We start from the raw sequence: 72,089 nt of genomic DNA, 5'->3' as shown, positions 1-72,089 counted from the left end.
ATATCACTTGAATGTTTGAAAAGGTTCTAATTTTTATTTTAGATACATTACAATTATAATTCTAGATTAGTCATCAACAAAAATAATGAAAAAATTTTCTCCATTGTAACTCTCTATTCCAATAGGTCCACAAAGTTTGTATGCAAAAGCTCTAAGACTTCTTCATAATGATAATTCTTTCTTTTGAAACCAGTCTTTCCCATCTTACCAATTTGACAATTTTTGCATAAACCCATATCAGGTTCCCTTAAGCTATGAATACCTCTTACTCTTCTATCTTTTCTTATCTTAACCAGGTTATCAAAGTTTACATGACATAATCTTTTGTGCCATAACCAAATTTCTTCTACTTGACCAATAAAATATGTGTTGGAAATATTCAAGATTTGATAATTTACTGAGAGGGGAGGGGTGAATCAGTAACTTAAAATTTTTTCTTTAAGTTCACCACAAATCCATCTATACTACTACATACATTAGTACTAAAAGATAAAACATTCATCACACAAAAAGATCACAATATTTTGGTGACCTAGAAACCTTCCAAATAGAAAGTAAAATTGGGGTGGGGATGTACCCACAAAACTTCAATACTACAACACAAAGTTGGCCTGTTAAGGCTTACATTGACCACTTCTGGTGATCTATCTTGTTAGGAGCACAAAGGACTACTACGTCCACCTTATTAGAGGATTTACAAACATACAATGAAGTATGCACTTGGTTAAGAAATTTATACAAAGACTGTTAAGTCTACCTTGTTAAAGGATTTAGAAAATGATTCACCTATAAGGATGAAGTAGTGGATTTACTTACAACTAATTTATGATAAGATCCTTTATGCATTGATCACCTTATGTGATAGATATGACTTTTTTGCTCCTATATTGACCTTGTTGCATTCCTTAAATTGTTGCTGATAATCCTTTGCATGTACTTCTCAAAAAATAATTCATAGTACTTCAATACAATGATATCTTAAAATGCATCTTACATATATAACTTCCAATTTACAAAACTTCAAGGTCAGCCAAAATACAAGTGAACAACACATTACAAAGTCGGTCCAATAGTAAATAACTCAAGTTCACTGAACTGACTTGGTGACCTTCTGATACTTAGCATCCATTGCATTACATGACATTCTCATGCATTTGGTAGAAGTGAAGGCTTGGTCCATACTGATCACTTGATGTAGTTCTGAACTTACTGGCCACTGGTGACTTGGTAGATGTAGTGTCACTTAGTAGATACTCCACATTGAGTTTACCTTACTTCACTCAGTAAACGTTACTTCTTCTAACGCTCAATTTACACTGAATTTCCATGAGACAAACTTATTGCTCGATAGACACTATGAAGCTCTATAGACATTGCTAGCCTTCACATTGCCTGTATTCACTTAGTAGCCATTGTTCTACTCGGTGTAAAGCTACTACATATACATTCCTACATATATCTCCTTGATGACACATAATGTATATATAAAGATACTTATGAACATAGCTATACACATATACATGCTGACTCTATTGAGTGTTATCTCCCCCTTTCACTTATATTGATATCTCTTCTTATATATAGTATTCCCCCCTTTTTTCTTATACTAATATCTCTCCACCTTTTTTACAGTAATGCCAAAGGGCTACATATACTATTTATATAGTTACACCAAAATGAGATAGAAATTCTTGATGTACCTTGAGAATGAGAGTGAATGAGTTATCCCAATTCTCTTGCAAAATTTGGTAGGTGGAGAGGGCAATCTAAACTTCTGTTGATAATTTGATCATGTGATCAGCCATTGAGAAGTTCTGATCCTAGTGTATATGAGCAATGTTAGTATGCTAATAGAAACCAAATTTAAATAAAGCTTCTACAAACTAAACAAAATTCATAAACTTCAAGATAGACTAAGATGAGCTCTCAATTGAGAATATGAGCCATTAATGGACTCTCTCAATAAGAAGCTCTCTTGTTGAGTAGCTTTATCTAAATGGATAGGATGTATGCTCAATATGCTTCCAAAGGCTTCAATGGATGATTGTGGATTTTTGGTGTGGATAGATGGCTTTAGTATGGATTTGGCTCTAAAAATAGAATTATAACTTTACTTCATGGATTGTGTTATTTTGCAAAGGGGAAGGATCCAATTTATAGGCAAGAGGCTTGAGGGATTGAGGGCTAAGATGCAAGGATGGGAAAAAGCTCATGGAGGGCTCAGATTGCATGAGAAGAGAGCACATGGATTGTGCTTCCTTACAACCAATCAAGGAGTGACACATGTCACATGGTGAGAGGATGGAGGAAAGGGGAAGGATGAGTCAACAAAAGAGGCTCAAGGGATAAAATCTTCATAAAGACCCTCATAATGGCTTGTAAGAGCAATAAAAGGGCTTGGAAGAGTCATTCATGGCCTAGTGGGCTTCATAAAGTTTTATGGTTGAGATATTTTGAGGTTGATGAGAGAAATTTAGACTTGGTCTTGATTAGGAAGGTTTTAAGCTTGTTTAGGCTTGTGCAAATGATTAGAGGATGGATTAGGATGGTTTAGGATTAGCTTAGGGCTAGGCAAGTGGATGGCATTTAATGAGGGTGGGTGAAGGAGGAGATATTTGTTAACTTTGGCTTGGGTTAGTAATTCTTAACCCATGTTTAGGGAATGTGACAAGGTTAGGAGGGGATTAGGATTAGGGTTAAAGACATCTTCTAGAAGAGTCTAGGCTTTGGATGAGGATGAAGACTTTCTAGAAGAGTCTAGAACTTCCTAGGATAAGATTTTATGAAATAAATAAAGTTTTATTTATTTCAAGGGTTTGGGTTGAAGAGATATTTATTAAAATATTTTTAATAAACATGAGGATTAATATTTAATCTTGATTAAATATTTTGAGTTGGGATTAGGGGTAGGAAATGATGGGATTAGCCTTTAATCAAAATTAAAGAAGGATTAGAAGATTTTGGAAGAGGTTAGTGGTCTTAAGGAAATTGGCCAAGTTTTGGGCAAAAAATAAATAAATTATTTATTTTGGGTTTTTTGGTCAATTTATTAATTAAATAATTAATAAATAAGGAAATACTGTTTAAATAAGATTTAAACATTTTTGGGAGGGATTCCTTAATTAAATATTTTTAATTAAGATAAAGGGATTTAATGGCATAAAAATAAATAAATTAATTAAATAATTAATTAATTAATAAATGATGATGTCATCAGGACTTTTTTTAGAAAATAAAGATACTTTATTTTTTAAAGGTTTTTTTACGTGTCTACATTTTGCCCCTCTTTGATGTGATGCCGCAAGTGGCATGACATCAAAGATAAGAAAATAAGATGCCCAAGGCTAGAGCAGAAGAGGAGAGAATGGACTATGAGATGCCCCCTCAAGAAGGCGGCGGGGAGAGAAAGCGAGGCTCGACGACTTCTTGAGAAGTACAAAAATCCGAGATGAGCAAGAAGACTCAGATTTTCTTAAGAGAAGAGGTTTGGTTAGCTCAAACTCTCACTACGAGAGAATGATAAAGGGAGAATCAGAGGCACAAGAGGAAGCAAGCTTAAGATCTCAGGGATTGCAGAGGATGAAGGAGCGGAGCACTATAAAAGGAATCTAGGATGGGGAGATGGATGAGGGGATTAAAAAAGCTGATGCAATAGGATTTCAAAGAGTCAGATTGGCGGAAGATGGGTTTCAGAGATCCCTAGGACTAGGATTGTGGATCTCGAAAGATGAGGCTTGGTGGATTGATTTGGATTGGTGGATCCCTAAGACTAGGATTGTGGATCTCTAAAGCTAAAGGTGAGGAGTGATTCAAAGAGATACTGATGCATAAGCTAGGGTAGGAGAGACGGATGCTGGATATGGATGAGGGATAATGGAGATGAAGGAAAACCATTCAAGCTTTTTGAGCGGGGGGGATACTTCAAAGAGAAGTACCACCATGTAGTTGAGCACTAGATTTGCTATAGGACTATTGGCTAATTGCCAAGGTTACCAAGAACATCAAGGCCTTTTCACCAACTATCTAGAGGACTGACGAAATGACTCAAAACAAACATGCAAGGATTGCCCCAGTATCACACATGAATCCCAGAGGAAGCAGTGTGGAAACGACACTGGGTAACGCACAAGCAAAAAAGAAAACAAGCAAAAGACATGATCAAGACCTTACGCTCTGATTGCCCCATTCATAGTATACCATGATATGGAAGATCGTGGCAACGTTGAGGAGGGAACAAGGAGATTGCTTGGAAAAGATACTTCAAGACCCAAAAGGGAAGATTCCAAATCAAAAGAAAGTGAAAATCCAAAAGAGAACTATTTTCCAATGAGATGGGTAGGATGAGGTACTAACAGACCAAGATCAGACATGAGGAAAGCTATATCCTGCAAGGATCTATCGGAGAGCACCTAAGCTGGTGGATCTGGATGAGTGATGCATCTGGCAAGCTGAACTAAGAAGGATAACACTTTGGTGATAGGAGATCTAGCTAAAGGATGCATTGGAATAGCTAACCAAGATTCGTGCGATGTGTACAAGATGCTGATCAAGGAGGAACTGACACAAAAGCTAGATAGATACAATGGTACTAAGCTAAAGAGGATGTACAAGCTAATGGACCAAGATATTTACAAGCTGAAGCTGACCAAGATAGTTACAAGTAGGCAAAAGCTCAGGATGATAGGATAGCGGGATGGTTCAATGTTGTGCAAGATTTGAAAGCTAATGGTGGGGTGATAGCAAAAGATATGGATTTGGCAGGATGCATCCAATGATGATGAGAGATTTTGTGACCAAGGATAGCTAGAGGAGCAGGATGAGATGGCTGGATAGGATGGTAGATAGCTAGGATTATGACGGATATAAAGAGATGACATTGGGTTTGCATGAGGATAGCCTAGAGCTAGATACCAATGACAAGGGAGGATGGACAAGAAAAGATCTCCAAGGAATAAAGTGCCCCCAATCAGAAGATAACATGTGGAAGGAGGTCTTATGATGGATGTGATAGGATTGAAGCTAGGATGGAAAAAGCTAAAGGGGTTAGGGAGATGGATGATAGCTTAGATGATTGGCTGAAGCTGCATAAGATTAGTGGATGGTGTGAGATGGAAGCTGGAGGATGGAGGATAGGTGGATAGATTGGAAGATGGAGTTGGATGTCAAGAGATGACCAAAAGCATGAGGGTGATAGGCTAAGATGGGGATGGCGGGATTACGCATGATGCTTGTTTGCCAAGTTTTCATCATGGTACTTGTCCAAGGCGCTTGAATTGACAAGTTTTCACTAGTGGATGCTTTATTTTTCTTTTCTTTTTTGACTTTTTGACTTTGGACTTAGCTAGAATGATTTTGGCTTTCTTCAGCTATTTTGGCTTTTTTGGGATTTTTCACTGGCTGTTGGAATGTTCAATTTTGTTGCTAGCTGTTGGTACACCAGATGTGTGATTTATGCAATAGATCAGATTAGATGGGATTGATGGTAGGAGATGGAGGGATGAAAATGCTGGAAAGGGGCATGAGATGGGGATGCTTGCAAGAGAAACATTGGCACATGTTGGAACGGGTGTGAAAAGAGCATATGGGGGATAGATGGTAGATGCGAGCGTGATGGAGGATTTGTGGAAGCGTGCTTGGGGATATAGGCACCCAAGATGGAGTTAGGAGATGGGGGACATGAGTCACTAGATGGGGGATTAGCAATGGTGGATGCCATTATGCATTGGGTTTCAACTTTTTTCTTGGGTATCCACATGGTATTGTATTTTCTTTTCATAGGCTTTTGCATTATTTTGCATTCTTTGATTGGATTTTTCCTTTTTGGAGTATGTCTTTTAGAATAGACATATGATTGCCTAGGATGTGGATTTTTAGCTTTATGCATTTTGAAGTTGGCATTCACATTGTTGTGGTAAGCTTTGGGAAGATGGTTAGGAGAAGCTTTGTGAGATGGAGAGGATATGAAAGAGCATGTAGGGGGATGATGATGGATGATGTGCCCTGATATGTGCCTTTGTTGATCTTGCATAGAAATGGATGGAATAGGATTTTTATGATGGCTGATAGGAGGATGGAGGATGGTAGATTTTGGGACATAGGGACCCAAAATGGATTTAGTGGATGAAGGGGGGATATGGTATGTTGTTTTGGGTTGCAAAGATGGTGGAGGGGGGATGACATAAGATTTCTTGAAGGAGTGATGGGAGGCTGGCATGGTGGGCTTGGAGATAGGCTTGGTTTGGGGGTGTGGTGTACCAACACCTTTAGATGGTGAGCCTTTGGATAGATATCCAAGACCATGAAATCCTAGATTTTTTTGTGCAATAATAGGCTCTTTGATTCCTTGCTCTTGTGGTCCTAAACCTTGACCTTGATAATGCCATCGATTGAGCATTTGAACAAGCTGAGGAAACTTTTTGCTTGTAGAAAATGGTAGACGTGATTTATTAGGTGTATTGCAATGGGGAGTTATTGTTCTTAATTCTTTTGTTGAGAGAGGGCCACCGTGGATGAATGTAAGTGAACCAAGAGGGTAGATTATAGATGGTGGAATAGCTTGGATAGGTGGTAAGATGGAAGCATGGAGCGGGGGAGATGGAAGGATAGGATCTTGATGTAGCTGGTGGGATGACAAGATATCTTGTAGTGGAGGAGATATGGCTCAAGGTTTTGGAGATGGAGGAGATGGTGACTGCACTATGGATGGAAGACATGGTACGATGATATCTTCATTTATGCTTTGGGGGATGTCAACATGCTTTTGGGCAGGATCTTGATAGGATTGGTTTGGAGTGGATGGTGCGATAGGAGGTGAAGGGATGGATTCTTCAAAGGCAACGGATGGATAGATGGGAGATTCAGTAGTGGAGATGGGTGAGTAGAAGATGGATGCATAAGGGTCATTACGAGAGATTTGGGAAATGCTTGGAGGCGATGTGGATAGGATTTGGAGGGATTTGATAGGTGGTGGGATTTTGATGCTTGCGGGAAGTGGAAGGATTTTAAGCAATTTGATGGATGGTATGGGGATGATAGCTATGGGAGATGGAGGTGATATTATAGATGGGGAAGCTTCATCACTGAATACTTCACATGGTTGGATTAGATGACATGGCTTATCGACTGTTGGAGGCAACTTTTCTTGTATTTCCTCTAGGAGATTCCTTGGAGACTCGTGTGATGAAGGTGGAGGTGGATTGACAGGAATAGCTAGTGTGATGGGGGTGGAAGATTGGAAGCTTGGTTGATGGGGTGATGGAGGGGAAGCTGGAATATCAGATGGCATGACTAGATAGTTTGGAATAACTCTTGGATTTTGGGGGATGCTTGGGGGAATGTTTCTAAGGCTTTCAATATACCCATCATAGTCAACAAGATTTTCATCATCATTGGAATAGGAGGTGGCAGGAACAAGGAAAATGCGACCAAACACATCATGATAGGATTGGTACTTCATGCTTTGATGATGAGTTTGATGGGGATGGGGTCTTGCGTATGGATGAACACAGAAGCTCATGGTTGGATTTGGGTTAAGCACAAATTTTGGATTGGCTGATGAAAGATTTCCTAGGGAGAGTCAAAGTTGCATGATAGACCTAAGGAGGATTGGCTGGAGATTTTTGGCTTTCCTGTGGAAGACTTCAAGGGCATGCTGTCAAAAAGTGAGAGTTTTTCTTTCCTATGCGCTATATTGGTGGAGATTGTGTCAACCTAAGAATAGACTAATGATCCTATGGGCATGACACAAGATTGATCACTTGTGGATCCCAACCTTTAGCTCAAGGTGATGAGGGATAACAAGTGACAAAGCTAGATTACCCTAGACAAAGATCTGTCAAAAGGATAACTGTGGTGAGGCTGGTGGATTGGTCGAATTGATTGGATAACAAATTCTAGCAGAATGACAACAACTCTCTAAAGGCTTGGGTGTGATTTTGGATTGGGTTTCTAGCTAGCTAGGGGGGGATGATTTGGAGAGACTTTGGATTTGGGATTGTTCTAAAGCAAGGAACTAGATAGATTTGGTTGCAGCGGGGGAGCTTGGATGATTTTCTGATGAGGTAGTGACTATGCTAAGTATGCCTTGAGCTGGGAGATTTTTTCTTTTTGGGATTTTGACCAAAGTTGGCAAACATACATTCAAAAGCTATGAACAAATAAGCAGACAAAAGTTTTGAGCAAGCACGTCAAACACACCAACATCCTAGGAAGCTTTCTACAAGGATGAAATTTGTTATAGCTAGGGAGTCCTCGATATATGCAAGGTACGTGAGGCCCAAATCCGTAGATGAAACCAAAAAGATGTCACACAGCCGAAAGGAGCAGTAACCCACTTCTCCTCTTTCACTTCTCAAGGGTATAAAGTTCCTTGAGGCTTAGCCCGAGTGACAAAATTTTGATCTCAAGAGAGGTGTCTTTGGATTCACCTCCCGATCTTTATACTCTGTCAGAACGCTGGAGTTGAGGTCGTCCCAAGGGGTGATGAAATCCCCAAGCAGGCCTCCTAAAAAGTGTAAAACAAGACCACATACATGATCTTGGGCTTTAAAAGACATGCGTTCATTCCAATTGATGATTTAAATTTTGTAAGCTATGATTGAAGACACTTGTGATTATGGCATACAATGTTCATTCCAATTTGATAGCGTCATTAGCATAATGAAAGTCGAGAGATCGTCAACATAAGAAATGTGAGTGCCATTGAAAATGCGTCAAAACCATGCGATGTTCATTGATTTTTAGGCATTCAAGATTGAGTGTGAGTTTATTTTAAGCCCAAAACAAAGATGTGTGAAACTCGATTGCCAAGCGCGCGCCCGGAGGCCCTCCACGTCAATAGTTGTTCAATTTTAGTGCCCAAACTTGAAGTGTGATCGATTTAATCTAGAGTTTTGGTCATTTAAATTTTTTGATAAAGTTAAAGCAAATGTTCAAAGACCAAGTGAGTGAGTTAGATTGTGGAACATTTAACACCTTTTTCAAGTAGACCCATCCCCATAAATGGTGCTGAGATTGCAACCAATAGTTGAATTGATGGGTGATTAGAAAAGAGGTGAGTCCAAGGAACTATTCAAATTGATTTTTGCAAATTTGTATTTTACTTAACAAAGTCTCTTAAATATCCAAAAATCAAACTTTACTTAAATTGCATGTGGAAAAGAGATTTGTTTTGTTCAATTTTAGAAGCTCCAAATGAAGTGTTTGATATTGCAATGGTTAATTGATCCTTGGTGCATTCAAGATTGGATTTTTTGTTTTAATCATGCATTCAAGGAAATTTTGATTTTAATCCATGGCATTCAAGAGTGTGTTTAGCAACATGCATTCAAAGACAAGTGATTAAACATTCAAGATTGAGATTTTGTGTGTTGTTTTAAGAACTTTGAAGTAATTTGTTTTAACCTTAGATCATTCAAGATTGTTTTGGACTCAAAAGTGAAAATGACTCTTTGGACTTTGCTTTTCATTCAAGATTTTGTGTTCTAGTTTGCATGTTTTAAGCCCAAAAATGATATTCCTAGATTGTTTTGATGCATGAAAAACCTAAGAAACATTCAAGATTTTGCAACAAGACATTTGTTTGGAACAAATAACAAAAGTTTTAGGACTCTTAGTTTTCATGAGATTTTTAAAAGAACTTTAAAATATTTTCAAATGAGGTTCATTTTATCCTTGATTGATGCTTTGAGTTTGATTTAGATTTTAGTGTGCACTTAGTGTTGATTTTGAACCTTTTGAAATGGAAACTTGAAGTTCTTTTTAAATTTCCAAAAATGAAGTGTTCCTAACTTTGCATGAATGCATCTAAAACCTTGATGTTGCAAGGATGAAAATGATTAGATTGGTTTAGTTTCACTTGTTAAAAGATTTTTTCTTTTTTGCAAATTTTTAATTTTTTAATGGATTTAAGTATGATTTGGGGGTTCATTTTAAGCACAAAAAAGAAGTGTGTATGATTTTGCTTCTTTAAAAAAAAAATGGCCAAGATCTCCCACAAGAAGAAGAAAAAGAAGTAGATGGAATAAGGAGAATATAGACAAGAAGAGGAAGAAGAATTCCAAGTGCTTTGTCCACCTATAAGCTTGAAAAATCTGCAAATACTATGAGATAGACTATGAGTTCCTTTTTCTTCTTCATGCTCATGTGGACCTACAAAACCAATTTATACAATCCTACCAATCACAAAAATAAGCAAAATTAGCCAAAATTAGCAAATGACATACAAAACTTGACTAAAAAAGCTAATGAAGATGACCCATGCGGGGTCCCATCGGGCATGCCAAAATGTATATGAGCAATGTTAGTATGCTAATAGAAACCAAATTTAAATAAAGCTTCTACAAACTAAAAAAAATTCATAAACTTCAAGATAGACTAAGATGAGCTCTCAATTGAGAATATGAGCCATTAATGGACTCTCTCAATAAGAAGCTCTCTTGTTGAGTAGCTTTATCTAAATGGATAGGATGTATGCTCAATATGCTTCCAAAGGCTTCAATGGATGATTGTGGATTTTTGGTGTGGATAGATGGCTTTAGTATGGATTTGGCTCTCAAAATAGCATTATAACTTTACTTCATGGATTGTGTTATTTTGCAAAGGGGAAGGATCCAATTTATAGGCAAGAGGCTTGAGGGATTGAGGGCTAAGATGCAAGGATGGGAAAAAGCTCATGGAGGGCTCAGATTGTATGAGAAGAGAGCACATGGATTGTGCTTCCTTACAACCAATCAAGGAGTGACACATGTCACATGGTGAGAGGATGGAGGAAAGGGGAAGGATGAGTCAACAAAAGAGGCTCAAGAGATAAAATCTTCATAAAGACCCTCATAATGGCTTGTAAGAGCAATAAAAGGGCTTGGAAGAGTCATTTATGGCCTAGTGGGCTTCATAAAGTTTTATGGTTGAGATATTTTGAGGGTGATGAGAGAAATTTTGACTTGGACTTGATTAGGAAGGTTGTAAGCTTGCTTAGGCTTGTGCAAATGATTAGAGGATGGATTAGGATGGTTTAGGATTAGCTTAGGGATAGGCAAGTGGATGAAATTTAATGAGGGTGGGTGAAGGAGGAGATATTTGTTAACTTTGGCTTGGGTTAGTAATTCTTAACCCATGTTTAGGGAATGTGACAAGGTTAGGAGGGGATTAGGATTAGGGTTAAAGACATCTTCTAGAAGAGTCTAGGCTTTGGATGAAGATGAAGACTTTCTAGAAGAGTCTAGAACTTCCTAGGATAAGATTTTATGAAATAAATAAAGTTTTATTTATTTCAAGTGTTTGGGTTGAAGAGATAATTATTAAAATATTTTTAATAAACATGAGGATTAATATTTAATCTTGATTAAATATTTTGAGTTGGGATTAGGGGTAGGAAATGATGGGATTAGCCTTTAATCAAAATTAAAGAAGGAATAGAAGATTTTGGAAGAGGTTAGTGATCTTAAGGAAATTGGCCAAGTTTTGGGCAAAAAATAAATTAATTATTTATTTTGGGTTTTTTGGTCAATTTATTAATTAAATAATTAATAAATAAGGAAATAATGTTTAAATAAGATTTAAACATTTTTGGGAGGGATTCCTTAATTAAATATTTTTAATTAAGATAAAGGGATTTAATGGTATAAAAATAAATAAATTAATTAAATAATTAATTAATTAATAAATGATGATGTCATCAGGACTTTTTTTAGAAAATAAAGATACTTTATTTTCTAAAGGGTTTTTTAGGTGTCTACACCTAGATCAATGTTTTGTAATGAGCAATATGTTTTTGCATTGTATCCATTATTGGAAAGACCATGTTCTAAATATCAATCAAGCTTTCTCTTATTCTTGCTTCTTCTCAGAAGTTTTACCTACACATCTGCCAAATATTTTACCTTGGTGTGATGAGAGGAGCTAGAGGAGGGGTTAGTCTACAACTTTGATGCACTTGATTGCATATCAACATCAATCTTATTTATCTTCTCATTTATTTCTTTAGTAAAATTAGAGACATCACAAAGTTTGGAAAGAAGTGATGTTGCACTATTAAAATAATTTTAAGAATTACCCAAAAATGTAGACAACTCAACTTGTTTGATTGCAATCTACTGAGCAATATGTTCTAGCACCTTGTCATCAAACTTCCTTTCATTTTTTTCAATTAGTTTCTCTTGTCTAGAAGAGTCCTCATTATATTTTTGTATAGCTTCTTCTAACTAAATCAAAATGTGTTGAGTGGAATCCACTTCAACACCTATAGCTTTTGTAATTATATTCTTGGCATTCTCAATTATTCTATACTCCTTATCCCTTTCAGACCTTAACTACTTCTACCTAGCTTTCTTCTCTATGAGTTGACTTACTAACCCATCTCTTCAATAGTAGCAGTGTTAAAGTCAATCTTAGGTATTTCTATCTCTATGTCTAAGTCAATGTCTTCTTCAATTTCCTTTCTAGTGATCAGAATTTTCAATGGTTGCCTTTGTTATACTTTTGTGATTACTAGTTTGACCTTTGGAATAGACACAATAGTGGAGATAGAAGGGCTAGCAGTGAAAAATGGGATAGGACTTTAGGATTGAATACCAATAGGAGTACTAACTAAATCAAAAATTGAAACACTTTCCAAAAATGGTGCCACACTCAATAGAATACCGATAGAAATATTTAAACTAATTGGAATCAAAATGGATGTAGATAATGTTGATGAAAAAAAAATTGTAGAGCTAACTAGAATCAATGAAGAAAAAATTGTAGAACTCACTATTGTACTTACTAATGATGCAGGAGTAGAGGGAGCTAACTCGGTAGGTGAAGAAGTAACAATCAACTTAGTAGATGAAATGCTTGACATTTCTATTTCAGATACTTGGAGTTGGGAGGTGGCTGGTGAAGATTGAGCAATTGATGTTACTATTGTGCTCACAATCTCACTAGTAGAAGTTGTCTCCATTGATGTGACAATATTTGGTGGAGTGTGAGGAAGATATGCAATTACTTTGGCTACTATTCTAATTGGATCATATTCATCCTTTTCTTCCTCCTTTTCTTCTTCTTCCTTCTCCTCCATTAGAGCATGCAATTCTCCTATTGTAACTGTGATTGAAGGAGTATAGTCATCATCATCATCATCATCATTTTTAATTTCAACAGTTTCTTTTGATGGCTTTTTGAGATGATATATATCTCTCCAAATGTCTGAGGCATGCTTAACCACTGACTCTATATTCTTCATTAATGTGAGACATGTGTTAAGCTTTAGAATCATTCTATCTCCATGCTCTTTTATTGCCTTCTTCACTTCTGCATCAGTTAGATTTGTTACCAACTGTCTCAACTATTGTTGAAATATGTCCTTTATAGTTTGCACCATGATCTCCCATCTAACTTTGATTTTAGCAAAAAGATCTACATGGATTTGAGGTTGAATTTGTGCAGGGGAGTATTTCCAAATACACATCTTTTCCATAACTAAGTCCTCAATCTATTTTTTCTCAGCTAGAGTCCGAGTCTCATATTTGAGAACTTTGAAGTTGAAAATTCTTGCTCCAACTCTTAGCTATTTCATTCTTTCCTCAAATGTAGGTGTAGGGTAGATAAATATTGGCTCACTTTTACCATTTCTAGTTCTCCTGGTGAACACTATAGTTGGTTGCTTCTAAAGTTTGGTGATAAACACTTTACCTTTCTTCCTTGCTAGTTCCTCTTTCTCTAATTCTTCCTCTTCTTCTTTAGATTCTTCCTCTTCATCCTCACCTTTGCCCTTGGTAAGCATTAGAGGACATCTAGCTATCTTTAATTTAGAAATTCTCTTCTTGCCTCTACTAAGAGCTTGAGGAATCTTAATACTAAGCTCTATCCTCTTCTTGGCTTCCTCATATATGCCAAATGCAAGAAGATTAGGATTGGCTAGCTCATTTACTAATGCCTCAATGATGTCTCTATCTTCATCAATGTTAATTTCATAAGGCAATGGATTTACCCATGCCACTCTTGGTATGACTACTTGAATGTACACTCTGTCACAGTCCACCATGAAACATATATCATCCTTGTAGTCTTCCACAAGCTTGGTTGGGATTCAAAATCTATTGTTCATTTTCTCCTTGAACACCTCAAAATAGTTATCCAACACCCTTTCAAAATTTTCACCCATTTCTTCAATAAATTCATTTATCTAATAAAGAATAGGGGTGTCTTTCCTCCACACAACTGTGCTCTTAGATGGAAATAATTTTTGAACATAAAAGAATAAGAAAGTAAGAAATGAACCACAATTAAAGGGATTATTCTTGGAAATCTTCACACTATCAGTGTTTTTGTTCAATTGCTTTAGTGACACATCTGATAGATCATATTCAAGGTTCTTTTTTACAACCTTGTATGTTAGGTCAACTACCTCACATGGAACACTGTTCAATCAACTCGAGCTACAGATCTTGTGTGCAATGATGTGGATGCCAAACCTAAGCTCTATTTCAGTGACATTGTTTATTTTCAAACCTCTACTATCCCACTCGGCTAGGGTTTTCTTTTGTAGTTCCTCCTGACCTAGGGTTTTGGTTGTCTTAGCTTTGCTTAGCATTGGCAAACCCATAACCTTGTGTATCATCTTCTTTGTAATTAGAATGGATTGCTCCAACCATAATTGTCCATTTTGGAACTGACTCAATATGTACCTTATCCATTTTACTTGGAAATTCTGTGGCAAGTGACAGATATGAGTTAATCCTTTCGTTTCCAAATGCTTATGCTCAGGTTTCATGACTTTGTTAATTCACATTTCAGCTAGGGCATTATCCATTTCTAATGTCCCTAATTCTTGAATAGTACATTTAAAATGAGTTCTTATGTCATTAATTAGGAGTAACTTTGACAAGATTTGTGACTAAGCACCATAATGATCAAGTGATTTAACAATAGCCAAAACAAGCTTGAAGTTTGGTGCTTTCCATTTGACACCCTTAACTAGCATTCCATAACCCTTATTTGGTTTAGGCTTCCACTGGTAGATGCCATCACTGCTTGGTAGATGATAGAATTCATGAAGATCTCACTGCTAAATTTCTCAAAAACACTATAATAATATTTCAAATTGCTCTACTCTTCGAATGCTATGAATATGATGAAGAAAAAAATGAAGTCAAAATTGCCCCTTTTGTTGAGAAATTTTCATAAATGCTCGGTGCCATAATGACACAGTGCATGATAGACTGTCATCCACTGACCTAACTTGAAAAGAGTATCAACTCGACAAACAAACCAAATTTCCTTTACTTCTGACCTCACTCGGTAAGGTCTTCAATCAACTTTCCTCGATGGAGTCTGATGCAACTTGGCAAAAAGTAACCTTTCTGTGATCCTTATGAATATGGAATACTAATTGGATCATTTGTGTAATGCCTTGCCTAGAGATCTTTAGAAACAAGGATGAAATACAAGCCAAGATTTTTTTTTTTTTTACAAGTATGAATGCACATGACAACATCATACAAGGATCACAACAATCGCAACAGAAGACTTCACCATAATCCTGAAAACTAACAAATCTCCAAACGCCACTACCAAACTAACACACACAAACAAAGCCAACAATGACAACGCACATGATGAGGGCTCAAGAAATGAACACTCATCAACAAAACACCAAGCAGGGGTAGAATGTAGAAACCTAAAATTTGGCTAAGCTTGAAATCCTGAAGCCCTGAAAATTGGCTAAGTCAGGATTTCTAAAGCCTTAAAATTTCCTAGAATCTTTATCTTATCTCTGAGAGGTTTGAAACCTAACTCAAAAGATTTTTTTCATATATTAAAATATATCTTAAGTATAAGGAATTAAATATACGTCAACTTATGCTTAAATGATATATTTTAAACCCCAAAGGACTACAACAACAACATGCAAAAAGGATTAGAAAGAAAACAACTTGAATCCAAAAAGCAACAACATAGGGTAGAAGAACACCAAAATGGGTATCTAAAACAACTATCAAAAAGTTTGGATCAAATCGAAAAGTGCTCGCTGCCAGCTCGCACAGGTTTTTTACAAAACTAGTGCAATACTTTAATACAACACTAAAAGTATCATGCAACATTCCATAAGAAGGAGGGAACCATTTTCAAAGTTTGAGCAATGCTTTTCTCAAGGACGTGTGATAATTTTAGGGTATCGTATGAAATTTTTCCAAAGGAGGTGCAATACTTTCTAGCATCGCATGACATTTCTCCAAGAGGCATGCGATACTTTCCAGCATCGTACAACATAGTTTCTATGGGTGTGTGATACATTTATATGTTGCACCATGCTGATAAAATGTCTCTCATAGAAACAAAAAAAACACTTAAGGAAAACACAAAAGGGGAAAAATAGAGAAAAACTAAATTTAGAACCTCCACACTGGGGAGTATTGGATCCACATAGATTGAGGAGTGAACACTCGAGTGCATAATCAACAAGATGCCATGATCAATAAAGAGATATATCTATCCATCTAAAATTATAGTAGAAAAGAATGTATTGAAAGAAACATCACAGTGAACATAAGAAACATTGCAATATACAAAGATAATATCACAATAACAAAACAACCAAATTAAGTACGTGGTTCCTCCCAACTGTCAATAGCATCATAAGATCATCATGAGCCCTAACCATCCCGCACATGTAACATCCCAAGCCACCGATCAAATCATCGATACTATTGTAATAGGGACATCAATACTAAACATGCTGATAACCAAAAGCATAAGGAAATCTAACATGCTAGTAGTACAAAAAAAGATCAACCTACAAGTAGATAACATCACCTATCACATGCTGATCACCATAATAAGGAAATCTAAGATACTAAGCCAATGAGCAATAGATAATCCAATACAAAAATTCATATCTTCTAGACATATGCTAAACATCATAATATGGGAATGCATTAAATATACTAACATCATCTAAACATGATATCCAAGCATTCCAATGAAAGCATAAATCAAAAAAAAGCATACTCTGGAACCTTAAGCATCAAGTGAAAACATCCAACAATTGTCACACTAGGATAAGAGACCGTCTTTGTACACAAGTCCCTAGTAGTGGTGAAGGTAGCTATGCCTCCCAACCACGTGGCACCCATAGGTCCACACCTACCATGCAAATGGAGATAATCATCCAACCACAAACACACAAAATAGCATCCATGGCTAACACTCACGCCAAACAGTATGATGGTTGTAACCAAGAACCTAAGACAATTCAAGGAATATAGGTCCTGGTCAGACACTCAATATACTACTAAATAGGGGCTGACATCATGGAGAGTTTCTTGGCATGAACAAGCCCATGCTTAGATCATGTGTCCTCAAACTTACATGGGTGCTCACACATTGTGTCCTCGGACTTAATCGAGTGCTCACACATTTTATTATCTTAAGTTTTTTTATTACCAATCACACATTGTTTTAGTTATCTTATATAAAGCTTCCTCTGCCAACCCGTGGCACCATGAATGTTGGGTTGCAAGATAAAAGCCCCCTCCATATGCTACCCTACCCTACCCATTTTCATCCTAGGACAAGTGCCTGTGGGCATGCATTCTCCCATCCCAACCCCAATGATCATAACTTTTGGAAAATCCATAGAAGATCGGACCTCACAAGTCACCCAACAAATGTATGTGCACATACTCATGTGTGGCACACCACCATCACGAAGATCAAAACACAAGGATAGGATGAGAACACAATACAAAGAAAACACCCAACTGAAAGCAACAAGGGAAGGACAGATTCTACATGAATCCTAAAGCTAATAAAACCATACATCATGAAATCACTTAACTAGTCTCAATTTGAGAATATGGATTCTACATGAATCCCAGTGATGTAACAAGACCAAACATCATGAACTCACTCAATCGGCCTTAATTCAAGAGTATGGATTCTACACGAATCCTAGCATTCACAAAATAAAAGCAAAGGTCCAAAAGAAGCCATAACAACAAGTAAAAAAGTCACTCAACTGAACACAATGTCAAGAGTATGGATGTAACATGCATCCCAATGCAACATAAAAGTGCAATAGTGGTTTGAATAATATCCAAATGGATCATCTAGGTCCATGACCCACATTGTGCCAAGAAAACCTAAGAAAATAGGGTGGTATGCAAAACGAGGTAAAAACCCCAAAATTTTGGAAAACTTTAAAATTAAAACCCATTTGACCTTTGGGTACAAAAACCCCAAAAATTCAAAAATAAATGGAATCGAACACTATATGCAAAAATGGCTAGCATAACAGTGCAAAATCTCAAACCCTCATTTTGTACCTGCCCAACCAGGTAGAACTAGCATACAAAAATGGAGGGGAACACTAGTTCTCAGCCTCCAAACAAATGGCTACCAAAAATAGAAGTAGAAATAGAGAAAAAATAATAAAATAGGAAAGCCCTACCTCACAACCAAAAGGGAAAAATGAGAATCTAAACCATAAAATAAATACCCTACAGAAGCAGTTGAAAGTTACGGCAATCTAAGGTTTCCCTAAGCTGGATCCAATGAGCCCAACCTTGTGACAATCCCACACCTGTAGCTCCCATAATGAACAAAATAATAAATCCTCATGAAGAGGATTTTGAGTTTTACTCTCCAAGTTTCTAATTCAAAAGTAAGAAGTGAGGAATTAAATTCCTTTTTGGATATTTATTCACTTTTCAAGTGAATAATCGATTAGAGAAATTAACTAGCCAACCTAGTTAAACCCTGAATCGACCCAAATGAAAATAAGCTATTCCTAGAAATAGGAATTCATCTATGGAAAATTTGCCAGAAATTAAAATAAATCAATTAAAAAGCTCAAAAACTCAAAAACACATAAATTTTCTTAATAACTTTCGCGACAATGCGAACCTCTAAATGCATAGACACACTTACTGGTCTAATCACATAATGCAAATGAGTTCGGATTTAATAATCACCAAAAATTTTAATTAAATAATTAAAATAAGGATACGTCAACCATACAAGGATGACATTGGCAAAATATGAATGGCTGAATTACTAACTCCATGTGCCACTACTAGGGATATAAATCCTACACACTAAACAACACAATCAAGTGCAATTGCATATAATAACATAGATGAAGCAATAAATGCATTAAATCACCTAATTTAACCATTTATTTAATTATATTAAAATAATCTATTTCAATCACTCACATTCACATAAAGCATAACAACGTAGGAATGAAGTAAATAACCATAGCATTGAATCTATCACCTAACATAATCAGAGGTATGTCCAAATACCAGATAACCATATATCATCATAAAACACACTGTCATCTCAAAATGGCATCATCATACAATATGATTAACTGAACAACATAGTACTCTAATATCTATGATACTAAAATCAAAGTATAACATCTGACCCTCAGATCATCTCAAATGTAAAACATCACACAAGTAACATATATCTCGTAGATCAAAAATATAACAAGGTAAATTTCAGTAACACATAACCAAAGAATCCAACATGAACAATCCATTTTAATTACTTAAGAATTTAATAGTGATTGTTTAAACAAAATTAATAAGGCACTTAAAACACATAAGTGAACAAAGTCATAAACATGACTACCCACTACTACAGGAACCTAGTCCAGTGTAGCATGGTAATAGTACACAGTGCAATCCCTACACACATCTCAGGGTAATCACAGAACAACCTCATGATACCACATCGATCTTGGTAAGCATTGGCAAAAACCTCAGTGAACCATGAATCAAATCATAATCTCATAAATCAGTCAAAGCATAAACAAAGAAACTAATACAGGAACATAAATCCAAACACCTCAATGGTGTAGACCACTCATGGTCACAATCATGATCCAACACAACAAAATATCAATAAGGTTGCATCCATTAGGATGACTTATAGAAGTCAAATGGGAGAGGCACTACAATTTGCATTCTTCATATTTGTTAGAACTGTTTATGATTTTCTTGCTAAGTATAGCTCCAACACATTCTTATGAATTTAGCTTGAGAGGATGGAGTCACCTGCTTCTTGAGTGAATTCACTTCCATGATTTGAGCTTGTATCCTTAGTAGTTTTAGGAATCCATTGCTGCTTCATTTGTTTCCTTATGTTGTCATCCCTTGCTTTCTTTTCATCTTCAAATTTTCTTACATTCATGCAGTATTTAACTATATGACTAAGTTCAGTGCATGTGTAACACCTTATAGTAGTATCCTTCTTTCTTAGGTGATGCCTTGCACAATTTATGCCAATGTGTCCATATTCTTCACAATAATGACATCTGCACCAGGTATTGTAATCCCATCCAAATATTACCTTTACAAGTTGTTCAGCTGGATTGAATGATTTGGATTTTCATTGAGGTGCCTTGTGACCATGCTTTTTGCATTTTTTACATTTACCTTCAACTTTTGGTTTCTCCTTGCATTCATTAGCTTTGGGACCATACTGATTGTAGTTGTAGCACTTTCCATTGATTTTTTATTTTCCATTGCTCTAACATTTGTTTGATTTATGACCAATTTTCCCATAATGATTGCATGAGGGTTTTTTTATTCCTTTTAGTACCTTGCTTGGAAGATTCACCTTCTTCTTCATTGTATCCAAGTCCTACTTTAGCTTGTTGCCTATGAAATTCTGCTCGTTTTGTTGATTCAATTGATTCATGTCTTCTTGAGATTTCATCATTCTCTCATTCATTTATTTTTCAACATTTAGGTCATTCTTCAATTTTTCAATGATTTTCTTTTCAGATCTTAGTTCTCTCATTTTTCTTTCATTAATTTCTCTTTCATAATTTAGATAATTTCTTATTCTTTCATTCTGTGCCTTGAGAATCTTGATTTTTTCATTTGCTTCAGTGATTTGATCAATAAGGTCTTCATGCTGATTGGATTGATTTTGTTCTTCATTGTTTCTTGCCTCCAAGTCTTCTTTTGCCTTATTCCTTTGTTCCAAAATCACGTACCCTAATTGATTGAATTTCTTGTTGTCTTTTGAGTTTTCTTACTTCCTCTTGTAGAGATTCATTGTTTTCTAGGAGTTCTTTGATTGCATTGTTTTCTTCATTTGAGATTCTTGAAGGAAAAAAGTCTTCAATCTTTTCTTCAACATACTTGAGGTCATTCATATGATTTTCATGTTCCTTTCTTCTTTTTAGGGATTGGGAAAGATGTTCCTTTACTTCCTTGGGTTGAACTATGGCCATCTCTAGATCTAGCTTTTCATTTTCAATTGCCTTGTCAAGTTTGAATATCTCCATTTGTCCTTAGATCTTTGCCCAAACTATTAAACTTTATCCTGAGAACCACAATGCTTTGATACCAATTGTTGGAAATATTCAAGATTTGATAAGTTACTAAGAAGGAAGGGGTGAATCAGTAACTTAAAAACTTTTCTTTAGGTTCACCACAAATCCATCTATACTATTGCATACATTAGTATTGAAAGATAAAACATTCATCACACAAAAGAACACAATATTTTGGTGACCCAAAAACCTTCCAAATAGAAAGTAAAACTAGGGTGGGGATGTTACCCACAAAACTTCAATACTATAGCACAAAGTTGGCCTGTTAAGGCTTACATTGACCACTTCTGGTGATCTGCCTTGTTAGGAGCACAAAAGAAACCTTGTCAGAGGATTTACAAACGTACAATGAAGTATGCACTCAGTTAAGAGATTTATACAAAGACTGTTAAGTCTACCTTATTAAAGGATTTAGAAACTAATTCACTTAGTTAGGATGAAGTAGTGTATCTACTTACAACTAATTAGCGATAAGATCCTTTATGCATTGATCAACTTATGTGATAGATATGACTTTTCTGCTCCTATATTGACCTTGCTACATTCCTTAAACTATTGTTGATAATCCTTCGCATGCACTTCTCAAAAAATACTTCATAGTACTTCAATACAATGATATCTTACATATATACCTTTCCAATTTACAAAACTTCAAGGTCAACCAAAATACAATTTACAACACATTACAATGTCAGCCCAATAGTAAATAACTCAGGTTCACTAAACTGACTCGGTGACCTTCTGATACTCGGCATCTATTGCATTACATGACATCATCATGCACTTGGTAGAAGTGAAGGCTTGGTCCATATTGATCACTTGATGTAGTTCTGGACTTGGTGGCCACTGGTGACTTGGTAGATGTAGTGTTACTTAGTAGATACTGCATGCTGAGTTTACCTTGCTTCACTTGGTAAACACTACTTCTTCCAACACTCAGTTTACACTAAATTTTCATGACACAAACTTATTGCTTGGTAGACACTGCTAGTCTTCACATTGCCTATATTCACTTGATAGCCACTATTCTGCTTGGTGTAAATTGCTAAACACTTCGAAGCTTGGTTAACACTAGAATGCTCGATGAGTGAAGGAAACTAAGTACTAAGCTTGGTAGCTACACTGATATAGATAAGTGTTGTTACTAATGACAATAATAACTTAGTGCCAACAATATGAACTTTCCTTGAGATCAAGATAGAATAGGTTACCTTTTGTTTGTTTGCTAGATCCAACTAGATTTCCTTTTCCATCCAGTAGTTTGGCCTTCGCATCCATAAATTCTACTTTGAATCCAATGTTATTCAACTATGCCACACTTAGTAGATTATGCTTTAGTCCTTCAACCCAATAATCATTATCACATATTAGTTCATTGGTTAATGAGATACATCCTTTTCATTTGATGCAACAAGGTTCATTATTCCCAAATCTCACACTACCATCATCATATTATTCCATGTGCTCAAACTTTGTTTTGTCTCCAGTCATATGATGTAAACAATCATTGTCAATAATCCATGTATCATTTTTTCTAACATGAAAGATAAGTTCCATCTTATCTCCTTCATCATCACATGCATCCTTTACAACAATATATACCATTTTATCTTCACTGTTATCAAAATCTTTAGCCATAAAACAAGATTTCTTAGCTTTTTCTTTGTAGTTTTTGAATTCCTTCTTTCTTTTATACTTATTTCTTTTCTTTTCATCCTTGTTTTCTCTATTTGGGCATTTTTTAGCAATGTGACCAACTTCTTCATAAGAAAAATAGATTAGAGGAATCTTACCTTTGTACTTTTCCTCTACCTTTGAAATATTTCCTTGCAAGTAGGGCTTCAACAACTTCAAAATCACTATGAAAACTTTCTTCTATTTATACTTCACTTCCTAATTGATTGGCCTTTGATTTCTTAATCTCTTTTTTGAGTGAGAATTTGGCTTCAAATGCATACTCAATACCTTTGGAGCTAAGAACATAGTTATCCAACTCAAAAGTTGTCAATCTTCCAACTAGAGCATCCAAAGTTATATTTCTATTTGGATCACATCTCATTTCTTGAATAGCAGACACTCTAATTGCATAGATAGGAAGAAGGGTTCTGAGTACCTTTCTTACAATTTTTTTATCATCAATGTCTCCTCTATATGCTTTTATTACACTCACACTTGCTTTGTTTTTTTTCACATAATTTGTAATGTTTTCATCTTCTCTCATTTTCATCTGACCAAATTGACCTCTAAGACTTTCTACATTAGCTCTTCTTCCATTTTTTTCTCCTCCATAAATGTCTTTCAATTTGATCCACATTGCATTATTTGTAGTATAGTCTTTTACTTCAGCAAATTTAGCATAATTAAGAGCAAATTTTAATATTGATCATCATGATGTTATGATTTTTCTTTTCAAAAATGTCTTCAACTAATAATGTTCTAGTAGGAGTCTTTCATTTGGTATCAAGATACTTACAACCTAAATCACTGATAGTTGCTAGATGTAGTCTCATATGTCTTTGCCTTCTGCAAAGTTGTCTCAGTTCAACCTGGGAATCTCTCTTTTGTAAGACATCTTGATCTTTAGCTCAAGTCCTTGAAACCTTCTTTGCAAGCACCAAAAGCTCTAATACCAATTATTAGAAATATAAGAGGATTAATTGAGAGGGAAGGAGTGAATTAGTTACAACTATAATAAATCTAAGATCCCTTAGATGTCAATACAAAATAACCTTTGAAAACTAAACTCTGTTGAAGCTCAACAAACACATAGAAAATGTTGTAACTCAATAAATACTAAAAATGCTCAGTAAATACTAACATGAAAATCTTAAGATGTTATCTACAATTAATATTACTTTAACTTAATTGCAAACAAAAAAGAAATATAGCATGAACACATTTGGCACCAAAATTTTAACACGAAAACCCAATTTGGAAAAAACCACCAATTGCAACTAGTTACTAATTTTCACTCTTCTGAAGTGAGCCCTATTAGGAGCCAATCTTGTTAAAGGTTACAAAATGCACTATTAGGTGTGACCCTATTACATGATTTAATCACTCTATTAGGAGTGGCCTTGTTAGAGGTCTTTGGAAAATTCAATAGAAATTCCACCTTGTTAGAGGATTTACATATAGTTGTTAAGCCAACTTTGTTAAGAGATTTAGATCACTACTAAAATGTTTAGAGAGTAATAATGACATGACCCGATTTGGATGACATAAGCTTATTTGGATGCAATTAAATTGCTATTTTCAAATCTTAATTCTATCTTGAATAATTGATCCTTCTTATCAAATATATCATTTTAGATCCTTAGGGCTATTCTACTTATCCTTATGATTTGCTTCCTCTTAGCATCATCAAATCTTCAATTCTCTTCCATGCATTCACACAAACTTTCTAATCCTCAACTTGAGCTTATATTTATATCTTTCATATTGTCAATTTGACTAGAATACAATTTAGAATAATTAATATTCATCTCCTCAGTTGACTAGAACCAACAGATAAACTAATTGAACTCAATATACCAAAACAAGAAAATCCTTTATTAGCCAACCCTGCTCGGTAGACACTAACTCATAAATGATTTTCTTGTGTTAGCCAAGTGAATTTGATTGGTACTACATATTTTCAAAGTTCCTTTGGTAACTAAGTGAGCTTGGTTAATAGTAGTTATATCCAACAAATCCTTTATTAACTGAGTGAGCTCAATTAACACTCATCTTCCATAGACCTTCCTTTGATGCCTGAGTGAACTCAGTAGATACCGACTTCTGAACTAGGCAAACTTTGGTATGCTCATAGTCACAAAAAACTATCTTCAATGCCCAAGTGAGCTCAGGATACATTGATTGTTGATGATATGACATTGTGCTACATCAAAGATAATACACAATTAATCAATTGTTTCAACACTTATGGAATTTCATGTTTACATTTCTACAAAATTATCTTGATCTAGGATAGTAACCTACTAAGTTAAGGTAATATATGATCTAATGGATACATGCATGTTATGGTTTTATGGATATGGATCTGATAAGAACTTAAAAAATATATTTGTACATTTGGACCTTGGATAACTAATTCACCCCTCAACCCCTCTTAGTTATTCTAAAGAGTTCCAACAATAAAGAAATCTCCAAAAAGATTAAGTCAAAACTCTGAAACTATTAGCACCCAAGTCAATGAGTTGGGTGATAGAACTACCTCTAAATAAGCTTACAAGGAAACCACTAGAGCTATGAATAAATCATAAGATTCTACATCAATTCTAGACAAGTAAGAAAACAAGTCCAAATTGGGATATCACATACACAAGGAAAAATAGTAGAATCATGTTTTAACTGAGTCAAAGCTTAGTTATAGCCAAGCTACCAAACTTACTAAGTTATTTTTTAGGCTCAACTAAGAAAGGTTAGGGTGTATGACTTAACCAAGATTGATAATGTATAGTTCATGCCAAATTTTATCTTGAAGTCCCAATTGAGTAATTTCACCTACCATAGTATAGAGCATTTATGAGGTGCTAAAGTTGAAATTTTAATAAAAGGCAAAATTGAGGTTTATTATTTCACTGCAAATTTAGAGATAAAACTGTGTAGAGCATTCTTCATTCCCCTAAGTGATGTAAGAGAGAATTTGATGACAAATTAAGTTGTAGGAAAATTTATCATCAAGTGTCTTCATCAACTGAGCATCATGTCAGCTTCATCAAGCATGAGGAAAAGGAAGGGTTCTAAAATGTTGGTTAAGAATGTAATTAGTGAAGTACCTAAATTCAAATTGTACCCTACAATTTTAGAAGAGAAGGATCCCAAAGGATTACACTCAACCATCCCTTTGAATGTACTCCTATTTCATGATGTGAGAAATTTTTATCACTCTTCAATTTAATAATTGGGTAATTTTAAGCTAGGTTAGGCATACACTGCATTATGTGAAAATGGAGCTTTGAAACATGAAGACAAGAATTTGGAAGTTAAGGGTTTGACCCACATCCTTCATATGCCAAGGAACTTTCAAATAAAATGGAGCATGTTGTATTGAGAAAAGTCCACAAAATTACCTTCTAGATTGAGCAACCAATCTTTATCACCAAGAAGATGATCCATCAAATTACTAGTTATCCAATGCTAGAAAAGTATAAGGCAACCAAAACCCTAGTTCAAAGAGAATTGACAAACAAAACCTTATCTAAATGGGATGAAAGATGCATGAAGCTGAATAATTTCTCTAATATGAATTGTTTTTTTTGAATTTATATCATACCAAACAAGATCTACAGTTCAAGTCAACCCAAAAATGTTCATTGTTAAGTAGTTTCCCTAGCGTTCAAAGTGGTGAAGTAAAATTTGTCATTTGATCTTGTTGAGTTGCAATGTATTCAATTGAGTAAGAACATGGAGAGAATCTAAGAATCCAAGAAAAATCCATGTAAATTTGGTTCTCTTCAAATGTGTTTATTTTTCTAAGTATAAAAGTTCTTTCCATCCAAGGGAAATTTTGTATGGATCTAGGACAAACCTATACTATATCAGTTCAATGATTTTATTAGTAAAATGGGTGAGAATTTTGATGGCATCATGGATGGATCTTTTGAAAGTTTCAAGGAGAATATGTAAAATAGGTTTAGGATTCCCAAGAAATTGGTCGATGATTATGAGAAAGACATGTGTTTCCTAGTTAACTATGACAAAATTCATATTCAAGCAACCAAACCTAGGATTGCATGGCTAAAACTATTAGAATATGAAGTTAACATTGATGAAAAAAGAGATATCAGTGAAGCTCATATCAATAAACTAGTGGATCCTAAGGCTACCTATTCTAGAACCTATAAAGAAGCCAAAGATAGAATATCACTTGACATACAATTTCCTCAAATTTTAAAAAGAGGAAAGAAAAGGATAGAAAACCTTGAGAAAAAAATTGCTAAATCTGATGCCCCTATCATGTGTACTTAGAGAAAAGGTGATGATTTATAAGAGAAACAAGAAGATATAGGTGATCATCAAGAAGAAGTTGCAAAGGAACCTCCAAATAAGAAATCACAGACACCATCAAGAAAATCTACAAGGTCTTCTATTCTTGTGATTATTGCCTTCAAGCTTAGAAATTCAAGAAGGAAAGTGAGGCTTGATAATGACGATGATGATAACATACTGATAATCTCACTAAAGAAGTCTCCACAAATTTTTGAACAAAGGTTGAAATCACTAAAGGAAGGAAGTGACATGGCTGATTTCAAATATTTCAAATATGAATCTAGAAGTAAAGAGGAACATAAGAAAATTGAAGATGCATTGGTGGATAAAATGGAAAAATGGAAATAGTATCCCAATGAACTCAAAGGGAAAACTCTTGAAGCCCTACTAAAGGTTGCTTCTCACCATTGGACCAATGTAATCAAAACTGAGAAGGACATTAGAGAATAGACTTAGAGGAAGCTAATGCCAAATATCTCTAAGAAGGAAATAAAGGAGGTGATGTTAAAGGATGAGAAAAGGTAGACTCCTAGATTCAAAATATTTCAGATTTTGTCCAATAAAATTGATGATGTTGTATAGTCCACATCCAATATGTGGAAAAACATCTTTGATGTGAATGATAAAAATAGAGGAGCAAATATTGCCGCAGATGACAATAGTGAGGATGACAATGAAGAGGAAGTAATGGAAGTTGCCAAGGGGTTTAGTCAAAATACTGGCCTATATCAGCCATTGCCTGTTCCATCAAGGCCATGGGAGGACATAAGTATGGATTTTGTTCTTGGATTGCCAAGGACACAAAGGGGTAATGACTCAGTATTCGTGGTGGTTGATAGGTTCTCCAAAATGGCACATTTCATTCCATGCCACAAAACTCATGATGCTGTCCATATTGCAGACTTGTTTTTCAAAGAGGTGTTAAGACTACATGGTCTTCCAAGGAGTATAATTTCTGACCGAGATACTAAATTTGTGGGGTATTTCTGGAGGACATTGTGGAAGAAGTTGAGAACAGACTTGAAATTCAGTTCCACGCATCACCCACAGACTGATGGACAAACAGAAGTGGTAAATAGAAGTTTGGGCAATTTGCTGAGATGTTTAGTTGGGGGTAAGCCCAAGGGATGGGATTTGATTCTACCACAGGCAGAGTTCGCTTATAATAACTCTGTAAATAGGAGTACTGGAAAATCACCATTTCAAATTGTATATGGAAATAGCCCAAGGACTGCACCAGAATTGAGGAAGATAGAACAAGGGGAGAGAACAAGTGTTGAAGCTGAGGAATTTGCTGAACACATCAAGCGTCTACATGAGGAGGTTCAAGCACACATTATCAAGATGAATCAAGAGTATAAAGCTAGGGTTGATGCAAGGAGAAGACATAAGGAATTCCAAGTAGGGGATCTTGTCATGGTGCACTTACGAAAAGAAAGATTTCCAGTTGGTACCTACAACAAGCTGAAAATGAAGAAATTTGGCCCCTGCAAAGTTTTGAAGAAACATAACTCAGGAAATGCATATGAGGTGGAGCTGCTAGATGGTATTCACATTTCTCCCATTTTCAACATTGCAGATTTAACAGAGTATCATGATGATGGTGCAGATGAGGAGCTAGTTTTAGAGCCATGCCCAATTCCTGCTTCTAAGAAGGAGGAGATAGAAGACATTCTAGATCATCGTGTGGGTAGGAGTACCAGAAAAAAATAGTATGAAGAGTATTTGGTCAAATGGAAAGGACGGCCAATCGAGGACTCAACTTGGATTTCAGCAGCTGAGGTTTCCCATTTGGGATTTCCTCTACCATCCATAAAGTGACAGGGTCACTTTTCAATCTACCCTGGGTGTCTGATGCAGGAGCATCCAGAGGTATAAGGGCAATCCTGTGTCACCCAAAAAATGTACTTAGACTTAGTTTCTATTTTATGTCTTTACATTTTTGGATACCCATTTGGCTCAAATAAAGGTTCCAACTCTCATAGTTCAACTATCAGTGCATTTGAAAATCTTGAAAAAATAGGAGCATGCAATTTGACCATTATTTTGGTGACCTAGAAGGTGCGACTTGGCTAGATGAATTTAATTGAGATTTAGAGCATTCCAAAAAAAGAATCAAGTCAAAAGGCCCCACGGTTTGAAAGTTATTGCAGCTTTTCGGGTTTTGGAGACCTCCTAAGAATGCTTCAAAGTCAGGTTTGGGGCATTAAATGACCTCGAAAAGGGTCAAAAAATGGGGACGAGCGAAGCTGGTCCATAGGGCTATAGAGTGCTTCGAGAGCTTTCCAAAAATGTAAACGGTTCGTCAATCAGAGTTACGGTTCAAAAGTTATGCCTCCTGGAAGTTCGGCTACCGTTTCTGGATTCTTCTAGAATTGCACCGACTTCTAACGCAACTTCCGGAACCTTCTATTTTGTCGGTGGATGCCTACTAGCACTTTCTAGAATGTACTCCTAGTCCTTAACCCTCCGGGGTCTATTTAAGGAGATTTCTGGCATTGTAAAAGGCAGTTCGGATTGGAGCTTGAGAGGAGGTGCTAAAAGGAGAAATATTCTCCAGATTTATGCTATTGTAAGCCCGCAGGGCATGTTTTGAGTTTATTTTCTCTGCACTGTTTGTACCAGCTTATTTTTTTTAGTTAATATAATTTCCCCTTTCTATTGTGTCTATTCTGGTTGTTGGGTTGTGTCACAATGATTTTCTCTCTCATGTGTCTATTCTAAAGTTGCATAATGATTTTCTCTCTCATTTTGGAATTTTTCACAAAAACAAGGGTGAACATACATATACACACACACACACATGCACACAAATAAAGGGTGAAATATGTATAAAAAGAGAGAAATATGTACATCATAAAATATTGTATAGAAGATATGTAAAAATAAGATAAACAACAACAATTTTTTGAAATTAAAAAATAGACAATTGTAACCAAGTTGTAGAATAGAGCACATACAAAGGGGGAGTTTGAGTGAAGGACTTTGATTGAAAATTTTATCATCACAAGTGTTTTTCTCACTAATGCCAAAGGGGGAGATTGTTGACCCCATGGAAATACATATTTTCAATTGGAGCCAAATCACTTAGTCATCATGGGAAGTTAGTATAGACCAAGCTACCAAGTAGTTGAGTGCTAACCATTATGAACCATGTTAGTAGTGTCAACCAAGATCTAGTATAAATTGAGTTAGTTGAGAATTCTACTTTCAGAATGAGAACTCAATAGGAAGAGAAGTGTGAGATGAGCCAACAAAGTTTTTTGAGTGATCAATGTGAATCAAGCATCTAGAGTCAACCGAGTGCTAGATTTAGCCAAGTTGACATTGTTGCCCTCATGTATGCATATCACCTAAGTAAGCTATTGAAATCAGGTATCAATGCTAACCCAACTTGGTAACTATTTTTGAAACTATTGAATTACTATTGTAAATGACCTAATATAGAGTTACTATTTGGATTGATACATATGGAAGTTATCTTGTTTCATCTAAATAATCATGGAGTTACATTATTCATTATCATAAGTGAATAAGGACAATAGAAGAGGAGATTGATTAGGAGGATGCCAAGTAGTACAAAGGAAAATAAGAGACTCATCTATCCTAGTTAGGTGATCAATATATTATTCAAAGAATCTTCATGAGAAAAAAAAGTTGCACAAAAAAGATCAATTTCTTGATTCATCCTAATAGGTGTATTAGTCTCAAATTCTCTACCAGGTGAACCTAATAGTCCTTGTAGAATCACTTAACCAAGTACATATTTCATTGTATTATATAAATCCTTTCACAAGGTGGATCTAGTAGTCCTAATTACTCTTAACTGAGTAGATCAATAGAAGTGATTGAATTCAGATGATACTACTATGGGGGACTATGCTGAGCATTAGAGAATATTGACATGGTGAATTCATAACTGTGTTTGTCATTGATGACAACATAGTATGGTTTCTGTAGAGACTAGAAGAATAGAAGTCAGAGGTCTTATGTTGCATAGTAACTGAGTAATGGTTAACTAATGCATAGTTAAGGACATGTTCTTAATAATGTCATGATGTCTTGTCTAAGAGGATGAAGTATGAGTCAAAGATGTATGGCCATTGTATATAATTTACTGTGAGAAGTGCAAAAAGAGAGCATCTATTTGGTAGTTTTTGATGTTTGCATTATATTTTTTAGCCAAGATATAATGAGGTGATGCAGAGTCAGCCAGTGATAGAGGACAGTCAAATGGTGATGTCAGTGAGCGAGTAAGACCTAGAATCATACATGTAAGGTTTTTTATAAACTGTGAACTGATAGTGCTATTATAATTGTAATTAATTATATATCATATTTTAATTAATTGAGAAAGCTTCAAGGTTAACTCAAGGAATTATTATGAAGATATGGTATAAAGGAAAGACATTTTCCTTGATTGTAAAGTGTATCAAGTATCTATCATGCATTGCATTTGCGAAGTGCAATAGAGTGTTTATTGAATGTGTGTAAGTGATCCAAGGTATTATTGGATGTGCAGTTCATGATCTAGTTACAAAGACTAGAAGGAGAAGAAGTTTGGTTGATAAGATAGAGATAGAGGAAGGAGTAAATTTTAGTTATATTATTCTACAAGGAATAATATAGAGATCATTTGGATAGTGGGAACATTGGTCTTAACCTTGAAGCTATTTGGGCAGTGGGTCTAACTATCTTCTATAACTCCTAATAGAGTTGGTACAACTCCTAATAGGGATTCAAAGTCTCCTAATAGGGACTCATATGTACTGAATATTGTAACCAACTCCTAATAGGGTCTATCCTCTAACAAGAAATATTTATATTAGTACATCATCTTATGGGTACCATCTCCACCAAGGTTTTCCCTAGTTAACATATATGGTGTTATTGTGTATGAGTATCTTGTTTTACTTTCATTTTATATTACTCATATGGTTAAGATTGTTTAGAGTTGTTATTTGTGATATTAGTTGGATAACTGGTTCAACACACACCCCCCCCCCCCTGGCTCTTAGTTATATTAGGACTATATATTCTAACAATTGGTCCTAGATTTGATGGGGCCAACTATGATAGTTGGAAGGAGAAGATGAAGACTCATTTTTTGTGCATGGGTTTGGGATATTGGATCTTGTCAAAGGGAAAGAAGAAAATCATTGAAGAAATAAAGCTAGAAAGATTACAATGAAGAAGAAAGAGATCTATTCATGTGTAACATGAGAGAAAGAGAAGCTTTGCTATCAGACCTTCCAATGAATGAATACAATCAGGTAAAGTCACTTGAAACATCTCATAAAATTTGAAAAGTATTAGAATCTACTTTTGAAGGTGATGATCATGCTAAGAGAATGAGATTAAAAAGTTGGATATGTGCACATCAAGATGCTAAGATGATGGAAGATGAATATTTAAGATGTTATATTGGAAGAATATTAGAAATGGTTGTAGGAATTTGATCTCATGGTGGAACCAAAGATGATGATGAACTCATATGAAAGATTTTGAAAATTTTGACACCACCATTCAAGCCTATAGCTCAGATAATATAGCTAGTGATGCCCTACACTAAGGATTCCACTAAGGAAAAATTACTTGGAAGATTAGAATCAGCAGAATCTAATTTGATATAGTCTAGTGAACTTGCAAGAGTCAAAACAACCCTTAGTACCCTAAAAATTTGACCTAATTTGACAAGGAGTGCAAGCAGCTATGTAGATTTTGCTAGCAATGATAGAGTGGATGAGGACAAGAAAATTGAGGAAGCAATGGCCCTTCTAGTGAGAAGAAAAACATGGTACAAAAATATTTAAATGTTGGACTTGTAATTAATTTGGTCATTATGCATCTAAATATCCTAAAAGAGAAAAGAAGTATAAGGCAAGGTTTAACCCTAGAAGAGACAAAGATAGAAATTGTTTGTATGAAAATGAAGTTGAAGAATCTGATGAGAAAAGTCAAAGTGAAAGTGATGATGAACTAGAATTTATGGGTATCAAGGAATACAATCTTGATAGAGAAATTAGAGAAGAAAGAGCTCTAGTTACCCAAGTAGAAAAGAAATTTGATTGGATAATTGATAGTGGTTGTTCACATCACATTACTGTTGATATAAATAAGTTTTTTAAGTTCAAGAATCATGATAGAAGAATTATTAGAGTTGGTAACAATGCAACTTATCATATTACAGGTATTGGATAGATTACTCTTGATGATAAAACTAACACTAATGATGTCTATTTTGTTGATGGATTGAAGCATTACTTTTTGGGTGTTGGATAGTTGGTGGACAAAGGTTATCAGTTGTAGTTTACTAAGAAGACCTACACTATTAAAGACAAAGATGGTAAGATAATTGGAACTGACACTAGATCTAGGGGTAATGTATTACAACTAGTTGTGGCATAGAATTTTTTTTTTAATATAAACTTTGATAATATTGTGAAGATGAGTAGTACATTTGCAGTGAGAGATCTACCTAAAATTGTTAAGCCTACTAATATTGTATGCAAGGAATGTATTTTGGCTAAGAAGAGGAAAATATCTTTTCCTAACAAGAAGTTCTCTACTACAGAGAAATTGGAGATTGCTCACATAGATCTAGTGGTCTTGCAAGAATCGAAGGATTCTAGAGTGAAAGGTATTTTATTATTTTCATTTATGATTTCACTAGAATGATATGGGTAGTATTTCTTAAAGAGAAATTTGAAGGTTTTGAGATGTTTAGTATATTTATGAATAGAATTGAGAATGAGTACGGTGTTAAGATTAAGTGTTTGAGATATGATAGAGGAAGAGAATTCACCTATAGAGAATTTAATATATTTTGTCAAGAAAATGGAATCAAAAGACAACTATAGACAACTAGAACACTTGAGCAAAATGGGATTGTTGAGAGAAGAAATAAATCTATAGTAGAAGAGACTAGAGCAATGTTATTTGAGAATGATGTTTCTAAGACATTCTAGAGAGAAGAAGTAAACACAATAGTATATACTTTGAATAGAGTATAGATCAGAAAAGGTATGGATAAGACACCTTATGGGCTATGGTTTGGACATTCACCATTAATCAAATATTTTAGAATATTTGGGAGAAAATGTTATATTAAGAGAGACAAGGACATTGGTAAGTTTAATCCAAGAAGCGATGAAAGTATGTTTCTTGGCTACTCTTTAAAAATTAAGGCTTACATATGTTTCAACTATTTAACTAAGATAATAGTTGAATGCAAAAATGTAAGGATTGATGAGACGTTTGGAACCAAAGAAAAGATGATAGATAACAATTCAAATGAAGAAATGGATAAATATGGTTAGGTAGAATGTTGAAGTTTTCCTGAAGACTAACAATGACTTGTAAAATGATGTGAAAATTGTTGAACAAGGAGAAGAGTAGAGATCTAACAAGGAATCACTCACCTAAGTAGATAATTGGAAGTAAAGACAAAGGTGTTATGAAAAGAAGTAGAGTAACTAAGGAGACATGCCTTATATCTCAAGTTGAACCAAAGTTCATAGACAAAGTAGTCAAAGGTAATCATTGAATCCAAGAAATGAAGGAAGAATTGGATCAGATAATAAAGAATGATACATGAGAATTAGTTCCTACACCAAAAGACATGAATGTGATAGGAACTAAATAGGTTTTCAAGAATAAAATGGACATGCAAGGAGAAGTTGTGAGAAATAAGGCCAAACTTGTTTGTAAAGGTTTTTCACAACAAGATGACATTGATTATGAGGACTCGTATGCACCTATAGAAAGAATGGAAGCAATAAGGATGTTCCTAGCTTATGCAAAAAATATGAAATTTAAGGTTTATCAAATGGATATTAAATCAACATTTTTAAATGGAAAATTAGAAGAGGAGTTTATATTGAGCCACCTAAAGGATTTCCTTTATTAGAAGATAAAGACATGGTATGAAGATTGAAGACAACTCTTTATGGATAGGAGCAAGCACCAAGAACCTGGTATGCAAGGTTGGACATTTACTTGGAAAATCTTCGATTTGCTAAAGGTACGATAGATAATCACTTGTATCTAAAGAAATTAAATATGGTTTATTGATCATTGTAATATTTGTTGATGGCATTATTTTTGGAGACAATGATGAAGCTAGTGATAAATTTTTTTAAGAGATGAAGAAGGAATTTGAAATGAGCACAATAGGAGAAATAATGTTTTCCTAGGATTGTAGATTTTGAAGAATAATGATGGTATATTCATTTCAAAAAATAAGTACCTAAAAAATTTGTTGAAAAGGTTTGGTTTGGAAAGTTGCAAACCTGTTGGCACACCTAAGATAACTGGTCGTAAGTTATCTAGCAAAGATGAGACACCTATAGTAGAGTAGAATAAGTATAGATCAATGATTGGAGGTTTACAACATCTAACTCAGATTAGACCAGATATAGAAAATGAAGTTAGGATTGTAGCTAGATTCCAAGCTTACCCTAAGGAATATCATTTTGCAATAGTAAAGAGAATATTCAAATATTTGAAAGGAACATCTAACTATGGAATTTCATATGACAGATCAAATGATTTCACTTTGTATGCATATACTGATTTTGATTTGGTAGGCAGTATGGATGAAAGAAAAAGCATCAATGGTGGATCATTCTTTCTTGGAGGAAGATTGGTTTCTTAGTTAAGAAAGAAGCAAGATTATATTTCTCATAGCACTACTAAGGCAAAGTATGTTGCATCAACAAACAATTATAATTAGGTTATGTGGAAGAAGAAAATGTTGAAGGATATCAAAACTAAGATTGAAGAACCTATTATCATTTACTGTAATAGCAAAAATATAATGAGTACATCTAAGAATCATGTATTGTATTCTAAGAAAAAGCATATATATCTATTAAGTATCATGTGTTGAGAGAGAAAGTAGCAAAAAAGTAGATCAGATTAGAGTATGTAAGTAATAAGGATCAAATTGTAGATATCTTTACGAAGCCTTTACTTAAAGATACATTTGAGTACTTGAGAGGTATGCTTGGGGTTATGCCCTTACCTACTTAAAATAGTTGATGTAGAGAGTGCATCAATCTAGTGGTACAAAGCACTATTATTTGACTAGACTAAATTTTGATGCTTATTGTATGGGGGATTATTTGGCATGTACTGATTCATTGAGGACTCTTGGTATTGAACATTGTCTTTGGACACTCGAGCTAGTTAATGACTTGGAGCAACTAGTTAGAAATTAGTATTGACACCTTTGAAATTGATGTCAATGGGGAATAGAATTTGCTAGCATGAATGATAATGATACTATACTAGGGGAGTATCTTAAGCATTGGAGAGAATTGATATGTTGCATTCATGACTACATTTTTCATTGATGTCAACATAACAATAATTTGGTAAAGACTATAAGAATAAAAATCAGAGATCTTATGATGCATAGTAAAGGACATGTTCATTAGGATGTCCTAATGATGTGGTTAAGAGGACTAACTCTAACTCAATAGTGTACAAAAGTTACACTTGATTTATTGGAAGTACTGTAGAAATAGAGTACTATAAAATACTATTTTGATGATCTATCACTATCTTTCATATGAGATATAATGAATAGATGCATAGCCCCATAGTGATAGAGGATAGTTGTGTGGTGGCATCAACATGTGTGCAATACATGGCATCGTACATGTGAAGTTTTGTATAGACTATGAGTTGATAGTGCTATTGCAATTATGAATTAATTAATTATCTTATTAATTAGGAAAGCCTCAAGGCCGACTGAAGGAATTATTATGAAGATATAGTATAAACAAATTTTTTTCCTTATTTGTAATATTTCTTGAAGAAGAAGATCAAGCAAAATGCAAAGTATCAATGCACAATGTGAGAAGGAGAAAAATACTTACTAAATGTGTGTAAGAAATCCAAGAGATCATTGGACGTACAATATGAGATTTGGTCACAAGATTTGAAGGAGCTAAAGTCTAGTTGACAGGATAGAGATAGAGGAAGGAAGTACATTTTAGTTCTATTATTATGCAAGGAATAATACATTGATCATTTTTACAATGGGTTCTTTGATCTTAACATGAAGTTGTTTGGGTAGTGGATCTAGTTGTCTTCCACAACTCCTAACAGGGTTGGCACAATTCCTAATAGGGATTCAAAGTCTCCTAATAAGGACTCATTTGTAGTGACTATTGTAATAGACTCCTAATAGGGTCTATCTTCTAGTAAGGAATATTTATATTAGTACATCATCTTTTGGGTACCATTCTCACTAGGGTTTGCCCTTTGATCAAGGGTTTCCCTAGTTAACATATCTGGTGTTAATTGTGTATGAGTATCTTGTTGCGGTTTCATTTTACATTACTCATATGGTTAAGATTGTTTAAAGTGAGTGATTGTGATAATAGTTGGACAACTAATTCACCCCCCTCTTAGTTATTTCAATGTACTATGTGTTTTAACAACTGGTTTCAAAGCTTCAAGTTCTTGAAGAGGCTTAACAACTTTGGGAGATCAATGGAGAACATGTTTAGGAAATATATTCCAATATTCGATGGTGCCAACTATGATAAGTGGAAGGAAAAGATGAAGACTCATTTTCTATGCATGGGTCAAGGATATTGGCTTTTGAAAAAAGCTAAGAAGGAAATTATTGAATAATCAAAGCTAACGGAATGCAATGAGGGAGGAAGAGATCTATTAATGTATAACATGAGAGCCAGAGAAGCACTATTGTTATCTCTTCCAGAGAATGAATACAATCAAGTAAAGACATTTCAAACTTCTCATGAAATATGGAAAGCATTGGAAGTTAATTTTGAAGGTGATGATCATGCAAGAAGAATGAGATTACAAAATTGGATTTGTGCATTTCAAGATGCTAAGATGATGGAAGATGAATCTATAAGAAATTATGTTGGTAGAATATCATTAATTATTGCAAGTATTCAGTCTATTTGTCATGGCCTTGACAGTTCTACATCTGACACCTTGGATTCTGAGATTAGTTTAATTTTTTGGATAGTTTTGTACTTGTTGAAGTTATTTTAATTCTGGTTTCATTATGTTAAACTCAATGAGAATTCAGACGTTACTAAAATCTAATTCTCAGAACTGATGTTTTAATGCTTTCAGTACTGTGTTTTATTCAAAATTTTATTATCTGAATCAATTTAGATTCAAGAATCAAACTTTTAAATAATAAAGCAATGTTAGAATGGTTTCAATTTTACTATTCATTTGGTTCATACTTTTAGACTTATATTTGAGGTGGCATTAAATTTTAGTAGCACCTTGAATCTATTATTTGCCAGATTTTAGTATATATATATATATATATGTATATATATATATGTATATATATATGTATGTATATATATATATATGTATGTATATATGTATGTATATATATATATGTATATATATATGTATATATATATATACATATATATATAATATATATTTATATAATTATAGTATTGTATAAATAAATATATATATATATATACTTATCTATTAACAACATTTATATGAAGGTGGGATTAATATTAACTAGTATTAATATTAATGTTAATATTGATATTAATATTAATATTAATATTAAGTATAAATATTAATGTTCACATGCATATCTATTACTATCTAAGTTAGTGCTTAAACTAACCTATCACATGGAATTAAAACTAAGTCTAAACCTAAACTGGAAGCATAGCCTAAGTTTATCAATGCATAACTTGAACTTGGCATTATTTTGGACTGGGCATTGGCAGCCATGTTTATAGGAATTAAAGGCTGGCAGGTTCTTCAAATGTTGAGCTGGTACCATTGTTGCCAAGTGTTGAAGAAGGCTAAGAAAGTGGGGATTAAAGGATAAGCTCACAGTTAGGAGCATCACTTCGTATGTCTAGTCATTCTTTTAACTCGGTGTTAGTCGTAACTTGATATCTGTCTGCCATTATGAACTTCAGTTGGAAAAATATGAAACCTCTGTTGAACAGGTTTCTCGGCACTAATATTTGGGAATTGTTAGCCATGAAGGAGATTTTTGATTCACTCTAACTCTATATATGTTCGTAATTTCACATGTTTCCTGGCTTCTATCATTTTGTGGTTGCATTTTCTCAGTTCCATTTTCAATAGGGTTTCATTGATATCTCTGTGACAAAGTTTAAAAGGGTTTGGAGGCTTGGGTTGTGAGTATGAAGTAAAGGGCTCTCTAGGAAGCTTTTCTTGAGTATCAACCTGCACTTACACAAGTAGGGGGCTTTTCTTTAACTTTATCCTCTATCCATTTTTATGTTCATTTAGATATGGTGAATGTTATTGACATCCAAGTATGGATATAAGCAGGGTTTAGCATTGTATGTTGTTGAGCTTTGAAAATACTTATACTTGAGTGTAGGTATGGGGAGTTCATTTTGGTAATGTTGTTTGTTTTTGGGTTTTGTTTTATTTTATGTATGGTCATGGTTGTAGTTCATTATGGGAACGTGGAATCAACAAATGGTTATTGACTTCTATTGAGCCGAGCTCTATCTATACCATGCCTCTATGTCTATATTTTATTTTTGGTTGTATGCGACTCGGCCATAGCCATGAGTCTACAATGATCTACAAATTCATGACTGTGAATCGAGGGCACAGACATGAGACTGGAGTTCAGTCGCTATACATTAAATTATAATCATGAACTAGAACATGGTTAGTTTATCTAATAGTTTGCTAGAAATTAAGGTGTAGATATTGTATTGAACTCTTAGCAAGATTTTGGGGTTTTGAGTTGCAATGCATAGCCAACCTTATAATGAATGGAAAGAGATTTATCTTGTTTCTTGATAGGTTTTCGATGTGTTAAATCTAAGTTTGTCTTATTAAAAATTATATACATATTGTTGTGAAGATGAGTCGAGCCTACGGTTATAGTTCAGGTATATCAGTCTTAAACAAAGATTATTTTTGGGTTGTTGGATATTCATCAGTGGTTTCACATCGAGTCACTTGTATGAATTTAGGTGCAGGCATTATGTCAAATAGTTAGAGGAAAATCTTATACAAGGTTGGATTTTTGTTTTTGTCAACATAGTTTTTATTACGATTAACACTGTGTTGAAGGTTACATGTAGAACAGTTGATACCTTGTTAATTGTGCATGAGGTTTTGAATTCATATGACTGCATATAGTTGTATTTGATATATATAACTTTATTTATGCTGTTACCTAGGATTGGGAAGAGGCATTTTATTAAACAGTTTATGTAGATGAGTAAATTGGTATTTGGGGTTCTGTGTGTGTTGCAGAATTGAACAGTTAATGTGTTGTTTTTGTTGAATTAGAAATTGTAATTATCTAGTAACAACAAGTAATTAGATTTATGGTGGAAAAGATTATTTATCTATTTTAATTCTAACTTTAAATTAATATGGCTTTATATATATATCTATATATATTGGTATATGTAAGTGAGTACATATATGTGTTTATATATAAATGTGTGTGTGTGTGTGTGTGTGTATTAAATTTTATGTATCAACATATATGTATTCTTCCTTATGAATAGATTATTAGAATTGAAATATATATTTATAGTTATGAAATTAATATGATTATTTGTTTCAGAAATGAAAATTGATTAATTTTTATATTCTGATGTTATAAGTATTAAGATTTGTGGATAGTTTTTAATATTGGTATTTTTAAAATGAAATGTAAATATAGTGAATTTGGAAAAATCAATTCCTTACTATTAAATTTAAATATAGTTAATATGTAGTTGGAAAAGCTTGGTTACTTGTGAAAATTAAAAGGGACAAGGCTGCCTTTGGTAATATGTAATGTGGATTGTATGAAAGGATATTGATCTGGTTTAATTTGGTACTTTTATATGAAGATAACTTTGTAAGATTGAAAGTTGGTTTCATATGATATTTCTATTTGCTGATTCTATTGATAAATGGAAGCAAATGAAATAAGTGTATTAGTTAGAATTGAAAAATTAAACTATGTTTTTTTTTCCAATTAATATAACTAGAACTATGTGTGTATTAGATTATGCAAGTGTGATCCTTTAGATTGGGTGACTATCATAAAGCGAGTAACTAGCGGTGATAGAATTATTTTGCCAGATGCCCTTCGACACTAGTCTAGTTCATTATGGGAAAGTTTATGACATTTATTTAATCAAGTGGTAATATTAAAAAATTTCATGGGTTGGGTATCATATAATAAGATAAGAACAATATGGTATCACCTGACATAATGAGTTCTACAAGTGGTTGAACGTAGATTCTTATGTTGACACCCATGGACTACTAGATCATTACCTTGTCATATTCTATGGGAGTTTATTTCTACATATTTGCATGTAAGAAATTATGTACTTACTGTATAATTGATTGTAAAAAGGAAATTGTTTTTTTTCAGTATATCTGTTATTTGGATTAAATGATTATAATGTTGTTATGAAATCTAACATGCAGGTTTACTGGAGATCTCATCTATTTAATTAGTGTTACTAAGCCTTGTTTTCTATTTTGTGATTGTGTTGTTTTGATTTCAGGTTCGAGATAGGGTTGGTTATGGACTTAGAAGAAAATAGTTGTATAACATTTGGAACCAATGTTAATTTGAATGTATTTAAAAGATGTTGTACTTCAAAAAGAGTATAGATATATAATATACTCTGAGGCATTAATATAAATTGTTCATTGCTATTATGAGTACTTTAATGTACCTAATTTATAAAGTTTAATATGTATTGGAGATTTGTTAAAAAAAATATTGTTGTTCGGGGTTTTAATCTTATAGTTTTATAAGGATTCTTTTGTTAATATTGTTATCTTTTGGTTTTGTGTGTGTTGATAGTTGTTACATTTGGTATCAAAGCAAGGTTTAAACACTTAGGACTCGATAAGTTTTATAGGGGTTTCATTATGCTTCCTAAGAGAATTTTAATTAATTCTCTTTTATAGGAATTCTAGTATGCCTCCTGTTACATGAGGAGCACGGGGACGAGGTATCCGTAATGCTGAAGCCAATGTAGGTAGAGGTAGAGGAGGACGTAGAGGTCGTAGTCATGGCCTAAGTAGGGGTCAGGCTCGTCAAGATATTCTTGGTGACATAATTCCTCATGTTGAAGACCAAGAGGATCTTCAAGCTAAAATTCTTTAGCGAATTCTTGAACGATTGGATGGGCTTGAAACTAGGAATAATATTCCTGGTGGGGGAGAAAATGCTCAGAATATACAGATTCCTAATGGCAATCAGACTGTAGTAGAGGATCTTATTATCAGGACTCAGCTTAAGGACATTTCTAAGCTTAAAGGTTCGTATTTTAATGGAATGAAAGCTGGTAATGAAGCAGAAGCTTGGCTTTTAAACATTGAGAGATGTTTCATTTTGCATGATTATCACACTAATGTGAAAGTTTGTTGGACTGCAATGCAGTTAAGGTCTTTTATATATATTTGGTGGGAAATGGAATTAGAACACCTGAGACTTCATATTTCTCAAGTAACTTGGGAATTATTTATAGAGAGGTTCCGGGAAAGATTCATGTCTAAATTTTGGCAGCAAGCAAGGTCTGAGGAATTCTTTAACATTTCACAAGGAAATTCTATAGTGGAAATGTATGAAAGAAAATTCTTTCAGCTAAAGAAGTACTTTGGTTGGAATGAAGGTGATAAACCTTTCGTGCAACACTTTATCAGGGGTTTAAATCCTAGGATTGGAGAGGAAGTGAGAACTTTCAAACCAAAAACTATTAAGGAAGCTGCTGATCAAGCTAAGCTTGCTGAAATGAAATCTAGTTTTCCAACCAAAAGTGTTGTTAACCCACCTGTTCCAACTAGTAGTATGAGTCAGAAACCCTTCAGGGATGATTCTAAGGCAGCACCTAGTGGCTATGGGAGTAAATCTCAAAAGAGGAAATTTAACAAATTTACCAAATCAAACAAGGGTTTTAAGGCCCCTGAACTACCTAAATCCATTAAGCCTACGGAAAGTGTGAAACAGAGTTTTGCACCGCCACAAGAAAATTTCTCACAAGATAAGAGCACCAAAAAAGGAGCGGAATGTTGGCATTGTGGGAAGTTGGGTCATTTACAATGGAATTTTCCTCTTAGAGGCAATAACCAGGGTAGGCCAAGAGCATTGGGTTCTGAGGCTACTATTGGAGATTTTGGAAGGAACCACCGTATTTTTTCTACTGTGGATCATAATCAAGAAGAACATTAGAACACAATGATTAAGGCTAAAGGTACTTATCAAGGTAAAAAAATGTCCATTTTATTTGACTCAGGTGCCACTGATTCTTCCATTTCTGCCAATTTGGTTAAACATTGTAATATTCCTGTGACAAAGGCTAAGTTGGCATGGCAAGTTGAGTGAGCTTCTGGAGCTAAGGTAGAAACTGGGCTGATTACGATAGATTGTGAAATTCAACTTAAGGCATTTACAACTAAAGTAAATCTCAGAGTCATTCCTTTAGGAACCTATGATATAATTTTAGGAATGGACTGGTTGGATCAGCACCGAGCTGTTATTGATTGCAGTGAAAAGACTATTAAATGCATTGATGATAATGAAGCAAATAAATTCATAACAGGAATTAAGAGGCCTATTTCTATTAGAACTATATCTATTAAACAACTTCAAAGGTGTTTACAGAAAGGCAGCAAGCTGTTTGTTGTTTCTGTCAATGATTTTTCAGAACCCTTGGTAAATAAAACTAGTTTAGATCATCCTTTACTAAAGGAATTTTTAGATGTCTTTGTAACAGAAATTTTGGGTATTCCACCCAAGAGAGAAATAGACTTTAGGATTGATATTGTGCCTAGAACTGAACCTATTTCTAAAACTCCTTATTATATGACAACACAAGAATTGGTAGAACTCAAGGTTCAACTTGAAGAACTTCTTGAGAAAGGGTTGATTAGACCAAGTGTCTCTCCTTGGGGTGCACCTGTTATCTTCATTAAGAAGAAAGATGGATCACTTAGACTGTGTATCGATTACAAACAGTTGAATAAAGTTACTATCAAGAATAGGTATCCATTGCCTAGAATTGGTGATTTATTTGATCAAGTTAAGGGTGCTAAAGTCTTTTCTAAAATTGATCTTAAATATGGGTACCATCAGCTAAGAATTCAAGAAGCTGATATCCATAAAACAACTTTTCAAACTAGGTATGGGCATTATGAATTCATTGTTGTAAGTTTTTGTTTGACTAATGCGCCATCAATATTTATGAGTCTGATGCAGGGAGTTTTTACAACCTTCCTTGATAAGTTTGTAGTTGTCTTTCTGGATGACATACTAGTTTATTCTAACTCCTTGGAGGAGCATGAACAACATTTGAGAAAAGTTTTTGAATGTCTCCAAAGGAATAAATTGTATGGTAATCCTAAAAAGTGTGAATTTTTCAAATTAGAAATATGTTACCTTGGACACATTATAACGGGAGGTGGAATAGATGTGGATCTAGCTAAAATTAGAGCTATTGTAGAGTGGCCAGCACCTACAAACATGTCTGAAGTGAGAAGTTTTATGGGTCTAGCTAGTTACTACCAAAGGTTTGTGGCTAATTTCTCAAAAATAGCTCATCTTATCACTTCTCTTCAAAAAAATGGTAAGAAATTTATCTGGTCAGATAAGTGTGAAGAAGCTTTTCAGCATCTTAAAGAATGTTTGACTAGTGCACCTGTATTGGTTGTACCTGATCCATGTAAAGAATTTGTGGTTTGCATAGATGCTTCTTTAGATGGATTAGGAGTAGTTTTAATGCAAGGTGGTAGGGTGATTGCATTTGAATCTATGAAACTCAAGGATCATGAGTTAAATTATCCTACTCACGATTTGGAACTTGCTGCAGTAATGCATGCGTTGATCAAATGGTAACATTTTCTCCTTGGATAGCATTTTGAGTTACGTACTGATCACAAAAGTCTTCAATATATTTTTACACAGCCAAATATGAATTCATGGTAATGCAGATGGATGTAATTTTTGTGTTAATATGACTTCGAAGTAAAATATGTGCAAGGTAAAGAGAATAAGGTGGCTGATGCACTTAGCAGAAGATGTTATGAACTCTCTTCTTTAACTCTCACAGTGGTTTTGAAGGAGGAAATATTACAAAATTTGATTACTAATCCTTGGTTTTTAGAAGTCAAGGCTATTATAGATAGTGGCAGCATGTTAGAAGGTAGATTTGAAGGTTACTCAATCAGCACTGATTGATTGCTGATCTACAGAGGTAGTATTTATGTTCCTGAAGTTGGAGAGCTAAGAAATTTGGTAATGACTGAAGCTCATAAAGCTCCCTATTTAGCACATCCCGGTGTTAAGAAAATGAATGTTGATCTTAAATAGCATTACTGTTGGCCAGGAATGAAGAGGGATATTGCAAATTTTGCCTCTAGATGTCTAGAATGTCAAAGGGTGAAAGTTGAACATCAGCATCCTACTAGTTTACTTCCATCTCACAGTGTGCTTGGATGGAAATGGGATTACCTTTATCAGTTAGGCATCATGATTCAATCGTGGTTGTAGTTGATAGGTTAACCAAAGTTGTACATTTTATTCTAGTAAGATCTTCATATAATGTTGCATCAGTAGCACATATTTATATGGAACAAATAGTAAGACTACATGGGATTCCAAAGAAGATCATATCAGATAGGGACCCAGTTTTCACACCTTCACTTTGGAGGTCTATGCAATGTGAACTTGGTACTCAACTAAATTTCAGTTCTACATATCATCCTGAGACTGATGGGAAAACTGAGTGTGTAAAATCAGATTCTGGAAGACATGCTCAGGATGTATGTCATGGATAGGCAGAACATATGGGAAGAATTCTTGCACTTAGTTGAGTTTTTTTATAATAACGGTTATCACAGCTCTATAGGTATGGCTCCTTTTCAAGCTTTGTATGGAAGACCTTGTGGAACACCCTTGAGTTGGGATAATTTAGAAGATAGAATTCTCGTAGGTCCTGAAATGCTCCAAGATATGGAACAGCAAGTGAAATGAATCAGAGAACACCTTGTTACAGCATAGGATAGACAAAAAAAGTATGCAGATTTGCATAGGATTGAGCATCAGTTTGTGGTTGGGAACAAAGTATTTCTACAGGTTAGACCCAAAAAGAGTCCTATTAAATATGGTAAAGGTTCCAAATTGTCTCCACATTTTGTGGGACCGTTTAAAATCCTAGAATTTGTTGGACTGGTTGCCTATAGACTTGCTTTGCCTCCCAGTCTATCTCAAGTCCATAATGTCTTTCATGTGTCTATATTAAGGAAATACATACCTGATATCACTCATGTTCTTAATTGGAATGCATTACAGGTAGTGGATGGTCAATTGATGCTGGAACTAGTGTAGATCATCCAACAAAGAGAGCTAAATCTTAGAGGTCACAAGGAGGAATAGGTAAAGGTATAATGGGATCATAATGATGATACCTCTGCAACTTGGGAAGATACAGGGGCAATGAAAGCTTCACATCCTCATTTGTTTTCAGGCTTCCAGGAGTAAGCCTAAGCTAGTGGGGGAGGGTGTCATGGCCCTGATAGTTTTACATCTAACACCTTGGATTCTGAGATTAGTTTAATTTTCTGGATAGTTTGGTACTTGTTGAAGTTATTTGTATTCTGGTTTCCTTATGTTAAACTCAATGAGAATTTAGACGTTACTAAGATCTGATTTTCAAAACTGATGTTTTAATACTTTTAGAATTGTGTTTTATTCAGAATCTTATTATTTGAATCAATTTAGATTTAGGAATCAAACTTTTAAATAATAAAGCAATGTTAGAATGGTTTCAGTTTTACTATTCGTCTAGTTCATACTTTCAGACTTATATTTGAGGTGGCATTAAATTTTAGTAGCACCTTGAATCTGTTATTTGCCAGATTTTAGTATATATATATATCATACTAAATGCACTTATATTTATATATATACTTTTATATATATATATATATATATATATATATATATATATATGTATATGTATATATGTATATGTATGTATATATATGTATATATATATGTATATGTATATATATATGTATATATGTATATATGTATATATACATATATATATACATATATATACATACATATACATATATACATATATATATACATACATATATATATATATATATATATATATATATATATATATATACTTATCTATTAACAACATTTATATGATGGTGGGATTAATATTAACTAGTATAAATATTAATATTCACATGCATATCTATTACTATCTAAGTTAGTGCCTAAATTAACCTATCGTATGGAATTAAAACTAAGTCTAAACCTAAACTGGAAGCATAGCCTAAGTTTACCAATGCATAACTTGAACTTGGCATTATTTTGGATTGGGCATTGGCAACCATGTTTATGGGAATTAAAGGCTGGCAAGTTCTTCGAATGTTGAGCTGGTACTACTGTTGCCAAGTGTTGAAGAAGGCTAAGAAAGTGGGGATTAAAGGATAAGCTCATAGTTATGAGCATCACTTCGCATGTCTAGTCATTCTTTTTACTGGGTGTTAGTTGTAACTTGATATTTGTCTGCCATTATGAACTTCAGTTGGAAAATAATGAAACCTCTGTTGAACAAGTTTCTCGGCGCTAATATTTGGGAACTGTTAGCCATGAAGGAGATTTTTCACTCACTCTAGCTCTATATATGTTTGATATTTCACATTTTTCATGGCTTCTATCATTTCGTGGTTGCATTTTCTCAGTTTCATTTTCAATAGGGTTTCATTGATATTTCTATGACAAAGTTTAAAAGGGTTTTGAGGCTTGGGTTGTGAGTATGAAGTAAAGGGCTCTCTAGGTAGCTTTTCTTGAGTATCAACCCGCACTTACATAGGCAGGGGGCTTTTCTTTAACTTTATCCTCTAGCCATTTTTATGTTCATTTAGATATGGTGAATGATATCGACATCCAAGCATGGATATAAGTAGGGTTCAGCATTGTATATTGCTAAGCTTTGAAAATACTCATGCTTGATTGTGGGTATGGGGAGTTCATTTTGGTAATGTTGTTTGTTTTGGGTTTTTCTGTATTTTATGTATGATCATGGCTATAGTTCATTATGGGAATGTGGAATTAGCAAATGGTTATCGGCTTCTATTGAGCCGAGCTCTATGTGTACCATGCCTCTGTGTCTATATTTTATTTTTGGTTGTATGCGACCTAGCCATAGCCATGAGTTTGCAGTGATCTATGAACTCATGACTGTGAACCGAGGGCATAGACATGAGACTGGGGTTCGGTCACTATACATTAAATTATAATCATGAACTAGAACATGGTCAATTTATCTAACAGTTTGCTAGAAATTAAGGCATAGATATTGTATTGAACTCTTAGCAAGATTTTGGGGTTTTGAGTTGCAATGCACAGCCAACCTTATAATGAATGGAAAGAGATCTATCTTGTTTCATGACAGGTTTTTAGTGTGTTAAATCCAAGCTTGTCTCATTAAAAATTATATACATATTGTTGTGAAGATGAGTCGAGCCTGTGGTTATAGTTTAGGTATATCAGTCTTAAACAAAGATTATTTTTGGGTTGTTGGACATTCATCAGTGGTTTCACATCGAATCACTTGTATGAATTTAGGTGCAGGCATTATGTCAAATAGTTAGAGGAAAATCTTATACAAGGTTGGATTTTTGTTTTTGTCAACATAGTTTTTATTACGATTAACACTGTGTTGAAGGTTACATGTAGAACAGTTGATACCTTGTTAATTGTGCATGAGGTTTTGAATTCATATGACTGCATATAGTTGTATTTGATATATATAACTTTATTTATGCTGTTACCTAGGATTGGGAAGAGGCATTTTATTAAACAGTTTATGTAGATGAGTAAATTGGTATTTGGGGTTCTGTGTGTGTCGTAGAATTAAATAGTTAATGTGTTGTTTTTGTTGAATTAGAAATTGTAATTATCTGGTAACAACAAGTAATTAGATTTATGGTGGAAAAGATTATTTATCTATTTTAATTCTGACTTTAAATTAATAGGGCTATATATATATATATATATATATATATATATATATGTATATGTATTAAATTGTATGTATCAACATATATGTATTCTTCCTTATGAATAGATTGTTAGAATTGAAATATATATTTATAGTTATGAAATTACTATGATTATTTGTTTCAGAAATGAAAATTGATTAATTTTTATATTCTTATGTTATAAGTATTAGGATTTGTGGATAGTTTTTAATATTGGTATTTTTAAAATGAAATGTAAATATAGTGAATTTGGAAAAATCAATTCCTTACTATTAAATTTAAATATAGTTAATATGTAGTTGGAAAAGCTTGGTTACTTGTGAAAATTAAAAGGGACAAGGCTGCCTTTGGTAATATGTAATGTGGATTGTATGAAAGGATATTGTTATGGTTTAATTTGGTACTTTTATAAGAAGATAACTTTGTAAGATTGAAAGTTGGTTTCATATGATATTTCTGTTTGCTGATTCTATTGATAAATGGAAGCAAATGAAATAAGTGTATTAGTTGGAATTGGAAAATTAAACTATGTTTTTTTTCCAGTTAATATAACTAGAATTATGTCTATATTAGATTATGCAAGTGTGATCCTTTAGATTGGGTGGCTTTCATAAAGCGAGTAACTTGCGGTGATAGAATTATTTTTCCGGATGCCCTCCGACACTAGTTTAGTTCCTTATGGGAAATTTTATGACTGTCATTTAATCAAGTGGTAATATTTAAAAATTTCATGGGTTGGGTATCATATAATAAGATAAGAACAATATGGTTTCACCTGACATAATGAGTTCTACGAGTGGCTGAATGTAGATTCTTATGTTGACACCCATGGACTACTAGATCATTACCTTGTCATATTCTGTGCGAGTTTATTTCTGCATATCTACATGTAAGAAATTATGTACTTACTATATAATTGATTGTAAAATGGAAATTGTTTTTTTTCAGTATATCTTTTATTTGGATTAAATGATTATAATGTTGTTATGAAATCTAACATGCAGGTTTATTGGAGATCTCATCTATTTAATTAGTGTTACTAAGCCCTATTTGGTGTTTTGTGATTGTGTTTTTTTGATTTTAGGTTCGAGATAGGGTTGGTTATGGACTCAGAAGAAAATAGCTATATAACATTTGGAACCAGTGCTAATTTGAATGTATTTAAAAGATGTTGTACTTCAAAAAGAGTATAGATATATAATATACTCTGAGGCATTAATATAAATTGTTCATTTCTGTTATGAGTACTTTACTGTACCTAATTTATAAAGGTTAATATGTATTGGAGATTTTTTTTAAAAAAAATTATTGTTCAGGGTTTTAATCTTATAGTTTTATAAGGATTCTTTTGTTAATATTGTTATCTTTTAGTTTTGTGTGTGTTGATAGTTGTTACACTCTTGGTGGAACTAAACAAAATGATGAGGTTATATGGAAGATCTTGAAAAGTTTGACACCACCATTCAAGAATACAAGTCAGATGATTTAGATAGTAATGCTCTGCACCAAATATTTCACAAAGGAAATATTTATTGGAAGGTTAGAGTCTGTAGAGGTATAATTGAGATAGTCTAAAGAATTAGCCAGAGTTGAGACAACTTTTAGTGCTCTACACATTCGACTTACTCTGTCAAGAAGTGCAAGTGCAAGAGGAGACTTTGCTAGTAGTAGCAGATCTAAAGAAGATAAAAAGATTGAAGAAGGAGTAGCCCTTCCAGTAAGAAGAGAGAAAGATGGTAAGAAATTTTTAAGTATTGAAATTGTGATGAGTATGGTCATTATGCATCTAAATATCCTCTAAGAGAGAAAAATTTTAGAGGAAAATTTAAGCCTAGAAGAGCTAAAGATAGAAATTTTTTATATGCTAATAAGGATTAAGAATATGATGATAGAGATTAGAGTGAAAGTGATGATGAATTAGGATTTTTGGCTATCAAGGAAGATGATCTTGAAAGAGAAATTAGAGAAGAAAAATCTCTAGTTATTGAAGTTGAAAATAAATCAGATTAGATAATTGATAGTGGATGTTCACATAAAATAACTGGGGATATGAATAAATTTTTTAAGTTCAAAAATCATGATGGAGGTATGGTTAGAGTTAGTAATAATATAGCCCATCATACTACATGGATTGGATCTATTACTCTCGATCATAAAACTAACATTGATGATTCTTATTTTGTTGATTGTTTGAAACATAATTTGTTAAGTGTTGGATAGTTAGTAGGCAAAGGATATATGTTTCAGTTCATAGACAAGACTTGCATTATCAACGATAAAGATGGCAAGCTGATTGGTACTAGAACCAAATCCAGAGGTAATGTATTTTAGTTGAGTCCCACTAAAATAACATTTTTGGTTGCAGAAGTTGATAAAAATTGGTTGTAGCATACAAGGTTTTGTCATATAAACTTTGATAATATTGGGAAGGTTAGCAGTATATTTGTAGTGAGAGATTTGCCTAAGATTATTAAGTCTACTAATGTTATTTTCAAAGAATGTATTTTTTCTAAACAAAGGAAAGTGTCTTTTCTTAGCGAGAAATTCTCTACTATAGAGAAATTGGAGATTGTTCCCATAGATCTAAGTGGTCCTACAAGAACTAGAGGATTCTATGCTGAAAAGTACTTTATGATTTTTTTTGATGATTTCACTAGAATGATGTGGGTAGTGTTTGTTAAAGAGAAGTCCAATTTTTTTGATATATTTAAGATATTTAAGAATAGAGTTGAAAATAAATCTGATGTCAAGATTAAATGTTTGAGATCAGATAGAGGAGGAGAGTTCACCTCTAGAGAGTTCAACATGTTCTATGAAGAGAATGGAATCAAGAGATAGTTATCTTCACAAAGAACACCTAAACATAATGGGAATACTGAAAGAAGGCATAATTTAGTAGTAGAAGTAGCAAGAGCGATGTTATTTGAGAATGATGTCTCAAAGAAATTTTAGAGAGGAGTAGTTAACACTATAGTATATACTTTGAATATAGTGCAAATTAGAAAAGGTATGAGAAAGATACCCTATGAGTTATGGTTTGGTCACTCACCATCAATCAAGTATTTCAGAATATTTGGAAGTAAGTGTTATGAAAAGAGAGAGGATGATATTGGTAAGTTTGATCCTAGAAGTGATGAAGGTATGTTTCTTGGTTACTCATTCAAAAGTAAAGCATATAGATGTTTCAACTATAGAACTAAGACAATATTTGAGTTTGCAAATGTAAAGATTGACGAAAAGTTTCTAGCAATTAGGACCACCCTAGTACTAAAGAGAAGATTGTAGATTATAATTCTAATGAAGAAGAGGATAATTTTGGAATTGTTAGAAAAAATATTGAAGTTCTTTTTGAGACTAACAATAACTTGTAGAATAATTTATCTATTAAGCATAGACAAGAATAGAGATCTGAACCTAGAGAAGTGATAATAGTTGAGATGTCAACTCCTACCTCTAGTAGAAACATGACAAAGAATCACCTTGTAGAGTAGATAATTGGGAGCAAGGATAAAGGTATAATGAAAAGGAACAAAGTGAATGAGAAATTATGTCTAATTTCTCAAGTGAAACCTAAGAGTGTAGACAAGGCATGTAAGGATGATCACTGTATGATGCAAACAATGAAAGAAGAATTAGATCAAATTGTGAAGAATGAGACATGAGAATCAATTCCTAGACCTATAGACAAAAATATTATAGGAACCAAGTGGGCATTTAGAAATAAGATGCACGAGCAAGCAAAAGTTGTGAGAAACAAGGCCAAAATTGTTTACAAAGGCTACTCACAACAAGAAGGCATATATTATGAGGAAACATATACACTTGTGACAAGAATGGAAGCAATAAGGATGTTCTTGGCTTATGCAACAAGAAAAAATTTCAAGGTTTATCAGATGGATGTTAATTCAACTTTTTTGATTGGAGAACTTGAAGAAAAATTCCACATTGAGCAACCTAATTGATTCCCTTTGACAAAAGAAAAATATTTTGTATGTAGATTGAAGAAATCACTGTATGGTTTGAAGCAAGCACTTAGGACTTGGTATGCAAGGTTGGAAAAATATTTGTTTAAACTTGGATTTATTAAAGGCACAATAGATAGTAATCTGTACTTAAGGAAAATTGATGATGGTTTGTTTATCATTGTAATATTTTTGAATGAATAATATTTGGAGGAAATGATTGAGAAAGTGATAATTTTGTTGAAGAGATGAAAAATGAATTTGAAATGAGCATGATAGGAGAAATGAAATTTTTCCTAGGATTACATATTGTGTAGAGCAGAGATGGGATATTTATTTTACAAGCCAAGTGTCTAACAAACTTGTTTAAATTATTTGGTTTAGAAAGTTAAAAACCTATTGGTACACCCATGATAACTAGTCACAAGTTATCTAGTAAAGATGGAACACCTATAATTGAGCATAATAAGCATATATCTATGATTGGAGGATTGCAATATATGACTTACACCAAACCAAATATAGAAAATGTAGTTGGGATTGTAGCAAGATTTTAAGCTGATCCTAAAGAGTATCATTATGCAATAGGAAAGAGAATATTTAGATATTTGAAGGGTACATTTGATTATGGAATCCTGTATGAAAAATTGAATGATTTTACATTGTGCACATATATTGATGCCGATTGGGAAGGAAGTATGGATGATAGAATGAACACCAATAGTGGAGCATTGTTTCTTGGAGGAATATTGGTTTCTTGGTTGAGAAAAAAACATCATTGTATATCTTAGAGTATAGTTGAGGCCGAGTATGTTGTAACAACAAATAATTGTAATCAAGTTATGTGGATGAAACAAATGTTGAAGGACATTGGGATTGAGTTTATGGAACCTTTTATCATTTACTATGATAACACAAGTACAATAAGTATGTCTAAAAATCTAGTATTGCATTCTATGACAAAGCACATATCTATTGTCATGTTTTGAGAGAGAGAACAACTGAAAAGGAAATAAGGTTGGAGCATGTAAGTACTAAAGATTAGATTTCAGATATCTTTATGAAGCCTTTTCCTAAGGATACTTTTGAGTACCTAAGGGGTATGCTATGGGTTATGCCCCTACCTATTTCAAAGTAGATGATGTAGAGAGTGCATCACTCCAATGGTATAGAGCACTATGGTTAGACTGGACTGAATGTTGATGCTTCCTATATGGTGGGAATATCCAGTATGTACTGAGTCATTGAAGACTCTTGAAGGCTCTTAGTATTTTGGTATAAAACTTGTATTGACACCTTTGACATTGATATCAATAGGGGAGAGAATATGTACATGAAAAACATATCCTAGGAAATTGGGAGAGAAAATATGAAAAAGGCACCTATTGAGATGTTAATAGGGGAGTATTATCTCTTTAGGGAGATTTTGAAAGTGATAGCTCCTTTTTTCATTGAGCTCAATTTTAAAAAGTATGGTGAAAATATTGAATTGAATGTTAGGGTTGCATATTTCTTGTTTTCATCTACAGAGGAAACCCTAGCATGTTTTTCCCTGATCCAATTATTTTTATTCTTGTCCCAAGTATGAAGGTTTAGTGCTCTAGGGTTTGAATTTCATCTCACATTGGAAAAATCTTCATAAAATTGGTCTAAGCCCTAACCGTAGGTTTTGAAATTAAGTGGGTTTGCATTTTGTCTTATACATCATCTTCTATGATGTTACAATAAGTGGGTCAGAAGAGCATGATAATGAAATACTTTCAATGTCCCAATCATAAGATAAATATGTTATCATCATATCGTGAATGGTAATGTTTGTCTTTTTGATCATATGATTTCCTTTGTATTGTATGATGGTGTGGTAGTTTAAATGTTTACTTTTCAGTTATTTATGATCTTACGACAAGGGAGGTCATTGTGGCATCAGGAACAATGAAAAGGGATGCTGCGATATTACAAAGTAGTGGATACCGTAGGATCATGAAAGGAAAATTGGGGTGTTGTGATACTTTGAGATATCTACAATCATAAGATTGTAAAGATATTAAATGCAAGAAAAGGTGATGGTGCATTGTCAGACAGGTGTCAAGTTTTTGATTGGTCAAAATAGAGGTATGAATACTAGGTATATGCTTAGTCAAGATTAGTGGGACAAAAAAGGAATTTTATATTATTATTTTGTGGCATGTGGTGTCTTTGACCTTATGATAAATGGTTCATTGTAAGATCTCAACGTAATAAAAGGTGTGTTCCAATATCACGCTGAAGTTGTGGTCATAACATCACATATAAAAATTGTAAAGACCATGATGTTATGGTGCAAAGGGTTAGATGATTGTTAGAGTATTATAGAAGCTTGAGAGATCATGAGAAATGTTATGAGATGATAAAAGTAACCATGATCATAAGATCATATGAGGAGAAAGGTCAAGCTATGATGCTATGAAGTCATTTTCTAATAGATCATAGAGGAAGATAAGGTCACTCCTGATGCCATGACAATGAAAGAGTCATAAGATCATAGAAGGGTTTTTTTACTGTGTCCAACTAGTTGACAAGGGTTTTTCAAGGGTTTTCAAAACATCAGGAGACTGATTTTTTAGCTATAAGATAATATGAGAGATCTTTTCATTAGTCGTGGTAGAAGAATCATACACCCTATTTTAACATTAAAATGATAAGTCACTTTTCTAAGCTAGAAATAACAATAAATTTCTTGACTAATAAGAATTAAGTACAATACAAAAAGTGCATTGCTAGATAGTAATGGTGATGCTCCATTGAGTTGACAGAATGAGTTGATATCATGTTTCAACCATGTTAAAAATTAGTGCAAAGTGAATATTTATTTGCATATATTAATTTGTAAAGATTTTCCTACTTTACAATTATAGTTTTCCATTTGTAGAGAGAGATTTTAAGCAGTTTTAGAGCTTCCAGTGCATTCCAGATTGTTATTTTTAGAGCTTTTGAGAACAAAGTCATTTCCATATCCTTTATTTTCTAGCATAGTGTCAAGATGTCTAATAAAGAAGTGGAATAAATTCAAGCATCAGACATGCAAGCTATAGAGACTTCAACCTCTAAGGGAGGGAAAACTAGACTAATGAAACTGAATAGGTTCGTTAAGGAATGGATGAAACTTTTTCCTAGTTCTTCCAATTCCAATTTTGTAGATGATCAAGGTTTTATTGATCCATATTCCCCTTGTAGAGATGCTATATTCCCTAGTGTTATGGGTTTGAATCTTTTCAAATATTTCTATTATAACAGGGAGAAGAAGATTACTGTGTGCAACACATGGAAGAAGAATCTTGCCAAATTGATATTTCTAGAGGTCTTTGTAGATGTAGACTTGATGAAGGTCCTATTTTGATGTTACAATATGGCTAGGAAATCCTTCCATAGGAAACATGGAACCATCCTCTACACTCTAGACTAAGAATCATTCATTGAGGCCTTTGGATTGGATGGAGCTATGGGCCAGTCTGTATATTTAAAACATTTATAGAGGAAATTTGAAGCAAACACCAAGGCATACATTGGGAGATCTATGCTACAACATATTCCCATGGAATTGAAGGAAGTGGGCGATTTCCCTAAGACGGTGGATAAAATGATGCCACTGGACAAATTTAAGAATTATTTTGTAAAGACTATATATGGCATTCGCAAGCTAGTTGGGAAGGATGGGACTGACATGGTCTATGGAGCAAAATTCATAATTTCAAGAGATGTTTAGGAGTCCTACCATGGTGGGGAGTATGATTATGTTAACTACATTCTAGAGGTGATGAAAGATAATATTGCTAGGGCTTAGAGTGGGGAGTTAAAACACTTCACCTTCTATCATTATTCACTACTAATGCACCTAATTCTTTACAAGAATGTAGGATACATAAGCTCTGATTTTATTGATCACACTTTTGACGCAAATGGAGACCTACCAGTGTAATTGTGGATACAAGTATAGGATAGAAATTACCATTTTTTGATTATGTCTCATTTTTCAATAATTTTAGTGTTGTAATTATGAGAATGTTAGATCCAAGATACTTTAGGCTCTTGACATTCTAAAAGGCCTTTTGAGACTAGCCCCACTTCTTGAAGGAAAGAGACTTGACCACTAATAGGGAGACATTTTCTTATTTCCCACCCTTTCTTTAATGAGAGCCTGTGGTTGTCCACAATCACCCCATATACTGCCAAAAATTATCCCTCCTAGTTTAGGAATTATTGAATTTATATGGCAATTTTTTATGGTCAATAGGGAGTACCTAGGACCCAAAGTGCATAGAGGAACATTTTTGTGTAGGTGTTTTTGGGTTTTTGACTTTACAATTGGGAAAGAAGCCTTGGACTAGATCTACTCTTATCTCCACCACTATAATTTTTCTACTGGCCCCTACAAAATATATGACCCTAATAATTGGATGAGGGTCACTCTAAAAGAGATGAGAATATATGTACTACCTAGCACCAAGGAAATGCCCCATGAGGATGTCATTCCAAATATAGTTGTAGAAGGTGAGGCAATTGACAAGCTAGCAAAGCTAGATGATGTTCTAAGGGTGGAGAGAGAATTGACAAAAATTGGTCCCCAATTCTTGGGATTCTACATGGATATTCCCTATCCTCAAAGGATTAGGAAGATGGTCATTAACCATACTAAAAGTATGGCTAAGATGCCTAAGGGACTATTAGGGGAAGAATATAGGGTGTGCCTTGATAGCCCTAAGCTTGATGTAACCCTTGAAGTAGAAGAAGATGATGTCCCTGAGGCATCATGGGTCACAAAGGGAATCAAAAGACAGAAGATTGTCCACATCCCTACTCATGTGAAATAGAGAACACTATAGATCCTTCCTGTGAATAGTCAGTATTTTGTTGGCTTGAGACAAAATTACCTCCAAAATAGAGCAAATGTAGTTGAGAATACCCTCATAGACTTTGAGTTAGTAGTAGCATGGCTAGATGATAGGATCATCCAAGCCCAATAATTCCTTGAGGATGAGGAATTCATCAAGTCCACTAAATTAAAAAGCTTCTTATACAAAATAAAATAGAGTGAACTAGTGCTAAAGATGAAACTAGGGAAGTTTGATGAGAAAAAGATGGAACTTGTGGAGAAGTTGTAGGCCTATTATCCTGAGAGTGAAGTAATGACTCTAGAGGAGGCCAAGGATCTAGTATAGAGGAGTGGCATGATATTGGTGCCTGGATGGGACTTGGAAAAACCATTTATGCTTGATAAAATAAGGAGGCAGGAGAATGCCATTTCATGTGAGGCATTTGGTGTAGGTGGACTACAAAGAGGAACTAGCTTCAACATTGACACAAAGACTCTTGTAGTCTAGAGTATGGCTCCTTCCTCCAATAAGCCTAAATTAATGGATGTATAGAATATTGAATAAGGTAACATGATTGTATGGACTCTACAAGGTACCTCTAGTATAGAGGTTTCCAAGGGATTGAAACATTTTTCATTTATAAATGAAGCCAAGTTAAAGGAGATGGAGACAAGATTGTCAAAATCCATACATGATTATATAGATGTGAGGAAGCTTTATGAAGATGATCTTAGAAGCAGCCATGTGTAAAAAGAAAGGATTGTGGAGCTTGATTCCAAAATCCAAGCATTGGAGAATGAAGTTGCATCTCTCAAGGAGCAACTTACACAGGTAGAGAAAATATTTGTTGCAGAATAGAGGGAGCAACTTGAAAGTCAACAATAGCTAGCTAGGGATACAACTAAAGTGCTGATATAAAAAAAGGATTTGGGAGAGGAGGAGGCATTAGAAACAAGAAGAATGAGCATTGATGCTTCATCTACTCAGCAAGGAGGTGATATAAGGATAGTTGTCCTTAAGAATATGATGAACCATAGGATTGAAGTGTTAAAAAACATGTCACAATAGGCTTGTATTTTTTTATGTTACTTTACAAAGTGCTAAGAAATTTTACAATGAGGCACTTTCATGGCTATCACCCACATTTAATCTCTGGGGGCCATATATTCATTTTCTAGAGAGGCTAATTGTACTAATGGCTAAATAGCTAGATTTTCCTGATAAAATAATTATAGTGAAGGAAGGCCTAGAAATAGTGAAAGAATTGATGGGTTTCTTCATTGGAAAATTGTACACTATACAAGGGAAGTTGAAAGTTTTATCTTAGGGAATACAACCCTGCATACCATCAATTTTGGATGTTGCTAGCACAGTGATAGATTGAAAAGAGTGGTCTAATTCTTTTGATTGTATTTTGACTCAAGAGGCTACAATATCAATTTTTGAAGATATTTCTAACATCCCATATAATAAACTAATTGATTCCTTTTTTTAAGGAAAAAATAGATTTAAATAAGTTTTTTGTTGAATCAAAAGCAATCATCAATGCTAGGTGGACCAAAGCCACTCAAGATTTGCAAGAAGTAAAAAATATAGAGTGGCCCACCAAAAGGGAAATTTATGTCTAGGAAGTAATAGGAGAAATTAAAGCTTTACTAGAAAGTAGTTAAGATATTTTGCATACAATTTAGTGAAGGACAAGGAGGAGAAAAATCAAAGGCCTGATATAAATGTTCTCTTACTACCTCAACTACTTATCTTTTTCTAATCGATATTTTGGAAGGATTTTTTGTATACCTTTTTGGTTCCCATATTCCAAAGTTTTGTATCCATTAATAGTTTGACATGTGTCCTCCTCTCATTTGTATCTTGTTGCAATCCTATTTATGGATCTCCAAGACAAAGAGTAGAGGTCAGTTGTTTGTATAATTTTCTCATGTGCCATGTATTATTTGGTAGTCCATCCATTTATTCTATAATTATATGAATGATTTCAATTATTGCATACTTGAATACAAAAGGTGAACATTTGGTACCTATGTTTTATCTATGTGTTATATCATGAGTTTCTATTAGCAGTATTAAGATCTATATAAGAAGGTGTTTCCTTAATTATCATTATCTTTGAGTTTTGTCTCTTTTCTCACATATCCATAATCTTGGGACTAAATGAACAAGTTTCATTGAGTTTAATGCAATTTAAACAGTTATATATCTCTTATTGATTGCTGCTAATTTAGAGAATTAGGTAATTTCATAATGGATAAGGTTTAGGGTTTCTGAAAAGGATGAGAATTAGAATGAAACTTAAAGTTTAATGTTGGCAATTTTAATCACAAGTTGATTAAAAGGTCCCATCTACTAATCTTTGACTCTATACCCCATTGGATAAGACACTGGTCCATTTAAGAGTTCAAGAATACACCAATGATTCACTTAATTGTAGAACATTCACAACAATAAATCAATTTACCATTTAATGTATCAAGAACTTAATTATTGGTCATCACTTATTTGCATTTACTTTTTGGTTATAGTTAACCACTATGCTCATAGAGGTTTTTAGGAAATTATAGAAGAATATTGACCATTTCTACTATGGGGAATAATCTTGAAAAAGAAAGAGAAAGTATCAAGTTAACTAGATTATTTTCTTAGGTTTTCCTACCTTGGCCTTGTAGAGCCTAAAGAGAAGTGAGTCTTGATGACTTTGTTAATGTTGGCCCAGAACTAATATTTAGCCTTGCTAAATATAGGATTTAGCTCATCCTTAGGCCTGTCCCTATCTTTGTTTCTTGGTATCAGGTTTAAATCCACTTGATATGTTCCTTACCAGAAAGAACTCCAACAAAAAGATTCATGTAAGTGCATAGAAGAATATGTTAGTGTGCAGAAGAATATCTCTATGGGAAAGATATGTAGCTAGAAAAGTGTTGTAATTTTTTCACTATGAATAATTGATGCTAGTTCTAGCACACTTCAGATTAATGAAGAGGATTTGAGAAGATGTCAACAGCAACAATAGAGTACAGTTTGGTATTCTTTGAACTTAGATGTTTTTCATCTATGTTGCGATCAATGCCAAAGGGGGAGATTTTTAGCATGAATACTAATGATACTACATTGTAGGAGTATCCTAAGCATTGGAGAGTATTGATATGTTGCATTCATGATTGCATTTGTCATTGATGTCAACATAGTACTAATTTTGCTAAGATTAGAAGAATGGCAGTTAAAGATCTTATGATGCACATAAACTGGGGAAGGTTTAGATGATGCAAAATGAAGGACATTCTCCTAATTTTTTACTAGTGATGTGGTTAAGAGTACTAAGCCTAGTTCAATGGTGTACAGAAGTTACACTTCATTTACTAGAAAACAATGTTTTGATGATTTATCACTATCTTTCATATGAGATATAATGAATAGATGTGTACTCACACAGTGATAGAGGATAATCATGTGGTGACATCAGCATGTGTGTAAAATGTGGTCTCACACGTGTAAATTTTTGTATAGACTATGAGCTGACAGTGCTATTGTAATTGTGAATTAATTAATTATCTTATTAATTGGGAAAGCCTTAGGGCTGACGCAAGGAATTATTATGAAGATACTGTATAAAGGGAATTTTTTTTCCTTATTTCTAATGTATCTTGATGAAGAAGATCAAGTGGAATGTGAAGTATTAATGCATAGTGCAAGAAGGAGAAAAATGCTTACTAAATGTGTGTAAGTGATCAAAGGGATCATTAGATATGCAGTATGAGATCTGGCCACAAGATCTAAAGAAGCTAAAGTTTGATTGATTGGAAAAAGATAGAGGAATGAAGTACATTTTAGTTGTATTATTCTACAAGGAATAATATAGAGATCATTTGGACAGTGGGTTCTTTGATCTTAACCTTGAAGCTATTTGGGTAGTGGATCCAACTGTCTTCCACAACTCCTAACTGGGATGGAATCTCCTAACATGGATTCAAAGTCTCCTAATAGGGATGCATATTTGTTGAATGTTGTAATAGACTCCTAATAGGGTCTATCCTCTAACAAGGAATATTTATATTAGTACATCATCTTGTGGGTACCATTCCGACTTGGGTTTTCCCTTTGATCAAGGGTTTCCCTAGTTAACATATCTGGTGTTAATTATGTAAGAGTATCTTGTTGTTGTTTTAGTTTATGTTACTCCTATGGTTAAGATTGTTTAAAGTTAATGATTGTGGTAATAGTTAGATAACTCATTCACCCCCCATCCTCTCAGTTATATAAGTGGACTATATACTCTAACAAAATGTACATGAAAAACATATTCTAAACAATGGGGAGAGAAGCACCTATTGAGATGGCAATGGGAGAGAGTTATAGGGAGATTCATGTATGTCAGTGCATAGAAGGAAGTGTAAGTGCACAATAAGATATCTTTATGGGGGAGATATATAGTTAGAAAGTATTGTAAGTTATTTACTATGAACAATTGTTGTCGATCCTAAGAAGACGAGGAGGGAAAAAAATAATAGAGTTCAATTTGGTATTCTTGGAACCTATATATTTTTCATCTATCTTGCCATCAATTCCAAAGGGGGATACTGTTAGCATGAATTTTTATGATACTACTTTGGGGGAGTATCTTGAGCATTGGAGAACATTGACATAGTGCATTCATGATTGTTTTTGTCATTGATGGCAACATAGTATGGGTTTTGTAGAGACTGGAAGAATAGCAGTCAACGATGTTATGTTGCATAGTAATTGAGTATGGGCTAAGTGATACATATTTAAGGACATGTTCCTAGGAGTTTCTTAATGTCATGGTTAAGAGGATGAAGTCTGTGTCAAAGATGTATGACAGTTGTGTTTGATTTAATGTGAGTGGCGCATAAATAGAGCATCTATTTGGTAGTTTCTAATGTTTGCATTATATCTTTTAGCCAAGATATAATGAGGTGGTGTGTAGTCAACTAGTGATAGAGGATATTTAGGTGGTGGTGTCATCAAGTGTGTAAGACCTAGAATCAAATGTGTAAATTTTTGTATAAACTATAAGCCAAAAGTGCTATTTAATTGTAATTAATTATATATCTTATTTTAATTGATTGAGAAAGCCTCAAGGCCAACTCAAGGAATTATTATGAAGATATGGTAGAAAGGAATTATGTTTTTCTTGATTGTAAAGTGTATTACGTATCTATTTTGCATTGTATTTTGAAGTATTGAAGAGTGTTGATTGAATACATGTAAGCTATCAAAGGGATTATTAGATGTACATTTCATGATCTAGTTACAAGATTAGAAGGAGTAGAAGTCCAGTTGACAAGAAAGAGATAGAGAAGGGAAGTATAATTCAATTTTATAATTTTTCAAGGAATAATACAAAGATCATTTGGAAAATGGGTTCATTGGTCTTAACCTTGAAGCTATTTGGGTAGTGGATCCAGCTGTCTTCCACAACTCTTAATAGGGATTCAAAGTCTCCTAATAGGGAATCATATGTAATAAATGTTGTAATAGATTTCTAATAGGGTCTATCCTCTAACAAGGGATATTTATATCAGTACATCATCTTGTGGGTACCATCCCCACTAGGGTTTTCCCTTTAATCAAGTGTTTCCCTAATCAGCATATCTAGTGTTATTGTGTAAGAGTATCTTATTGAGGTTTTAGTTTATATTACTTCTATGGTTAAGATTGTTCAAAGTTTTTGTTTGTGATATTAGTTGTTGGAAATGTAAGAGGAGTAACTGAGAGGGGAGGGGTGAATCAATTACTACTAAAATAAATCCTAGGTCCCTTAGATGTCAAAAATAAAATTTAGACTAATAAAACGGATTACTGCTAATACTTAGTAAGCATAAATAAATTGTTGTAACTCAGTAAATGTAGAATGTGTTTAACTTAGAAGATCTTAAGATATTGTTAGGAATTTACTTGCAAGAATGAAAGAAATAACATGAACACATATGAAACCAGGATTTAACATAGAAACCCAATTTTGGAAAAACCACCAAATGTAACTAGTTACTATTTTTCACTCTTCTAAAATGAGTTGTGCTAGGAGCCAACCCTATTAAAGGTTACAAAACACATTGTTAGGTGTGACCCTATTAAAGGATTTGATCACCCTATTAGGAGTGGCCTTGTAATAGGTCTTGAAACAATTCAATGGAATCACCACCTTGTTAGAGGATTTACAAATGGTTGTTAAACCAACTTTTTAAAGAGATTTTAGATCACTACTACAATGGTCACAGAGTAACAATGAAATGACCTGATTGAGATCTAATTGAATTTCTAATTATAGATCTTTGTTCTAGCTTATGCTTGATCCTTCCTAACCAAATAACACTTTTCTACTCCACAAGGATACCTACTTATCCTTCAAGTTTGCTTCCTCTTTTCTTATCTCTTCTAACTCATTCAACTTGCATACTTTGAAATCACAAATTGACCTTTTACTTATACCTTCTAGATTGTCAAGTTAGATCAAATACAAATTAGAATAACCAATATTCATTACCATAGTTAGCTAGAATCAATAGGTGAAATAATTACGCTTTACATGCCAAAATAATTAGGAAAATCCTTTAGTAGCCAACCTAGCTTGGTAGAAACTAATTTTGAGGTGACTTCCTATGTTAACCAATAGGAGCTTGGTTAACACTAAAAACTTACAAAATTCCTTTGGTGATCGAGCGAACTTAGTTAATACTACCTTTGTTCAATTTCCCTTTGTTAATCGAGTGAGCTTGGTTAACACTCTTTTCTGCATAGATTCCTTCAATGCCCAAGTGATCTTGATAGATACTACCTTCTATATAGAGCAGACTCAAGAACACTTGGTAGACAAGGAAAACTATCTTCATTGACCAAGTGATCTTGGCATGCACTAACTTTCAACTCGTATGAAATTTGTGTAACATCAAAGACAACACACAATTAATCAATTATATCCAAAAATCACCCTCTTTGGCATTGATGGCAACACAACATGTCATAGCACAATGAAATTTTGAGAACAAGACTTCCTCTATTAGAAAGCTTCTCCCTCTTTAATTTTACACAAAAAACTTCTCCTATAGTATTCTCCCTCTATGAACGAACTACTTAACTTTTCCTTCTTGGAATTACAGTACATCGTAAATTTCTCCCTCTTTGACAACACATGCCAAAGATAATTCTGATTACTGTCAATGTACCTTGAGTACAAATTCATCTACAATATGTCCTTGTTAATGCTACATCAACTGATTCATCTTCAACTTAGTTCCTGTTGATGTATCACTAAACTTTATTTAGTGAGCTTCGGATAGGGGAATGACCCCTAGCTTACCTCTTAGATATAGAAATGCATCCTTAGGTAATGACTTGGTGAATATATCTACAATTTATTCTTTTGTATGCATATATTCCAATCTTATTTCTTTTTCCTATACTAGTTCTCTTACAAAGTGATAATTTATAGAAATGTGCTTTGTTTTGGAATGCATCACTAGATTCTTTGATATGTTGATTGCACTGGTGTTATCACAATACATGACTATTGGCTCTTTGATTTCAACCTTCATTCCTTCCAACAATTGTTTGAACCAAAAAATGTCAGAGCAATTCATTGCTATAGCCAAATATTTTGCATCTTCTAGGGATTGAGATGTGTAATTTTTCTTCTTACTTGTCCAAGATACTAGCCTTTTACCAAGAAAGAATGCTCCACCACTAATGTTTTTTTTTCTGTCATCAAGATTTCCTACCCAATCAACATTATTAAATACTTTTAAGTCAAGATTTCCTTCAAGTTTGTACCATAACCCATAGTCTTCAATACCTTTTAGATATCTCAAGATTCTTTGTATTGCCATCATGTGGTTTTCTCTGGGTTTTGCTAACAATCTTGCTACTATCCCAATTGCTAAGGCAATATTAGGCCTTGCATGTTCTACATACTATAATTTCCCAATCATTGATCTATATAAGGTCTGATCTACTTCTTTGGAGTCATCATCTTTGGTAATCTTAAGTCTAATACACATGGGGGTTCCAGCTGGTTTTGAATCTTCCATTCCAAATTTCTTGAGATATACTTAGATTGAGTGATATAGATACCATTTTTGTTTTGCTATATCTACAATCCAACAAAGAATTTTATTTCACCAAACATGGACATCTCAAATTCTTTATTCATTTTTTTTGAAAATGCTTCGCATAAGTCATCATTTCCTATAAATTAAGTATCATCCACAAATATATCTGCCAACACAATCATCTTATCCGATCCTTCCTTAATATATAGACTACTATTATCATTTGTCTTAATATATAGACTACTATTATCATTTGTTCTTTGAAAACCAATTTGTATCAAATAGTTATGTAATCTTTCATACCAGGCTCTAGGAGCTTGTTTTAGACCATATAGTGCTTTGGTAATCTGCAAACCATGTCCCTTTTGTTAGGATCAACAAAACCTTCTGGCTATTCAATGTAGACTTCCTCATCAAGAATGCATATTTAACATCCATCTAATATACTTTTAATCCTCTATGAGCTGCATATGCCAGTAAAGTCCTAACACCTTCTAATATTGTAATAGGGGAAATAGTCTCTCCATAATCAATACCTTCTTCTTGATAATAGCCTTTACATACCAACTTTTCTTTGTTTCTTGACACTTTTTCATCTTCATTTAGCTTATTTCTAAATACCCATTTTGTACCAATCACATTTTTATCTTTGGGCCTAGGAACAAGAGTCCAAGTTTTATTCTTTTCTATCTATTCTATTTCTTTATTCATATCCTCAATCCAACTTTCATTTTCCAATGCATCCTTAACACTTCTAGGTTCAAAGTCAGAAAGTAAACATGTACCTTTTAGTTTGCTTCTTGTCATCGTTCCATCTAATTCGTCTCCAATGATCTAATCAGTTGCATGATGCCTTCTAACATATTTAGCCAATACAAGCTCTTTGACTTTTGAATGAATTGCACAGTCTTCATTTTGAATCTCAACTTTAGGCTCAAATTCTTTCATCTATGGTTTAGATCCTTTAGACTCGGTATGCACTAACTTGATAGCCTCTAAATCTGACTTGGGTCCCTATGACTTAGTTTGCACTTCCTGCAACTTGGTAACTATTGGAGACTTGGAGAGCTCAAGAGATGAAGTCTCCTTTTTGTCAAATATGTTTGGCAATGTATTAGGTTCATAGTAAAAAAGTCTTATGTAATCTTTTGGCTCCTTTTTACTTTCTTCTTTACTCTTCTCTGCAAAATTATCAATTCTCACATGTGCACTTTCTATGATTTTGTGAGTGGACAAATTCATAAATTTGTATGCTTTACTTATGTAAGAATATCCTAGAGATATACCTTCATCACCTTTTACATAAAATTTTCCTTTTCTACATTCTTTTAGGATATAACATTTGCTAGCAAATACTTTCAAGTAACTTACATTGGGTTTGTAGCTATACCATAGTTCATAGGGAGTTATGTTTGAGTCCTTCTTCAATTGAACTCGGTTCAAAGTATGAATTGCACTATTAATAGCTTCCTTCTAGTATTTGATAGAAAAATTCTTCTCAATCATTAGTTTCCTTGCACAATCCATGATGGATCTATTTCTTCTTTCAACTATTCCATTATGCTTAGGAGTACTAGAGGCTAAAACTTGTCTTTTGATTCCTCTTTCAATGCAAAAATTGTTGAATTCATTTGAGATGAATTCACTACCTCTATTTGATCTTAAGCATCTTAATCTTTTTCTAGTTTCTTTTTCTACTCTAGCCAGATACCATTTGAATTTCTCAAAAGCTTCTGACTTTTCTATCAGATACATAATAGTCATCATTCTAGAATATTCATCAACAAAAAGAATGAAAAAAATTTCTCCACTATAACTTTATATTCCAATGGGTCCACATAAATTAGTATGCACAATTTCCAAGACATCATTTGACTGATAGTTTTTTCTCTTAAAACTAGTCTTTCCCATTTTACCAATTTGGCAATTTTTGCATAATCCAACATCAAGTTTCTTCAAACTAGGGATACCTCTTACTCTTCTAAGTTTTCTTATCTTGACCATATTATCAAATTTTACATGACATAGTCTTTTGTGCCGTAACTAACTTCCTTCTACTTGAGAAATCACCAAGATCAAGATAAAATAGGTTACCTTTTGTTTGCTTGCTTGATCTAATCAAATTTCCTTTGTTATCTAGTAATCTTGCCTTGCCATTCATGAACTCTACCTTGAATCCAATGTTGTTCAACTATTCCACTCTCAATAAATTATGTTTTAGTCATTCAACCCAATAGGCATTGTCACATACAAGTTCATTGGTTAATGAGATATGACCTCTTCCTTTTATGCAATAAGGTTCATTATTTCCAAATCTTAAACTACCTCCATCATAGTGTTCAAAATGTTCAAACTTAGTTTTATCTCTAGTCATATGGTGAGAACATCCACTATCTATGATCCAAGTATCATTTTTACTAACATGAGATACTAGAGTCATCTTATCACCTTCATCATCAAATTCATCTTTTACAACAATATACACTATTTCATCTTCACTATTATTAGAATCTTTAGCCATAAAACAAGTTTTCTTACCTTTTTCTTTGTTGGATTTGTGACCTTTGAATTCCTTCTTTCCTTTGTACTTGTGGATTTTCTTCTCTTCCTTGCTTTCTTTGTTTGGACACCTAGTAGCAATATGACCAATTTCTTCACAAGAAAAATAGATTAGAGGAATTTTACCTTTATATTTCCCTCTGCTCCTGGAATATTTATTTGCAAGTAGGGATTCAACAATTTCAAGATCACTATCAAAACTTTCTTTAGTTCCTTGCACTTCTTGATTAATTGTCTTTTATTCTCTTGCCCTTTTCTTTGAGTGAGAGTTTAGCTTCAATTGCAATTTCAATATTCTTGGAAGCAAGAACATAGTTGTCAAAGTTGTCTAGTTTAAAAGCTGTCAATCTTCCTACTAGGGCATCCAAGCCTATCTTGTTATTTGGATCACATCTCTTTCCTTGAATAGTAGATACTCTGATTACATAGATGGGAAGCAAAGGTCTAAGTATTTTTCTCACAACAATTTCTTCTTTGATTTCTCTTCTAGATGCTCTAATTGCACTGTCACTAGCCTTAATTCTTTTCACATATTTTGCAATGTTTTTATCTTCTCTCATTCTCATTTGATCAAACTGTCCTCTAAGGCTTTTTGCTTTGGCTCTTCTTACATTGTCATCTCCTCCATAGATTTCTTTTAGTTTTTTCCACATATCAAAAAAGAAATTGTAGTCTTTGACCTCATCAAATTTAGCATAACTAAGAGCAAATGCAATATTAATCATCATCACGTTATGGTTCTTTTTCTCAGTAATATCTTCAACTGATAATGTTCTAGTGGGAGTTTTTAATTCTTTATCAAGATATTTGCAGCCTAAATTACTGATGGTAGCCAGATGAAGCCTCATAAGTCCTTGCCATGCTGCAAAGTTGTCTTTATTCAGCTTTGGAATCTCTCTTTTGTAAGACATCATGATCTTTAGCTTAGATCCTTGAAACCTTCTCTGCAAGCACCAAAAGCTCTGATACCAATTGTTGAAAATATAAGAGGATTAACTGAGAGGGGAGGGGTGAATTAGTTACTACTAAAATAAATCCTAGATCCCCTAGATTTTAAATATAAAATTTAGACTAATAAAACTGATTACTATTGATACTTGGTAAGCATACAAAAATTCCTATAACTCGATAAATACAGAATGCATTTAACTTGGTAGATCTTACAATATTATTATTAATTTACTTGCAAGTATGAAAGAACTAACATGAACACATATGACACTAAAATTTAATGTGGAAACCTAATTTGGGAAAAACCACCAAATGTAATTAGTTACTATTTTTCACTCTTCCAAAATGAGCCCTATTAGGAGCCAACCCTGTTAAAGGTTACAAAATACACTATTAGGTGTGACCCTATTAAAGGATTTGATCACCATGTTAGGAGTGGCCTTGTAATAGGTCTTGAAATAATTCAATGAAATTGCCACCTTGTTAGAGGATTTAGAAATGCCTATTAAACCAATTTTGTTAAGAGATTTTAGATCACTACTACAATGGTTAGAGAGTAACAATGAAATGACTTGATTGAGATGCAACTAAATTGCTGATTACAAATCTCTAATCTATCTTATGCTTGGTCCTTCCTAATCGAATAACAATTTTTTGCTTCACATGGATACTTGCTTATCCTTCAAGTTTTCTTCCTCTTTTCTTATCTCTTCCAACTCATTCAAATTGTATACTTTGGAATCACAAATTGACCTTTTATTTATACCTTCTAGATTGCCAAGTTGGCTCAAATAAAAATTAGAATAACCAATATTCATTACCATAGTTGGTTAGAATCAATAGGTAAAATAATTAAGCTTTACATGCCAAAATAAGAAAATCCTTTGGTAGCCGATCCAACTTAGTAGAAACTAATTTTGAAGTGATTTCCTATATTAACCAACAGGAGCTTGGTTAACATTGTGAACTTACAAAATTCCTTTGGTAACTAAGTGAACTCGATTAATACTAGCTTTGTTCAATTTCCCTTTGTTAACTGAGTGAGACTGGTAGATACTACCTTCTATATAGAGCTGACTTAGGAAGGCTTGGTAGACAAGGAAAACTGTCTTCATTGACCAAGTGAGCTTGGCATGCACTGATTGTCAACTACTATGATATTTGTGTAATATCAAAGACAACAAACAATTAATCAATTGCATCCAACAATTAGTTGGATAATTGATTAACCCCCCCCCCCCCCCCCCATCACTCCCTCTTAGTTATATCAATGGACTATATATTCTAACAAGCCCTAATAGGCCAACTTTATTACTACATTAGTGAAGCATTGTGGATGTCATCCCCACCCCAATTTTACCTTCTCCTTGGAGAGTTTATGGATTACCAAATACTATGTCAAAGTATTATGTTGTTACTTTTATTTCTTTATATTCCATGCATGCAAGTATATTAGTTAATCTAATAAAATAAGATTAAGAGAAGGAAGTTCTAGTGGTTCTTGATTCACCCCCACTCTCAATCACTCAATCATCATTACATTTACAACAATAACTTATCTTCCCAAATATAGTTCCTTGTAAGCTCACCATGCCTCAACTACACCAAACACTACTACGATCTTCACAACTTTGTATACAAAGATCACACAATATATCATTTGTAAAATCTTCTCACTAATTATAAAATATCTGCACTAGATACTCATCCACAAAGAAATGACCTTTCCTTTATACTAAGTCCTAAAACAAGCTTTTGAGTCATCGTTGAGGCCTTCTCAATGTATAATAATAATAAAGGACCATCTTAAGATATTACAATATAAGTTACTTTATAAATTTATACATTATCCAAGATTATACACTCTATTGACATATTTAACATCTCTTCAACCTCTATCTTATCCCGCATAAGCTAATTTCATCTTTTTGAGAAGACAAAATCAAAACAATAATACCTTCTTTCCATAAATGTTATCTAAACTATGCTTTCACTAAAATCTTTATAACTTTGTCTAGTCTTCATATTTCTATATGTGCTCTTAATTGTAGCATCTAGAAATGATATAGAATATAACCTCAAGTTCACATAATCTTATCTCTAATCCTCAAACCATGCCAAGAACTTCTTCCTATATAAATCAACAATTCTTCACTAAATAACCAACATGTTTACATCAATGACAAGAATTGTCATGAGTATAACACATAAGCTCTCAATCATGTCTCTAACAATTCTAATATTCCCCCCCCCCCCCCCCCCCCCCTAGGAATATCTTCAACATTCATGCTTACACATTATTAGTTTAATG

This window comes from Cupressus sempervirens, chromosome 10, assembly GCF_028749045.1.
Source record: "Cupressus sempervirens isolate cs-2001-9-10 chromosome 10, ASM2874904v1, whole genome shotgun sequence".
NCBI lineage: Eukaryota > Viridiplantae > Streptophyta > Pinopsida > Cupressales > Cupressaceae > Cupressus > Cupressus sempervirens.
The sequence above is the reverse complement of the archived record's forward strand: the minus strand, read 5'-3'. Positions refer to the sequence as shown.